The following is a 64443-nucleotide window of genomic DNA, read 5'->3' on the forward strand; positions in this document are numbered from 1 at the left end:
TTGATGTCATCCATGTACAGGAGGTGGCTGACAACTGCTCCGTTCTGTAGTCGGTATCCGTAGCCAGTCTTGCCAATGATCTCACTGAGGGGGTTCAGGCCCATGCAGAACAGCAGTGGGAACAGAGCATCTCCTTGGTAGATCCTGCACTTGATGGTGACTTGTGCTATGGGCTTGAAGTTGGCCTCTAGTGTTGTACGCTACAAGTTCTTGATGAAGGCTCTCAGGGTCCTGTTGATCTTATACAGCTCTAGGCATTCCAGGATCCAGGTGTGGGGCATTGAGTCATAGGCCTTCTTGTAATCAATCCAGGCAGTGCACAGGTTGGTCAGCCTGGTCTTGCATTGACTGTTCTATCTACCAGTAGCTGGTGTTTTGGTATTCTTGTCAATCCCTTTCTGTGCCCCGCTCATGTATTGAGCCATGTGTTCATCTTAGCTGCTATGATGAAGACATGAGCTTCCATGTGGTGCTGAGGCAGGTTATTGGCCAGTAGTTGGGATAGGCACCAAAAGACTTTTTTACGCAGGCCATGTAGGTTTGGATTATTTTTTCCCCTTAATCATAAACACCTTCATTTCGAACCTGCATTTTGTGTTTACTTGTGTTATCTTTGTTTAATATTTAAATTTGCTTGTTGACATGAAACATTAAAGTGTGACAAACATACAAAAACATAGGAAATCAGGAAGAGGCAAACACTTTGTCATATGTATATATAAGCAGATGTCATTTTTCAAAGTTTGAATTACTTATCAGATGAAATAAAACCTCCATAATGCTGCATGCAGTAACATCAGAGCTTAGAATTAGATGCTGGTTATACTCTGTGCATTTTGATACTTTTTGTTATCGTGAGTATGAAATAAAGTGAGGAAAGACCCCCTGATTGATTCAAGTTTCTGAAAGGTGAAGGATGGCTACCTCATGGACACAGTGTCTGGCACACAGAAAATAAGAGGCAGGGAGGCAGAGGGTAAAATGGATGAAACAACAACACAAAGAAAACTGAGAGAGAGAGAAAGAGAGAGAGAGAGAGAGAAATAAATACATCAGATGGTGCATTTTGAAATTGCCTAGTGCCAAGTCTGCTTATTATGTTTCACATCTCATTATGTGGTGGGGTTTTTTGGAAATGGCTGTTTGTCAGCTGCTGTGACTGGAATAACAATGATGGTGTGTTTGTGTTTCTGCTTCATTTGCAAAAAGAAAAGAAACACAGGAACTTGTTTCTGCATTGCTGGAGACACACAGAGCAGACCCCAGCCTGACAAACAGCACTGTGGAGTATGTTCTCTAGTTTGGTCCTGACACTTTTTAGCAGCTCAGATATCTGGATGTACAGCAGTAACTGCCTCACGTGTATGTAGTTCTTTCACAGGTAAGTGCGAGAAATTCAGGTTAGAGCCTTTTTCAGATGGCAACATGATGGCTGTATTGGTCTGTTGAAGAAATTCCCTTTTTATTTTAAACAAAATACAAATATAAATGTCCTATAATGGCTCTTCCAAGCAGTTACAGAAGGAGGTGAAGCAATTGCTGCTGTTACTGCATGCTGTGTGAAACTGCTACATTATGTGCTGTTGTAACATGAACTAATGTGAATGTTTAGCATTAATGTTTTAGCAATTTAGAAAACCAAACCAAATGATCAGCAACCATTAACCAAAGACCACTGATCAATATCCATGAGCATCATTCACAGAGAGTTGGGGAATGGCTGCAATCACAGCATTGTAAGATGGTGACAGATGTACCCTTAGGCCCCTCCTCGATTCAGAGATGGTCTTTCCCTTTTCACGTAAATGGCCTCCTTGACTCCGCCCTCAAACCAACGCTCCTACCTGTCCAGGATGTTACATCCTCATCAGAGTGTCCACTGGCCTGTAGGTGTGAATAGACTGCAGAGTCCTGGCCTGACGAGGTAGCACTTCAGTGTTGTAGCCAGATGTTGTTTGGTTTCCCCGATGTATAAATCCTGGCAATCCTCCTGCACTTAACAGCGTACACTATGTTACTCTGTTTGTGTCGGGGGACCCGATCCTTGGGGTGGACCAGTTTTTGGCGCAGCGTGTTTTGGGGTTTTAAAGCCACAGAAACCCGGTGTTTACATCTGTCATCATCTTACAATGCTGTGATTGCAGCCATTCCCCAACTCTCTGTGAATGGGACTCATGGTCTTTGATCAGTGGTTGTTGATCAGTGGTCATGAGAATTTGCATAATTATGATTAAGGAACTGACCTCCCAGCCCATTGTTCCTTCAGTGGGCTGGTTTCAGTCATTATGCAAATGTACACAGCAAATTCAAAAGTGTTAAATGTTTTGGTGTTAATAGTCTTCTTGCAAAAATAGAGTTAATTTTACTCTAAGCAGAGTCACATTCTTTTAATGTAACTCTGAGGTGTAAAATGATAGTAGTTAAAATCGAGTGTTAAAAATGAGTGTTTCTCTGTCAAATCTGGAGGTGTTACAATGGAAACATTAACTCTTGGCCTCTTAACTCTGAACTCCTAGAGGGGCTATGACACCAACAGAGTAAATTCACAGACTCCGCCACCAGCACCATAGGCTCCAATCGAAGCTGAAGTGAAGCCGTTTCAGAACATTTTGCTCTACATATTTGAGTTGTTTGCCCTGCTTGGTAAGTCATTTTTTCAAATATTGTTTCCATTATTATTATGAGCTTTTACTTCTGTGGCTCTTTGGAGTTGAGACAAAGCTGTGTGAAAGGCATTAGCCATGTTGCTCGCTGATAGCATAATATTCTGTTTTAGCTAGCTGAAAGGTATTGTTATTAATCCTTTATTTATCCAGGTAAAAATCTCATTGAGATTAAAAATCTCATTTACAAGAGAGACCTGGCATCATAGCAACAAAAGTCACATACCACATAGGTATATAACATTTAAAACAAATACAATATCCCATACAAACATGTGTAAAATATACAATAACAGATCAAATTAAGAGTACATTAAAAACAATCACACTGAGTAAAAGAGCTGTTCTCTCGTTCCTTTAAGACAGACTTAAACTCTCCCAAGGTAACCAATTCTGATAATTTCAGTTCCTTCTGCTGTTTGCGGGCAAATACCACAGCCTTGAAAAAAGCTTGCATGTGAATTTTCAGTCAAACTTTTGGTCAAATACACCTAAAACAATGTCTAGAATGTGAAATGTTGGTATAATGGTGCTGCTTGAAGCCTGAAAACGATCGCCCATAAAAAACACGAGCAAACAGCAGTAGCAGACGTCCTGACTGGATTCTACGTTAGCATAGATCCCTCCAGAGTTTTGTGCACACGGTTTAGGTAAAAATTAAAAAGGTTGAGGTTTTACATTTAGTTCAGTATTACCTGTTGCCTGTGTCCTTGTCTTTTGGGAAAATACTTTACACAAGTAATGGCTCAAAGAGGATTCCTTTTTTTTTTTTACTGTGCTGCAATTGTTTACTGGATTATTTGTGCCATTAATTAGTGTCAACTAATTTTTATTCAATCTCCACACAGGATATGCTTGTGAAGATGGAATATGGGGGAGAGCAGAAGTGCGTTGAAGTTCCACAAAGTGATGAATGAAGGACATGCATATTGTATTGAAGAAATAAGTGATGAGAATGCTGTTATTTGCATTTACCAGCTCAGACCTTTTGATAAACAAAACTCTAATGAAAGTGAGAACATGTACACTGTTACATCTTTCAGAAAATGTTTTGAAATTGTGGTGCACAGTTCAGAATAAATGTTTTTCAAAAACCATTGCATCTTTTTAGTAAATGTTTATTTCCAAAAGAAATTTCTAGAAGTTCAGAACAGTAAAATTCCTGCTTTTTAGAATGAATTAGAAGATAACTCTTACGTAGTTAAACTAAAATACTCTTTGAGAGTTAATATATAAACTCTTAACACCAAGTGTTAAATTATCAACTCCAGACAGATTTGGTGTTTAACACTAAATCAGAGTTAACGTACCAACTCTCCAAAAAGAGTTAAATTAACACTCTCTGGTGTGGACCCATATAGACACTTTAATAGTGTTGAAATCAAATCCGACAGTGTTAATTTGGACATGCTGAATTTGCTGTGTACTGTTTATAAGATTGAAACCTGCAGTCAGCTGAGACTGAAGACGTCACCTGGATGATGATGAAACGTTTCTCCCACAAAACGTTACGTCCAGATGAACAGAATCAACTTTTGGATATTTACTTACCTGGATGATTGAGATGCATCAAGAAGACTAGAGTGGGGTTTTTTGTGTTGTCTTCTTTTTGGTCCACCGCTGCTGGTAAGTCCCAGTTGCCTGTTTTATTTTTATTGTAATTTGGGACACAGTTTTAGATGACACTACCTCCAGTGCTCTGTCATTGTTGTTTTATCTTATTTTATATTAATAAATAAAATTGTGTTAATTTTTGAGCCGGCCTCAGTGTGCATTCCTGAACCTGTGCAAACGTTGTTGTTTTGTTTTTTTATTACATTTCATTCCCAAACGCTTTTATTTCCTGTGGGTGAAATTCCCCTGATGATTGGTCGACTATAAATCATGGTCGACATGGAATTGGATTGTCATATTGTAAAACTATGTAAATGTGTTTTTGTAACTGCAGTACATTACAGGAAGCTATGGGGGCAGTATCACCTACATCATCTGCCAAGACTGCACTCAATACTAACGAAGAAGAACGTAGTGCAAACCTCAAAACAGGAGGATGGAAGAAAAGGCAAACGGAGATTTAAAAATGTAAAAGCATTTCACAGAAAACGTTAAATGCAGACTGTGCAATGTGGAGTTTTCCCTCCATGACTGCATTATTGCAGTGCACGAGCATTCAAGCCACGGCACCCTGTGAATGGGTCGGCTTTAGAGCATTAAGTTAGTGCTGCACGTTGATACCGCGTTCGTGTTCATGTTTGTACAGTGATGTTCATGTTAGCTAATGAGAATGAAATGCAATGGTAAACCATTCAACAGGAGTAGCTACATAATAATAAATAGTAATAATAAACCTCTTCCACCTAACATTAGATAGTTAATCTGTAGGCTGAATCAAATCAATAATCGATTATATTTATAATCAGTGAAACAGTTTAATTGACATTGAACACTACACAACCTGAGAAACTATGATATACAACCAAATCTGTCATTGTAACTTTTCTGCTCCTGCTTTGTTCTGTTTTGCTAGTATTAGGCACAGTTGTAAGAAGAGTTTGTCCTGAAAAGAACAAACATCTTCAGATTCAGAACATCATCTAAAAGATCAGAGTAAGCCTTATTGCATGAACTGAATCATCTGTAAACTTTGGACTAGAAAATAAAATCTTTTGGATTTAATTTGAAGCTTTATTGAACCTGTGAACAGAAGCTGCTTCCAGTTTCCTATTTGCACATTTCTGTTCAAACACCAGTAGAACTTTATTTTCTAATATTGTGATTTATTGAGTAAAGTTAAAACTATATTTGATGATTTTTTTAATTCATGTTTCCCAGCTCAAGTCTAAAGTGTCATTATTTGAATTCGCTGTGGGTCGAGATGACAGGTGTTCACAGGTGGGCAGGTGAGCGGGTGAGGTCCTGGAGCCTAGAACAGGAGGTCTGCCCACAGGAAGTGGAGATAGGAGCTACTGAAATAATCACTGACTACTCAACCAATCGAAGAAAAAACGAGCAGATTAGTCGACCATCAAATAATCAGCAGCTGCAGTCCCAGTAAAAGCTCAAACTCTCACTGAAGTTTTCACACTGTGTGTAAATTGAACGATAACCTTCAGTTCTAACCTGATTTTACAGCTTTGAGCATCACAAAGTTAAAGCACGTCACAGCAGTGGTTTATGTTACGGCTCAGCTGATTTGGGTTGGTACTTGTGTTCAGAAACGCTCTGCTGAATAAGCACATGGAAAAGGTTTGATTACATTTCATGGGGCTGATCATTGTGTCATTGAAACATATAGCACTGTTAATATTATTGTCTGCATGTTGTAAAGCACTGACAGCTTTCCAAGCAGCCACAGTATTATGGATGAGTGAAGACACACACCAACATCACAGATGTTTCACTGCTCCACTCAGCACTTTTACTCTTTTATTCAGTTTTAAACAAGTAGCCACATGGAGGTGAATGCCTGCTCCCACCTGCACTGTCTCTTACTCCAGCCACATACCAGTGACAGCTATTTCAGATTGGCTCGGTACACCCTCATCCCATAATAACAAAGGGCTGGAAACGTGAGCGATGTGTCCTGGCACATTTCTGAGAGAAAGCGGTTATCTTAGTGAGCTGAACTAAAGAGTTCCAGTTTGCTAGAGGCAAGTTCCAGTAACTCCCATTAATCATGACTAAAGTGCTCGACCACAACAATGGAAAGAAAGAATGGAGAGTGTCTGTGTAAAAAACACGATGGTGTATGACGGAGCTGGGACACAATTTTCTCAATGAAAAGTGAAGCATTATTACCCTATAATGCTCTCTAGGATTTATTTTTCCCAGACACCTAAATGGTTCCCTGGGTGGAGAGCAAACCCAGCAGAAAACCAATAATTCCAGCTGGGCTGTGGAGCTCAACTGGATTTACTGTAGCTCCAACATCAGTTTAATAAACTCCCTCGCTCAGTCCTTCCAACCCAAATCCCCTGTGGTCTTTGTACCTACAAAACTACCAACATTAGTCATTAAAGTAACTAAAGGAACACTTTATATCATTGTTTCACTAATCACATCTATTGGGGCCAGGGATAGCTCAGTAGTTAGAGTGATCGCCCCATGATCGGAAGGTCAGTGGTTTGACTCCCCTGAGCAGCTACCCTGCGGTACCCCTGAGCAACCTACCATCCGTACACACTGCTCCCTGGGTGCCTGATTAGCAGCTGCCCACTGCTTCACTGAGTGAATGGGTTAAATGTAGAGAGAGTAATTTCCCCATTAGGATCAATAAAGTATACGTTAGTGTTATTAAGTGCATTTGTTTGTAGCTATATTAAAAACTCTGGGTAATTAAGTAAGTCAGCTGAAATTAAAATTCTGCAGTGGCAGGTATACAACATATAAACACAATTAGACGCAAGTGGTGTGTGTGCGATACCTTAAGTCCACAGGTAAACTGACTTTCCTTAGTCCCCAGAAGTGGCAGGACGAACAAATAGGGTAGTTTGTGAAAAGTTAGACAATGAGACAGACAGATTTTATACGATACGATTTTATACCAGAGGCATCCTGTTTCCACAATAGCTGTGATGAATTAATCGACCACAGCATGTAACGTTTGCAGCTTCTTATATGATGAAAAACAGCTGTGCCAGTTTTCTTTCAAGCTGTTTTTTAATTGGTACTCATAAAGAAGAGGGTACATAACATACATGTAACTCTGTCAGTGCGCCCCAGGGTGGCTGTGGCTACAATGTAGCTTACCATCACCAGTGTGTGAATGTGTGTGTGAATGGGTGGATGACTGGATATGTAAAGCGCTTTGGGGTCCTTAGGGACTAGTAAAGCGCTATATAAATACAGGCCATTTACCATTTACCATAACATAACATAACAAAACAGAACAGAACATAACAAAACAGAACAGAACAGAACAAAACAGAACAGAACATGCATATATTCAGATTCAGAAAGTGTGACATCACCACACAGCTGTGGGGACCCGTTGCTATGGTGATTAAAGCCACTGAAAGGAGTGTAAGGAGTGTTACATTAATCCTCCAACCATGCAACAAGGAGTGCAGCGTCCAGAAGTCCAGGAGTGCTTGCTGATGGACCCATGCAGGTTGTTCAGCTGTAGCAGAGACAGCAGCTCTCTTTCATTATAAGGCCAACAGCTCAGCATCATTTACAGCCCCGGAGACATAGGTTTACTCTTTAGGAGCTTTTATTTTGTAAATCTTGCACTATGCAATGTTATCTGTGGGTCATTGAAACATTTAATGACATTTTCGAGCAGTACACTGAGGGTCCCTCTGAGGATATGCAGAAGACCATCATTGTTTAAAGAGTATAAGAATTATCTCTATGTCCCTTACATTTAGCTGTCTACTCCACAACTCCTGTGCCTTTGGTACAGGACCCCAGCTTTAGGAAGACGTATACCCCACAAAGGGTGAGAGGGACATTTTTGTTCTCATACTAAACAACAGCATCAGTTGTGTAAGTTGAGTACAGTAATGAGGGGAAAACCTACACAAAGAAGTCAAGCACCTACAGACACAGCCATGCAAGTCCTGACATGTTGGGCAGGATCTCCTCAATCCTACTGAGACAGCTTTTGTAGTGGAAGCAGAGTCTGAGGACTAAGAGGATGAATGAGATTAATCCTAAGTTCCTCACAGCTCTGATATTGTGGAGCTGTCATGGCTAACGCAGCTCTGCGCCTGCTTTGAGGTGAGGTTTGAGGTAATGAACCAAACTGCATTCAGTGCGCCAACTTCAGCAAAATAGGAAAGAAGCTTTGAAAAGTTTATTTACCCACTCAGGACAAGGTTCGACTCCTTTACTACTATTCAGTAACACATGAGTGCACTGTGGCATGGAGGCAGCGGGTTGTTATTAAAGCCCAGGTTGCTTTTATCTGTATGATGATGATGACACAGGTGACAAGTCTCATCCTTATGAACTGTCCATCTATTCCTGCAAAATGCTTCCCTGCTCATCGGCTTTCCATCCCAACTCCTCCAATAATAAACCAGCTGTGTATTCTTACCATGGCAGCTATTAATATTCCGTCTCACCCATTCATTTTTTTCCAAGTCTAAAAAGTAAAGAAGGAATTAATACCTTCGAGTCAGCTCTGAACATTCATGCTAAATAAAAATGGAAATGTCTGCTAATACTCATGCGGGAGATGCCCCTGAATCTGACCTTCACTGATCTACATTTTTATCTCCCTCTTTCCCCGAGTACACGATTTCTGAGAGTGAATAAATGCAGCATATATCAAGGTAAAATGTTTTTCCTTAGTTCTTCAAAAGCTGACCTTTTACAGTACGCAATTTCTCAGTGAGCAGCAACAGCAGGAAGTTTTTAGAAGTCAACAGCAGTTGCTCTCATCACAAGTCACCATTAATATGTAAAAGTTACAAAATTCGCTTCAAAGCATTCATTTTTAGCCCAGGAAAACACTTGTGCATTCATGTCTGCACTTGCCAGAAGGAAACGCATCTATAATCATTCTCTTGCAGAAAGAAAAGCACTTCAGACATTCGATACAACTGCTGCAGCATCTTTCAACCTGCATGGCCAGTGCAGAAGTAAAGGAGGAAAGAGGGCCTCTACTTCCCGTTCCAAATGAAACAGCCATTGGTGCCCAGTTATTATTCTACCAGTGTTCAATTCCAGGCAGCGAAGACAAAGTTTTACTTGCTTCACACTTGAGAAACTGTATTAAACTAAACTACAGACAGACCAGTGTTACTTTCTTTAAGGATTGGGGAAAGTATCTGTGAACATATAACACATGGAAACAGCAGTGTGGTCTCGCAATCCATGCATTTCTCACTACTCAGCAGTGTATCAGTGGTCGTTAAAATGAATTCAGAATTAAATTAATTTTACTAAGCCTGAAAAAAAAGTGTGAAGAACTGGAGTGAGTGGTGTCGTGGAAAAATTCAAAGAGATCCACAGAGTGCAGAACAGCCTGACAGAGGTGAAAGATTTCACTCCGGAGAGAAAACTAGAGAGAGAGATGTGTCTAAAGAACAACGGCTGAGAAACTGTCGATCGACTTCGTCGAGAGTGGAACTGCAGTCTGAAAGAAAACAGTCACTAGAGCCCTGCACGTGAACCGACTGTGGGTTTGCAGACCAGGAACAATTTCACTGATTCAAAAAGGAGACACTTTCAAGGCAAGAACACCAGGAAACACAGCGGTGGCAGTACTGGACGAGTATGGTGAGTCTGGGATCTCACGAAGGTGGAAAATAAAGGATATGTAAGGATTTGGAAAGAAAACCTCAAGCAGTCACACCGAACTGTGTTCACTTTGTCCTTTTGGATGACGTTGCACTGGAAGACAACCTCCTGAAACCAAAGTGAGCATTGCTGACTTGGAAATACTTTTAAAAAATACTTGGGGGGGGGGGGGGGTGTTTATCCTATCTATACATCTGTTTCTGTGACAGCAGTGACATTACAAATGCTACATAACAACCTAATGCAGCCTAATGTGACTAATGTAGAATAGAATTTGATCATATGGATCTGTAATTTGTAACAACCTAGTTTGAAACTTACAAATCAAACTGTCAGCTGTGCTCGTAAACCCACGTAGTGCAGCAATATACAAATGCATCTGCAAAAACAGACACGCAGACAGTTTGCATGGCTGCTCTCTTTGTACTCTGATTGCATTATGCAAACTTTTCATAGACATGTCTTAGAGGTTTATTACTATGACCTTACTGTCTATTGTCTGACTCATATCCCCGCAGCATCACCTCTCTCATTAAACCCTGACACCTCACTGATCTCAGCCCATCGTGCAGTTTTATGCAGGGCCAAGAAGCCACCACTGTTCAATTTTTTGCATTGATGTGCTGATCAATACTTTTTCTTTCCTGACTCCATTCTGGTCATCCCTCCTATGCCCTCTGCTAATCCAAATCACAGACTTGGGCTCCAAAGTGTCTGCTGACGGCTTCTTTTGAGGCCAGGTCTGAGGGGACATGGCTAGCCAGGAACAGAGTTATAATTAGCATTTAGCTATTAGCAACAATCCTCATTTTCAACCTTGAAGGAAATGGGTAAAAGTGGCAGCAGATCTCATTGTTCCTCCTGTTTGTCTGACACTTTGATGCATCACTGTACTGCAGCTGCAGTAAATCGTGATGGCCCAGTGTAATGACTGGAAAATGAAATGGAGGTCAAGGGTTGAGGCTGAACCTGAGAACATAAAGCAGCTGATCAATAGAGTGCTCGGGTTTGCCAAGTTGCATTAAATAGCACATCTAATATGGGCTGTACTGTTCGATAGTGGGCCCATATCATTTGCTCTGGTGTTACACGCCACTCGACTCATTAACACGAAGGCCACTTTGCCTCTGTTCTGTTCAATTCTGACCACGTTCTTGTATTTCAAGCAGGATGTTCAATTAAAAAAAAAAGGTCTGCTACATTATCGACCAGGTCAACTGATTAACAAGATGCAAAATAAAATATAAATATAAATATAAATACGTGTCTGTTGACAATCAGCATCTGCAAACCGAATACTACATGGGTGTTGGGTCGGTCAGTGTGTGTGTGTACACACAGAATACAGACACTGATGTTGTGTGCGATCTCGTTCTTGAGTGAGTGTCTGCTTATCCAGCAGTTTCAGGAATATCCCTGACAAACCTGTTTGAAACTTGGAAGAAAAACTGGCAAAATGTTGACTGTGTAAGTGAACGGAGCTCTCAGTGTCCCAACATACAGGAAAGCTGAACATTACATTAATGTCTTAGTTTCTATTGATTCTGCAGCAGCCTTTATGCTTTTTAAGAGTCGGAGCACCTGTAAATGATAAAAAAATGCCAGACATATAACCAGGTTACGTGCAAATTTGATAAAAGTAGGTGTCCTGTTTTAGAATGAAATGTTAATGCTCATAGAACAATACAAGGTTCATAAAGCTGTTCTTGTCATTCATCACAAAGAAACGTGATCAAACATGAATAAAGTTACTCTGGCCCTGGTGCTAATAACCATTAAAATATAGCACTAAACATAATGAAAGTAAAAATATAAATACATGTAAAAAATCATAATAAATGACCTGTTAAAAAATGATGGCTTAGTCAACAGGCCCATTAAAAGGTGTGGCAGTTCAGCTATTCTACAGGTCCACCTGCTCCACTACTGCACACGCTCCAGCCTGAGGGCGGGACAGAAAGAGTCCATGTTCAGGGTGGGTGGAGTCTCTCGTGATGCATGTTGCTCTGTGGTGTAAATGTCTGAGAGGGGAGGTGAGCTACATCTGAGGGTCCTCTGTGCAGACTCAACCACGTACTGCAGGTCCTGCTTCTCTGCCCCGGTGCACCTGTAGAAGGAACTGAGGAATTTGGAGCTCAGCCACGCCCCCATAGCTTCTTCAGGTAATACTAATGAGCCTTTTAGTGATGCTGAGGGTGTTTTCACTGCAGGTGAGGGTGTTGTTGAAGTGTATGGTATTTAAAGCTCACAACCATCTCCACGGCCACACCATTGATGTGGGAGTGTGAAGTCCACAATCGTCTTCTTGGTTTTATTGATGTTAACGATGGCGTTGTTCTCCTTACAGCACAGTCCCAGCCTGTAGGCGATTCGTCCCCGTTGTCCCACCACTGCTGTGTAACCTTTAACTTAACTGTCATAGTGAACTCTGCAGTGAGGGGTTAGCATGTGTCGAGCAGGGCTGAGGGCAGCCAGTGCTGAGGATGATGCAGGAGGCTGTGATGTCATGGATATTAACAGATGTGTTAGTCAAGAAGACAAAGATCCAGTTCCACGGTAACGGACCATTCCAAGTCCTGCAGGATGATCGAAGGCAGAAATCCAAGAGAGACTGATGTGACTAATGGTAACAAAATCGAAAAGACGCAACATAAAATGCTCTGTTCTCCAGATGTGTGAGGGTCGGCCGTTTGTCAGCTGTATGATGAAAATCATCCATTAGGAAAACTCACAAGGAAGCACACAAATGTAAAACAAAGAGAAAAGAAAAATGTACCACAGCAGTGTACATGTACTTTATATTTTGAAAACACAGGACAAAAGAAGCAGTAAGTAAACTGGAGATTTGCAGCTGCTGTGTGCTGCGTTTGTTCTCCAGCTTTCTCTGTTTGATTTTTGAGTCTCGGGCTCCTGCAGCAACTTTTTTTTAAGTCCCTTTGCAGCCCTTTTGTGGAGTAAATTCACATCATAACTGAATGATTGACGTGACAGCTATCTGATATGATATAGAAATAATAAAAACACATCGACTGGCTGTGGGACTGGAGGACCCTTCATCAGATCAGACTAACTGTGAGCTTGTACCTCGTCTGTTCAGCTGGACTGCACAGAATCATGTCCTGCGATAACATGAAATATCCACACTGAGATACATGGAAATGGAAATTTCTGGGGTGTATTTCTGTGGAAATGTAAACATCTTCATTGTTTTTCTTTTGTTCTTTTGCCCTTTATGTCCCGGTAAATCAGAGATTTGATGCTTTCAGGAACCGTTAGAAATTCTCAGTTGTGCCAGTGGCTCATGAGTTACAGTAATTTGACCTAAAATGGGTTAAATTCATCTAGCAATTTAGAAACACTATGTTAAAAATCTCTGGCTCTGTTAAAAAAGCAGCGGGCTAAGAAATCTGTCCTCATTTATATGTAGCTATGGCTTTAGGTAGAATCAGAGTTAAGGCATCACCAAAATGATTACACTTCATCATGGCTGTCTGACAGCTGATGATAAGTAAATAAATAATAAATATCAAACTGGCGGTGGTTCCAAATAAAAAGTCATAAAGATTCATCCGACCTGCAGTCCTCATCTGTCCATATAATCTTCTATGGCAATTCCATACCAGACCAGGTGCTGCTAACTTATTGATAACAGACAGATGCAGGAAGTTAAACATAAGACTATTTTATATACTTGATATCCTTTGTGGAGCAGGGAAATTATTTTACTGCTATTGTTAAATAATTGTCATCATTACCATTGCATTAATAATATAATCTGGAGTTTATATTGTGTTCAGGGGTTGAACAGTGTGTGTCTTTCAGAGAGACTAAGTTGCAGGCTGACAGGAAGTTGCAGGTTTGCAGAGTGTGCCTTTTGCAGAACTGAAACCGAAAGCAGAGTCTAAGTGCAGGTTATTTTGAGGAGCCTTTGAGGACGAGACACAGACAGTAGGTGAAGAGGTAACACAAAGAGCATGTGAGGTCAACACATACACACACATTGGTTAGATTTATTTAGAGGAGAGATTAGTTATGTCTCGATAAGAAAGAGGAACAATTCACTTTAAGATAACGGAAAGTACCAGCCATGAAAATAGAAGATGATCTTCTAGGTGAAAAGTCATTCTGGTGTTGATCTGATCTATGTATAAAATGTATCTGTGACGCATGAAGGGGCGTCAGTAAATCAAACCCTGATGCTATAAAATATCTGTTCATGCTTTGATTAAGTCGAGGACTACTGGCTGTCTGCGTACAGAGTGTCTTCCCACACGTGTGTTCATTAAAATCATTGTTGGACCAAGATCCTCTGGACCATGGGTGGTTTGTACTCTCCCTCCTCAATTTTGAACCTTAACACCTTATAGAGTTAAAATTATTTACAATCATGTCCCTGTGGGACTAATGACTGATGGCAGAGTGACTGACTCTCTGAAAGCACAGCACTGTGGTCAATTCAGGTGCCACTTCATAGAAATATAGGCGCATGAATTTAAACATGAAATATTTGCATACACTTTAGTCTTTACTGAAACTACTTTATTTGGAGTGCATGTAACATCTAAGACAGCTCATCAAAATGTCAAGATGTAAATTTAAATTAGTTAAAAAGAGAAGTCTGAAGAGTGCTTTAGGGTTGTATTAACCACCTTCTGAGATCTTGCACAGATCAAAGAAACATGGAGAAACATGTCAGTGCATTTTACCTATTAGACCTCAGATCGTTTATAATCAAACTAATCTGCACTAAAGTTATGCTTAACTTTCTAGAATTATTAAGTGAAACACAAACTGGAAAAAGTCACACCAGACTAATTGTCACCAACAAGAGATTTTTCATCAGGTCCCTGATGGTGTAACGTGTGTATAACCTGTGTGTAACCTGTGTGTAACCTGTCTATAACGTGTGTGTAACCTGCGTGTAACATGTGTGTAACCTGTGTATAACCTGTGTATAACCTGTGTGTAATGTGTGTGTAACCTGTGTACAACCTGTGTGTAATGTGTGTGTAAACTGTGTGTAACGTGTGTGTGTAACCTGTGTGTAACGTGTATGTAAGGTGTGTGTAGCATGTGTGTAATTTGTGTGTAACCTGTGTGTAACGTGTGTGTAATGTGTGTGTAACCTATTTGTAACTTGTGCGTAACCTGTGTGTAACTTGTGTGTAACATGTATGTAACCTATGTGTAGCCTGCGTAACGTGTGTGTAACCTGTGTATACCCTGCGTGTAACCTGTGTGTAACCTGTGTATACCATGTGTGTAACATGTGTGTAACCTGTGTGTAACCTGTTTGTAACCTGTTTGTAACGTGTGTGTAACGTTTGTGTATAACCTGTGTGCAACGTGTCTGTAACTTGTGTGTAATCTGTTGTAACCTGTGTGTAACATGTGTAACCTGTGTGTAACGTGTGTAACCTGTGTGTGTGTAACGTGTGTGTAACCTGTGTGTAACGTGTGTAACCTGTGTGTATGTAACGTGTGTGTAACCTGTGTGTAACATTGTGTAACGTGTGTGTAACCTGTGTGTAACCTGTGCATAACCTGTGTGTAACGTTGTGTAACGTGTGTGTAACATGTGTGTAACCTGTGTGTAACGTGTCAGTAACCTGTGTGTAACGTGTGTGTAACCTGTGCGTAACCTGTGTGTAACGTTGTGTAACATGTGTGTAACATGTGTGTAACCTGTGTGTAACGTGTCAGTAACCTGTGTGTAACGTGTGTGTAACCTGTGCGTAACCTGTGTGTAACGTGTGTGTAACGTGTGTGTAACCTGTGCGTAACCTATGAGGTGCCGTAAGGGACATTATTACTGAAACGCTCTCACACACACTACTGAAACGCTCTCACACACACTACTGAAATGCTCTCACAGACACTACTGAAACGCTCTCACACACACTACTGAAACGCTCTCACACACACTACTGAAATGCTCTCACACACACTACTGAAACGCTCTCACACACACTACTGAAACGCTCTCACACACACTACTGAAATTTTACCTCTCACACACACTACTGAAACGCTCTCACACACACTACTGAAACGCTCTCACACACACTACTGAAATTTTACCTCTCACACACACTACTGAAACGCTCTCACACACACTACTGAAACGCTCTCACACACACTACTGAAATGCTCTCACACACACTACTGAAACGCTCTCACACACACTACTGAAATTTTACCTCTCACACACACTACTGAAACGCTCTCACACACACTACTGAAACGCTCTCACACACACTACTGAAATGCTCTCACACACACTACTGAAATGCTCTCACACACACTACTGAAACGCTCTCACACACACTACTGAAACGCTCTCACACACACTACTGAAATGCTCTCACACACACTACTGAAACGCTCTCACACACACTACTGAAATGCTCTCACACACACTACTGAAACGCTCTCACACACACTACTGAAACGCTCTCACACACACTACTGAAATTTTACCTCTCACACACACTACTGAAATGCTCTCACACACACTACTGAAATGCTCTCACACACACTACTGAAACGCTCTCACACACACTACTGAAATTTTACCTCTCACACACACTACTGAAATGCTCTCACACACACTACTGAAACGCTCTCACACACACTACTGAAACGCTCTCACACACACTACTGAAATGCTCTCACACACACTACTGAAATTTTACCTCTCACACACACAACTGAAACGCTCTCACACACACTACTGAAACGCTCTCACACACACTACTGAAACGCTCTCACACACACTACTGAAACGCTCTCACACACACTACTGAAATGCTCTCACAGACACTACTGAAACGCTCTCACACACACTACTGAAACGCTCTCACACACACTACTGAAATGCTCTCACACACACTACTGAAACGCTCTCACACACACTACTGAAACGCTCTCACACACACTACTGAAACGCTCTCACACACACTAATGAAAACCAAGAGGGTTTCAATTGAACAGGAAGGCATTTTAGCTGTACAGGAAGGTGAGGAAAAACAAATAACACATTAATGCACAGCTAACACCGCGGTGACGTCGACAACAGTCTGTTAAAGGTATAATTGAAAAATATTTTGCCTTCATCAGTGACTATCCAAACATTGTTGTAGGGTAGCAGCCTATTGCAACAAGTCAGGGCATCCTGGCTATGCTAGCTGCCCGTATAATCTGGAAAGACTGTGTCTGACAGTACCTCATCTACAATAAAATTACATCAGATCCTTGTCATTTTTTACATACTTTCTTTGTTTTTTGAGGTGAGAACCAATGAAGAAGATGTTGAAAGATTTTTTACTTGTGCTCTGCAATGTATTGGGGCGCTCCAAAATGAAAATTCGGACAATATCAGACAAGAGCGGCTTTATAGAGAGCTAGATGATCATACACGAACTCTATCAGAATTTCTTGCTGCTGTATCTCGATATGATCCCAATAATAGGGTTGCCACCAACCTACTACAATCCTTGTATAGATGCTTTTGCAGCTTGCTACATGAATATGATGCTAGACAGAGATCTGCTTATGTGACCCACAGATTGTTACCCCCAACCACCTTGAGTGGTCATCCAGGTCGGCCACGATACACTATATCTGCTGAACAGATTTCTCACTTTGTTTCCATTGGTATGACATGGCAGAGAATTGCATCATGCTTTGGAATAAGTCGAAGAACCCTGTACAGACACAGACAAACTTTGGGAGTTGAGCCATTAAGCTATGTGGATATTTCAAATCAAGAACTGAATGGCCTTGTGACGGATATCCTACAGAACACTCCAAATGCAGGGGAAGTATACATTCTTGGAAGTCTGAGATCTCGTGGCTTAAGAGTTCAACGTTGGAGGGTCAGACAAAGTCTACAGGAAGTGGATCCTATTGGACGTGCATTTAGACGTCGTCATGCGATAAGGCGAAGGATCTATAGTGTTCAGGCCCCCAACCACTTATGGTAAGTTCACTGGTTTGAAACAAATGATCAGGCCTTGTGTTTAAAAGTATTAACACAATACATCAAAATTAATGGTCCTTCATTCAAAACATTACTGAAGTTAATCTATATGATCAGCATAAGATAATAATAATAAAAAAATAACAATAACCAAAAAAACTGAAATTGATATAAGTATGTTAAATATTTGGGGGATTCATAGTACATCAATTTAGATGTTGTCTAATGTATATACTGTTGAGTTGTTTAATCCTTTATTTTACATCACAATTTTAATCTCTAACATCAATTGTGCCAGGTAAACGTAGTGTGGAAAAAGACATTTTATGCCACTGTGTGTATGTGTGTGCACGTGTGTGTGTGTGTGTGTGTGTGTGTGTGTGTGTGTGTGAGAGACAGAGGTGTGCTGTTGTTGAAGTAAATGTACAAAATGAAACCTCTAGTTTTTGTTTAAGTACAGGGTCAGGAATTCACTACTAAATAATATGAACAAACATGTGGAACTGTAGTAATGCTTTCTGATCTCTCAACAGGCATTTTGACGGCAACCACAAATTGATTAGATGGCGCTTGGTCCTGCATGGCTGTGTTGATGGCTTCAGCCGAACTATCATATACTTACGTTGCTTATCCAATAACAGAGCCTCAAGTGTCTTGTCATTATTTTTGGAAGGAATACAAAACTTTGGTTTGCCCTTAAGGGTCAGGTGTGATCATGGTATGGAAAATATACAGGTTGCTCGTTTTATGTTACAGAGAAGAGGAGTAGGCAGTGTTATTACAGGTGTTTCAGTACATAACCAAAGAATTGAAAGACTGTGGGCAGAACTCAACAGAGTTGTATCAAGACACTTTATAAATATCTTTAACTTTATGGAAGAACAGGGTATGTTGGATTCACTGAATGAGCTACATCTTTTTTGTCTGCATTATGTTTATTTGCCAAGGATTGAAAGAGCATTAACAGAATTTGTCAATCAGTGGAACAACCATGGTCTCTCTACACAAGGAGGACAGACCCCTCTTCAGCTGTGGCATACAGGTGTCACAAACAATGTGGGAATCCTGTCGTTTATAAATGACATTTTTCATGTTGATAACTATTATGGCGTTGATGAAGAAGGGCCATTACCAGAACTTCAAACAAACAATAATGTCAATATTCCAGCTATTGACATCAACATAAATGAGACTGCAATGAACATAATTCAACAAGTGAATCCATTAGAAAATGATGGAAATCATGGAATAGATGTGTTTTCTTCACTTTTACACCTTCTACATTAAATAAAATATTTTGCAAAAAATAAAAAAAAGATATATAAAAAAAACATTTCAGAAAACATATGTGATCGAAACTAACATATTGAAACCATTTTCTTTAAAATGATAAAATGACAGCTCTGTTGTCAAACAGAAACTGACACAGGCAGAAGAATAAACAGACACAAAGACAACCAAATCAAAAACCGATGGACATACACATGAAATGAGTAAAGTGACACAAATTTTGTATATTCAAACTCAACAATCTAAATTAACTTCTGACGTGCTGTTAAACAATTGGTATCTACCTGTATGAATCCTGAAGAACAATCACTTCTTGTCAAATTGATGTCTTAAAACATCAATTTGACTGAAGCAGGTAAATTTGGAAATATTAAAACCTTAACAAGTTAATACTCAATACTCACTTTGAATCAAAAGAGAGACCAATACAAAAGAGAAACACGCAAACTCCTCCAGCATAATGTGTTCATACCCTGCCAAAGCCGTAAGTGTTACCTAATGCAAAATCAAACTTCTCCTTGAACAGCTGGTATGAAACATGCAGTGGCAGCCTAATGCAGTTAACACACGTGTTGGCAAGAGGGAAAATTGGTGTAGAAGAGAAGTCATCGTCTCCTCTATGAATGAACTCAATCGAGGGTGCTGGGGAAAAGCCAATAGGTGGCACCGCAGTTGCTCCAGTTGCAAAGGCCAATATCTTCTGTAATTTGGAAGGTCCTTCTTCTTCTGCATAAAACAGAGAAGGAAAAAAGTGTTAAAAGGTTATTTCATTTGGCCAACATAAATTGTCAGTGAGTACAAATCTAAAGCAAGAATCTTAATGACTGTTATTGCAATGACTATAGAGCATGCTTTTCATCTTTCAATAGTCTCAAAGAACTATGTAAAAATGTTACTACAACCAAGAGGGTAATGTGGTGTTATTGTTATATGAGTATGTTCTTTAAAATAAAGATTTCAGAAATGCTAACCTATAAATCGTTACATCTATTTATTGTGCACTAAAGTGACAATTACCTTCTGCATCTTGGAGATAGTCTCTCCAGAAGGTAACAACTGTCTCCTCAGCAGCTCTTCTGTTGCTTCCTTCTGGAGATAGATGAATGTTGAAAAGATCATCCACCTGGTCAGCAGTCAGCATATGTGGCTCATAGCAGAACAGCGGGCGAAAACTGTCTGGATGCCTCCTCATTTTCTCGAGAACCCCAAGAGTTTTCAGACCTTCACAAAATCTGGATAAACAGCACAAAGAAATTTTATTCAATAATTCTGCAATTTCATGCTTCTAAGTTAATTGTATATTATCAATTTGGCACAATCAGTTATACTAGGTTATTAACTGGCCATTTTGATTAATAGGTAAGATTTTTATCACATTTTAATTAATCTGAAAAACACAGAATACCAAAATACCTTTGAAATGGACCTTGAACCCTGTGGATGACCTGAAACATGACAATATCATGTACCAGCAGATCCCTGTCTCTTAGTGAACGCATAGGCCTCAGGCATCCTGCATTGGCCAAGTAATCAAGCAGAGGTTCTTTTGACTTTTCAAGGTCCTCAAGGGTTGTACTTTGAGATATCTAGCATCACAAAGAGCAGAGGAAGGGCTTGTTATGGAAGTTACTCAGTAGTCTTATAACCTATTAGAAGGAACCCAGCCACCAGTGGTCTACACAATCACAATATGCCCGCGCGTACATTGGAAGTCAAATGACTACACATATTTTTTTAATATGTTTACAATGTGCTTAAAAAAATGATAAAATATACTCTTTCGTCTACCCTTATCTACTGAATCTTAGTTTAATATAGCAGCAAAATATAAAAACTTGGCATTCAGCAATGGCCAGACTGATCCGGATAAACATTCCCTGCAAAAGAAAACTGGAACACAAACTATTTTCAATTCACTATAAGATTTATAAAATAAACATATAGAGACCTTTCGGACTTTTTCAAAGAGTTCCAGGTCAGCTATGTCTTCCAGGGCTGGATTTGCTGAATTTCCAACCAGAAGGGAAAATACTGTTGGTGACAGAAAGTTAGGTGGTGGACCACCATGTACCAAGCTCACTGCAATGGCTCTCCCAGAGATGTAGTACCAGTCCCCTCTGAGAGCTGCAAAGCAACAGAATAAAAGGAAAAGCAAAATTGTCAGTAATGTTGCCTGTAAAAATAAATATCAGTTAAACAGTTCCCACTATTAATCTTAGAAAAATAGGTAATTACCAGTACTGTCAAGAGCCAAGTTCTTGCAGTTTTCTTTCCCCTCAAACATGGCTGACCTGGCAATGGTGTCCATCAATAGTCTCAAGAATTCCCTCCTTGGCCCACCTAAATCAACCCCTTCCTCATTTTTCCCCATATCATCTGAGAATTTCACACAGATCATCAAGTTGGGATCATAAGATAGCCTTTGAAAACCACGCAAGGCTCCCTCCCACACAGCAGAGCGATTTATATTAAATTTGCACTGCTGTTTTGTGCTAATTTTGCTTGATAGTTCCAGCAGTATCTCTTGAACAGGGACTTTTTCTGCACTAAAAAAAGAAAATAAAACAGAAAATAAAATATATCAGCCATGTAGTCATGTTACAGAATTTGAGAATATGTGTCACACTGATCATAGAGAGTTAAAGCTTTAAAGGTTTATATTGATTTGACAATTCTGGAAAGCCCAAATTATGTCTCAAACTCAAATTCTGTATGTTTGTTACTCACATCTGATTCTCCAAGCTCGCAATTATAGCTTGATTTAAATCCTCATCATCTGAAGAATCGCCAGAAAGCGATGCCACGAGAGTTAAATATGAAGAATAATCTTCATCATTAACGCTCATGGCAGGGATGTCTTCACTTCTTGCATTGAAATCTCTGCTGTGACTGCTTGTGCTAGGTTTGTCATCACTTCTTGCCATGTAGCCTTCATCACAAATGCTGTTCCCATCACTTCCTTGCTTTGCTCGTTGCCTTTTACCAACACTCCTTCGAATACAGTTGGTCCCAGTATCATCTTCTTCATCACTGCTAGTGCCAGGGTTATCACCTTTAACATGACTTCTTAACCTTGTAGTGACTTGGCTGCTCATGTCTTGTTGGATTTTTGAACTATCAACTTCAAAACAATCATTGTCACTGTCCTTATCAGTTGCACAACTGCTTAATGCTGATTTGGAGCTGATGTGGGAAGGATCTTTGTCTTCATCTGATTCACTCTTCAACAGAAAAAGACCAAAAACATATATCAAAAGCAAGTAATTATAGCTTATCTTAAAAAGATTAAAATAAGAAATATCCATATTGATTGCTCCAAAACACTTGTTTTAAATAAATATATTCTATTTTGTTAGAAGCCCAATTGTTGACATGTTTTTTCCCAAATCATGATTACTTTTCATTCTTTTAGTAACTTACTAAAAGTGTCCTTGATGGCCTTACATAGAGGGCTTTGGTTTTAAAAACCTTTAGGATCAGCATCCCATTCAGCTCCTGACCAACTTGGAGCTTTGGAGACACCAGCTTATTGCCACAAGCCATTAGAAACTCGAGGCTACAAAAAATAAATAGGGACAACAGCAATTGCTAATTAGTTAAATATTTTAAGTATTAGTTAAATATTTTATTATATATTGTTCTGTTTGTGTGTATGCTTTTATGACTTAAATTCTACTGGTATAGTCATATGTTTTTATAATGATGAATGATATTTTAAACTTCTTTACTTTGGTATATTATCTTTAAGTACAAGTCATTACATGAATACACACAGTAACAATAAACAATAGTATTTTACCTGACATCCTCTGGAAGGCGTTCACCAAAGCTTTCCTTGAGGTGTTTCACGACAGTTTGGTTGTCCCAGGTCTTCTGGAATTCAAAAGCACTGAGGATGTGCCCATGTTTGTGTAACCATAATTTTGAACCTTGTTTGCACACTACTCCCCATGATGGAGTTGGAAGTAGTATAACATCTTTGTTGAAATGGTCATGCTGCTGGGCCATAGCTCTGAAATATAAATATTAGATACCATAAACAACAGCAAGTGATAACTAATAATACTGAGATGCAGACAGCAGAACACTATCCAAACCCCTACACAGAATGCTTTCATAGACAAAATTGTTGTAGTTAGGCAAACATAAGGGTTAATTTTATATACTTTTTTTTATACTTTTCCGAGAATACGTGCTTCTTTTGTGGTTCGGACTCCTTCTGACATTTCTTTGGAGGTGGAGGAAAACCAAAGTAATTGCTTAAAGGAGCTTCTTCGACATCTTTAAGAGTTCTAAACAAATGTCTGTCCTCCTCCAGAAAATCCTATGTACGCAAACACGCGTTGCAACTTCTTATCTTGTGCGTGTCTTTTGTTTTGACAGCGAATGCGCACCTGCGGACCACTTATGTGCAGCCCTGGTTATTTAGCTCGTCATTGCAGCCACAGAAATTATTTTGTCCATGAAACCATAAAGCTGCACTTTCTTTTTGCCTTATAGTCTGATTTGTCATAACTTCTCCGTTTTGTGGTAAGCTTTTCTTTGGCTGTCACTTCTTCACCCTGACCTGTCTTATTTGGCTCAGCAGAACTAAAATATAAATCCTGCTGCTTTTACACACACACACACACACACACATAACGCTCAGCGATTCTCTGCGCAATCAACCTCTCACATGTTTAAGCTGCGGGAGATTTCACTTGTCATGTTTGCATAGTAAGCTAACGATTGATAAGACGATGTCAGAGGAATTGGTGCGCAAATTATCATCACTCACCAATCAGTGCTGTCGCTCTCTATACACAGTTCGCGTGATTGCAAAGTGAAAGCAAAAAACAAGCGCAAATTCAAACGCGATTTCAATATGTCACATATTGACAGTGGCTCACCGATGCCAATGACATAATTACCCAGCTACATTTCCGAAAGAATGCAAAAGCATAGACATATATTTTTCCTTCCTACGATAGCCCGACGGGCAGGGCAGAGATAGATTTTGGTAGCCTGGAAAAATCGCTAGCCCCGGGACGTCGGGCTAGCGATTTTGCGAGCCCTGCAGTATATTATTAAATATCAGACTATTACATATGGCCCCATTTCAGGCAAGTGAATACAAACTCATTAAACTTTGTAACTACCTTTTTCTTCTGGTGCCTGATGTCCAGCTGCCGAAGCATTGCCGAGTTTGATAACGTGGTGCAGGTGCACATTCTCTCCTGACTGTAGATGTCGCTGGCATGGGCAAGCTGCTACGTTGACGTGAGGGAAAGAGGGATGTTAAGTGACTATCCAGTCCGTCCACACTGGTACTTGCAACAGGTTGCTGCCCCACGACTGTGGCATTTGACAAAGTTCTGATGGTCTCTGCTGAGGATAATATACTGTTGAGTAATGCGGCTGCTTCACTTAGGTTACTAGCAGGTTGCTGAGTAGACATCTGTGTAGTGGTTTGAAGTGTACCACTTTTTCCTTCACTTTCCTGGTCTGGACACAACTTCCTGTTCATCTAAAACTCCTTCCTGTTCAACTGAAATGCCTTCCTGTTTAACTGAAACGCCTTCCTGTTTAACTGAAATGCCTTCCTGTTCAACTGAAACGCCTTCCTGTTTAACTGAAATGCCTTCCTGTTCAACTGAAACGCCTTCCTGTTTAACTGAAACGCCTTCCTGTTTAACTGAAATGCCTTCCTGTTCAACTGAAACGCCTTCCTGTTTAACTGAAATGCCTTCCTGTTCAACTGAAACACCTTCCTGTTCAACTGAAATGCCTTGGATTTTCAGTAGTGTGTGTGAGAGCGTTTCAGTAGTGTGTGTGAGAGCATTTCAGTAGTGTGTGTGAGAGGTAAAATTTCAGTAGTGTGTGTGAGAGCGTTTCAGTAGTGTGTGTGAGAGCATTTCAGTAGTGTGTGTGAGAGCGTTTCAGTAGTGTGTGTGAGAGGTAAAATTTCAGTAGTGTGTGTGAGAGCGTTTCAGTAGTGTGTGTGAGAGCATTTCAGTAGTGTGTGTGAGAGCGTTTCAGTAGTGTGTGTGAGAGCGTTTCAGTAGTGTGTGTGAGAGGTAAAATTTCAGTAGTGTGTGTGAGAGCGTTTCAGTAGTGTGTGTGAGAGCATTTCAGTAGTGTGTGTGAGAGCGTTTCAGTAGTGTGTGTGAGAGCGTTTCAGTAGTGTGTGTGAGAGCATTTCAGTAGTGTGTGTGAGAGGTAAAATTTCAGTAGTGTGTGTGAGAGCGTTTCAGTAGTGTGTGTGAGAGCATTTCAGTAGTGTGTGTGAGAGCGTTTCAGTAGTGTGTGTGAGAGGTAAAATTTCAGTAGTGTGTGTGAGAGCGTTTCAGTAGTGTGTGTGAGAGCATTTCAGTAGTGTGTGTGAGAGCGTTTCAGTAGTGTGTGTGAGAGCGTTTCAGTAGTGTGTGTGAGAGGTAAAATTTCAGTAGTGTGTGTGAGAGCGTTTCAGTAGTGTGTGTGAGAGCATTTCAGTAGTGTGTGTGAGAGCGTTTCAGTAGTGTGTGTGAGAGCATTTCAGTAGTGTGTGTGAGAGCTAAAATTTCAGTAGTGTGTGTGAGAGCGTTTCAGTAGTGTGTGTGAGAGCATTTCAGTAGTGTGTGTGAGAGCGTTTCAGTAGTGTGTGTGAGAGGTAAAATTTCAGTAGTGTGTGTGAGAGCGTTTCAGTAGTGTGTGTGAGAGCGTTTCAGTAGTGTGTGTGAGAGCGTTTCAGTAGTGTCTGTGAGAGCATTTCAGTAGTGTGTGTGAGAGCGTTTCAGTAGTGTCTGTGAGAGCATTTCAGTAGTGTGTGTGAGAGCGTTTCAGTAGTGTGTGTGAGAGCGTTTCAGTAGTGTCTGTGAGAGCATTTCAGTAGTGTGTGTGAGAGCGTTTCAGTAGTGTGTGTGAGAGCGTTTCAGTAATAATGTCCCTTACGGCACCTCATAGTAACCTGTGTGTAACGTTGTGTAACGTGTCAGTAACATGTGTGTAACCTGTGTGTAACGTGTGTAACCTGTGTGTATGTAACGTGTGTGTAACGTGTGTGTAACCTGTGTGTAACGTGTGCGTAACCTGTGTGTAACGTGTGCGTAACCTGTGTGTAACTTGTGTGTCTGATGGATCTAAAATCAGATAAAAAACATTAAATCCGAGTAGAAAAATGTATATTTTTTGCTCCAACAACCACAAACATGTTTACTGAATCATATTTCATAACTTTAAATGCAAATATAAATTGTCAGTTTTAAAATCATACGCATAAATTTTGTAAACAACAGTTATTTGCAGCCATTTACCTTTACCTTTTTTAATAACCATTTCAAACTATTTACAGAACAATCAGCTGTTCTGCATTCAATAAGATGATGCACAAATTATTTGTGCAGCTCCAAAAAAATTATTTCTGTCCACTATAAAGGAGAACATCACAGCCTGATACCTGCAGGTCTGACAGCAGCAGGTGTGTCACTGCTGTTTCTACCTGGAGACAGCAGCCGCCTCATTGTTCTGACACACAACACAAAACTATCCACAACACTACACACTAACTACACAAGACAACACATGAACTACACACTCCAAACACGCTAAACGTCACAAATCTCTCTCTCCCTCTCTCTCCCTCTCGCCGTCGCTTTAACACCTGTGTTGTTTACTTTAACACAAGATGAAAGGCAGCTAGGTGTCATGCTAGCATTAGCTGGAAGTTTGACACTTTCACTTATAATTCTTACTTATAATAAAATCTAATTTTGTGGGCTAACAAGAAGGACATATCATATCTGGATCGCTGTTATACTGATTCTTGGGCTGAATAGATTCCCCTATCTACAGAATATAGTAGCTAAACCACACAAAGTACAGAGCTGCAGTATTTAGTAGAAAAATCTTTAACAAATCAATAAATAAGCAAGCATCCCAAAAAAAGAGCTTAGAGAAAAGCAAATTTCCCTTTTTTCATGACACATCATAAGCTAATGCCCACTAAGCCACCACCTTTATTTGCTTATTGAACCACTGTTCAGACACTGTGGCAGTGCCACTTAGAGCTGGACATGGACTGAAGTTAATATAGAAAGTAAAATAAAATATTTCAAAGTTATTGTCTCTGATAATCACTAATATTAGTAAAACTGGAGCCTTACCTTTTCCCTTCATTCAGCCGATACATGAGGCTTAAAAATACATTTGAATGGCCTCTGTGTGAAGCAAGAACAGAGCAAGGTGTTTCCAGAAGGTTTCCTGTTGTTGTCAGTCAGATATTCTCTGTCTGTATCCAGAAAGTTCCAGTGGTGAGTCTGAGAGTATATTCCTCAGGTAAGGGTTTAGGGAAGTGAAGCATGGTCTGGTGTACATGTGGGAATATTTATTTGAGCTTTCACACACAGACTTTGCATTTTTTACCCAGATTGCAGAGGTGAAGTGTGTATTAGTGACGGTCATTCTCCACAGCCTTGTAATTTGTCAAAGAAATCAGCCTTCATGCAGGATGAATTCCCCTCTGAAGATCCACACTAGAAAGGTTAGAAATTTACTCTGATATTAACTAGGCTTGCCTGAAGGATGTGAAGCGTGTTCTGGCTGTGCTGTTTCGACCTTTTTTCTTGTGTGTCTCACCCGTCCTGTCTCTGAGCGTGCATCACAGGCACGCAGGCGTTCGTGTAATAGAACGTGATAACAAATTCAAATTATGAAGGGGATAAAGCGCCTTCATTCGTCTAACAGTCGGTGAGTGGGTAAAGAATTTCTCTCCTCCCGCTGAGTGTGTATATGCGTGTATAAAAAATAGGTCTTTATGAAAATCCACGTGAAACATTTTCCCTTTGAGTAGATTTATAATTTTGTGTCCCTTCTGTCAGCCATTATTGCCGCGAACAAAGACAAAGGGGGGATGCATAAGGATGAGGGAAAATTTTTTTCTGTCAGTCTTAAAACACATTTCTCTGCTGTGTTCTGTCTGTACGTGCACTGAAAGTCTATCGCTGCTCTCTCATGTACTCACTGGCTTTAGCTTGGAGTAAATACACCAGGCCTTTTTTCAAGTCCTTTTATGTGTCTCCCTTGATGGAGCGCATCAGCCGACTGGAACTCCAAATCCATCCCCATGTGAGAAAATGATTAGAGAAAATGAACTTACAGAGCATTTCATCACTTTCATGCTTTCGGACTACTTGGCAGAGTGAAAGCGAGCAGAGTACCTGGAGCTTCTCATGGTGCAGAAACACTGAACAAGCAGACACATAGTGATAAAGTGACAAATAGTGATAAAGTGAGTAGAAGAAAAAGATGCACAAACGCACAATGTATGCATTAGTAATTGGAGTATTAGAGTACAAGTCTGTTGATTTGATCAGTTCAGTAGCAGAATGGGCAGTTAATCACTTTCAGGTGAAATTAGCAACAGGTGCCCTACAGGGGCAACCATGTGACACCCCCCAAAACAGGAATGGTTTTACAGGTGGAGGCCACTGACCCCCTTCCACCATTTGGATCCTTCAGTGCATGCTGATGCCAGACAGTTACTCTAGGAGAGCGTGACAGGGCCGTCAAAGGTCTTTTCCCCACGCTGTCCGAATTTATTCTATCATCAAGTCACTCATTTTCTTGCCTGCTTTCTTCAAGCCAGCCAGCCTTTGCCCTGTGCTGTACTCTTAGTGCTCCTTCATCGTTCTGACTTTTAGACTGATGATTGTGATTGTGTCCATGTCTCTTCAGTCCCCGTTACGATCCCCATCCAGTGTAACTGCAGGAGAAGCTCCTGTATGCTAACGTGACTAAAACCACTCATTCATACTGCAAATTCTCACTGACAGCAACGTCCAGTGCAGCACTGAGACTGGGAGACTTGTGTGATTGCACAAGCCTTATACCTGTCTGCTTTTAGGTTTTTTTTATTGCATTTTTAAAAAGAAATAAATAGATTCAAAAATCAAATTTGGGAATGTAGATTTTTTTTCCTGGTATTTAACGTGGCCATTCTTTTGTATTAGCTTCTCCTTTTACCTTTTACTGTGACTGTTTTCATCCCTGCACAAACAGGAATGCCAAATTAGCCGAGCACTGTGAAGTAAGGAGGTCTGACTGCCTGGATCTTTCAAATCAGCAATACACAGCCTCATCTAGTCTCTGTTTCAGCTTGTGTCTAAAGTGCAGACTTCAAACTATAAAACCAGAGTTAAGATCATTTACACCATTCTTCCTGCAGTCCACTGCAGAGGGCAGGAGGACAGTTGGGACTCATTGTGTAATCACGGGCTCCTTATTTTAGCAGCCAGCTGGGAGGAGAGCTGAACTGTAACTCTAACTCATAACTAAGTTATGAAAATGATTTATTAATCATGTTTGTGGCTTTCACACTTTTTCCTACTCGGATTTAAATTGTGGTCGATTGTGCTAATATGAAAAAAATAACTAATACTATTCAGGCGTGAGGTTGTGCTCAACAGAGTGATGCCAAACAAGGCGAGGTAAACAGGTTTCAGCTTTTATTTGACAGACAGTGAAAAAAAGGACAGGAGCACATGTGGCAAAGGGCTACGGGTCGGACTCGAACCCAGGCCGTACGGCATGTGGTCCTCCGCTGATCACACTGTACTAAGCCAGGTAAACAGGTTTAAAATAAAAAAAAATATTTATTAGTGCCAGAGATCAGAATTTCACACAGCAGCAAACTAAACAGGCAGGAATACATCATTAGAGGCAACACACCTACAAACAACAATGCTATGCAAAAATAAAAGAAAATATACACTGTGCAATTTAAACAAAAATATATGTACATATATATATGTTAAGCTGCCACTAAGTAATGAGCTAACATTACTCTCATTCCCTGTATTACCCACTATGTTCACAGCTAGTGACTCTTTCCCACCTTTGTGATGGTTCCATCTTTTACAGCGTTCATTAAGCAAAGTGCAAACCTTCAAGTCCAAGAAGGTAGCTGACAACAAAACCAGTCATATCATATGTTAAAAACTGTTTACACTGCCTTATATGGCATCATTCTTTTAACAGAACCCGAGTAAGCTAAGGCAAGCTGGGGCCTTAAACACACTAGAGACCAAAGAGAAGGACAAGAAACAGCTGAGGAAAACAAGTGGCATTAATCAGCAAGAATCAGATATGGGGGGGGGGGGGATAAATGTACGCACAAGGGCCAAAGGACTATCATAATAAAACAGGAAGTGCCATAAGAAAGGGACAGGTAACACAGAGACAGGGACAGAAATTGAAACAAAACATAAACTATTAACAAAGCCCTGACAGCAAAGCTCAGACTGAGAGGGTCTTGGACAATAACATAATGAACCTGACCAGGAGACATCAGAAATAACAGAAACAAACAGAAAATAGTAAATATGAGAACCTGAAAATCCACTCTCCAAACACTGACTCAAAGCTGTCTTCGACTGATCGTGTGCAACCTTTTACAGAGTTCAAATATGAATGAATGAATGTTTATACAATATATATGGAAAAATACAAAATTCTTAGGTTAAACATGCACATGAAAGGTGAAGTTAAACATTTTCTTAAATTTGCTGACTATTCAATTCAATTTTATTTACACAGAGCCAAATCACAACTGCAGTCGCCTCAAGGCACTTTATATTGTACAGTAGATCGTACAATAATAGATACAGAGAAAAACCCAACAATCATATGACCCCCTATGAGCAAGCACTTTGGCAACAGTGGGAAGGAAAAACTCCCTTTTAACAGGAAGAAACCTCCAGCAGAACCAGGCTCAGGGAGGGGCGGGGACATCTGCTGTGATTGGTTGGTGTGAGAGAAGGAAGACAGGATACAGACATGCTGTGGAAGAGAGACAGAGATTAATAACAGATATGATTCAATGCAAAGAGGTCTGTTAACACATAGTGAGTGAGAAAGGTGACTGGAAAGGAAAATCTCAGTGCATCATGGGAATCCCCGGCAGCCTACGTCTATTGCAGCATAACTAATGGAGGATTCAGGGTCACCTGGTCCAGCCCTAACTATATGCTTTAGCAAAAAGGAAAGTTTGAAGCCTAATCTTGAAAGTAGAGATAGGACATGTCCAAATTCATGGGCTGCATCCTCCTGAGGCCGCATTTGTAGACCGATTACGTCACAGCGACGCGCCGAAGGCTGTCCAAATTTGTAGACTCCTCCGAATGTAGCCGACAAATGCGTCCTCCTTTTCCCCGAATTTGAAGGATGGGTCGGGTGTGTCCTTCGTGGCCTACCATATCCCAGAATTCATAGCGCTGCCCAGCAAAACTCCAGTTTCCAACAATGGCGACCGCTACTAAGTTTTAAAATTACTCATACTAATCTTTCTGGGTCACAAAATAAACTTTTAACATATTTTCAGGCGAGAAAGTAGCTGTGTAAACATCAAATATCTGCTCGGTTTATCAAGATATCGCATATTTGCAAAAGTGCTTCGACGTTTTCAGAGGCGTCTGCTACCGACCAGCTTGACAGCTAGCAGGGAGCTCGAGGGTTACTGATGCGGCCGAGAACGGCACAACTCCCGGCACATCATTTTCAGATCACCGCGGACTTTCGCTGCTCGGGTTAAACTTAATATATAAGTCACTTAGACAACCTAAAAATGTTATTGTTGGGCTTTTTTCAGTGTTTTGTTTGTTCGTGAGTAAATCGGTTTGGCTGAGATTAAAGTTATTAGATTAGATAAAATAAAACTTTATTAATCCCCCGGGTTGGTTCCTCCTTGGTTTTCACACAGCTGACTAAACGTCAAACAGAAAACTTATTAAACAGAAGTATGAGACAGTCGAGAATTTACACCAGTGTCTGGTTATATTTTAGATAGCAAGAAGCAGACGGCCGAGTTTATTAAACTCCACCGAGACAGCGGTGACGCTAATCAGAAGGCTAGACCGTCCAATTTCACGGCCGTTTACTTCCGGCCTACCCGACCTTCTGAGGACCCGGCCCACGTAGACCGCGAAGGCCGGGTCCTCAGGAGGATGCAGCCCATGAATTTGGACACAACCATAGTGTCTGTCTCCTGAATCCACACTGGAAGCTGGTTCCACAGAAGAGGGGCCTGAAAACTGAAGGCTCTGCCTCCCATTATACTTTTAAATACTCTGGAACAACAAGTAGACCTGCAGTGTGAGAGCGAAGTGCTCTAATAGGGTGATATGGTACTACAAGGTCATTAAGATAAGATGGGGCCTGATTATTTAAGACCTTGTATGTGAGGAGCAGGATTTTAATTCTGGATTTAACAGGAAGCCAATGAAGGGAAGCCAAAACAGGAGAAATCTGCTCTCTCTTTCTAGTCCCTGTCAGGACTCTTGCTGCAGCATTTTGGATTAGCTGAAGGCTTTTCAGGGAGTTTTTAGGACTTCCTGATAATAATGAATTGCAGTCGTCCAGCCTGGAAGTAATAAATGCACAAACTAGTTTTTCAGCGTCACCCTGAGACAGGATATTTCTAACTTTTGAGATGTTGCACAAATGGAAGAAAGCAGTCTTACATATTTGTTTAATATGTGCGTTGAAGGACTTGTCCTGGTCAAAAATGACTCCAAGGTTCCTCACAGTGTTACTGGAGGCCAAGGTAATGCCATCCAGGGTAAGAATCTGCTTAGATACCATATTTCTAAGATTTTCAGGGCCGAGTACAATAACTGACTAAAGATCAACAGTGTTTCCAACTGTTTCTTCAGAGAAAAGGAAGCTGACTAAATAAAAAAAATAAAATACAAACAGTTTTTACAGCTGTGCCACATCATATGAAATTATTTATTGCAGAGATACTTCTACATTAGTCTTAGAGCTGAACCGGCTCTGTGCTGGTTGAATAGCAGGAGAACAACCTGTGCAAATTCCACATCGAGCTGCTTTCACACCAGTAAAAGGTCTGAACTGAAAAGGTATTTAAAAGACCCAGGTGGGACTCTCTTTCCTCCTTTTGCTTTCTGTGCACAGACTCTCTTTGGGTTATAATACAGTGCAAAACCTTTTTAATACAACCAGAGCATTGTTTCAGCCTTTCTGTAGCTGCATCCTACCCATCCTCTTGACTCCTATGTTCCTAAAGTCTTCTGAAATGAACTGAAACCACAACAAAGCTAAAGACGTGTGAACCAGCACTGTTCCCCTTGAACACTGACTTAGACGTCCTACACACATCATTGTTTGTTTAAATGTGATGCAGGTAGTGAAAGACAGCAGGCTTTGGTTGGCAACGAACTATCAGTCTAACCCAGGCCATGAGTCCCATGCTATCCTGGCAAAGCTGTGCGTCACAGGAGCAGCTCTGTGTGACAGGATGAGGCCGGTGTCATCACAGCTTTTTCAGATGGCTAAGTAAAATTCTTCCATGGCACCAAGCGGGAATCATCTCTCTGGTCCATCATCAGATAGAAAAGTAAGGTCAGGGAAGAACATCGGCTAGACAGTAACGAAAAGAGGGGATGATTTCCATTGAACGATTGTATCTGCACATGGTTTAGGCTAGTGTGACTCAAATTCACTCTCTTCCTTGCCCATGAACTGCAGTTTGTCTCGAGTCAGTAGGTAATGGGGAATCAACTGAACTTTGAATGTTACTGACCATTAAAGGTGAATCCTGGTTCATTTCCACCAGTGTTAATTTGGTTGTAATTTTTGACTAAAATGTCACTTAGTTAAAGTCATATTTCAGTTCTAAAGTCTTTTAGTTTGAGTCCAGTTTTAGTCGACTAAATATCATCAGACTAGCTGACCTCGAATGCAGAACGTGTCCGTGTGTTTACGCTCGTCTTTCTTCCAAGAGTCGACGATGTGTCGGAGCATGGCAGCTCCCCCCTCCCATCCAGTTTGTCAGTGGCAAATTAAACTGTGCACATCTGACTTTGCTGAGACTGAGACTTCTGAGTGGATCACTTCCAAACTCGTCCCGCCTCTCTATAAACTTAATTCATTCTGATTGGATCTCGTCTCTCCAGAACATTTTCATGTCATTTTCACTTGTCAATAAAGGGGTCAATACATGTCATCAGAGTTTTTGTCCTTGTGCATTTGGTTTTATTGAGTTATCGTCTTTTTTTGGGATGAAAACTGTGATGAAAAACGTTTTGTCATTAACACTGATTACACACATATCTCTACTTTCTTATTAGGCTTGTTAGATTGAATGCATTTGACACATCACTGCATCACTCTATCAGTGCTGTGGGAAGAAACTGCTGTAGAAGGAAAATACTGTATTGATCCTTTGCAAAGTTTCTGTCCGGACATCTAAGAAAATCAGTTTGATGTTTACACCCACTTTATTTTTCGACACCACAGTGCTAAACAGGCAAAAAACACAGAATTATGATTGCGATGAGCTGAAAACAAAACATTTCAAACGAATTAAAAGGCTCACTAAAAATGTTGTTTTATTCTAATATCACTAACAGCTGAATGTGGTGAGGACATTTCTGCACTGGCACTCAGTGAACTCCTATGAGTTGCCCATTCTTTTACAAATGTTTGTAGAAGCGGACTGCATGCCTGGGTATGGATGGAAATTAGTAATAATTTAGCAATTTTGATTCCATTATCAATATCACTTATTGGTTTGATTCCTTATCAACTGTCATTGTGTTTTCACAGGCTCCATTTGAAGAGTCCACCATCTCTAAGGCTACGTCCACACGTACATGGGTATTTTTGAAAACGCAGATTTTTCTGCACCTTTCGTCCACACGTAAACAGTGTTTTCGGTCACTGAAAACGGAGATTTTTAAAAACTCTGGCCAGGGTGGATATTTTTGAAAACTCCATTTTTGCATTTAGGTGTGGACGAGAAAAACGGAGAAAACGCAGAAAACGTAGCGTCAAAGGCGTGCGCCTTTTTTGACGTCACACTGTGCGCCACGTTATTGTTTCGGGGAAATGAATCTCTACAATACTGTTACTTGTACTCTCTGCAGTGTTTAAATGCTTACATATACACACAGTTATTGTCCCTCCACACATACCACTCGGTTCTGCTTCTATGCCCCATCCTTGTTTACGATTTCCCACCGAGGCTTCTAGACTTCTGATTGGCCAACATTTCTGCACGGTTAGGAATATATCGCCACCTGCTGCTTTGGCATGTTCCTAGCAGCGTTTTCCTTCATTTCTGCATTTACGTGTGGACAGGATTATTATTATTTTTTTATTATTATTTATTTTTTTTTTTTTAAACGGAAATGGAAAATCTCCGTTTTCAAAATACCCGTGTACGTGTGGACGTAGCCTTAGAGATGGTGGACTCTTAAAATGGAGCCTGTGAAAACACAATAGAAAAAAAAAAAAGAATGTAGCTTAAGTCCAATTTACATTCAGGCAAATAATTGCATGCTGTGGGTCGAATGTTCATGCATGTTTGTTGATTACTTAATTACTCCCAGGACGAAGTAGTGCGATTGTCACGGTTCTGGGTCCGTTGGACCCAGTATTTTGAGTTTATTATGTTTTGGTTTAAGTTTGCATCAGGGATTGTTTTCTTGTTCTCTTGTTGTGTTAATGATGATGTTTATTATTGGAGTTCCATGTTTCTGTTTATTTGGGTTTAAGATGTGGGTTTAGTTTCATGTGTCATTTTCTGTCTCTCTATGTCAAGCCGGCGTCTTAGTGTGATGTTTTATTGTGAAGGTCTGCGTCTCATGTGAGTGTGTTCAGTTTTACCTCTGTCTCGTCTTGTTGATTATTCCCAGCTGTGTCCACCACCTGTGTGTAATTCCCGTGTTTCTCTGTGTGTATTTAAGTCGTGTCCTCCGTCATTGTAGTTGCTGGTCCGTCTTTGTATCTACCATGTCTCACCCGTGTGTTCTCCCTGCTGTCATCGTCATTCTCCTCTGCTCGTTCTCATTCAGGTTTGTGCTTTGTAGGTTAGTTGTTTTCCAGTCTAGTTTAGTTCGTGCTCCGTTTGCCGTTTGTCCATATTTATTTCGTGCTCAATAAACCACCTTCACACCCTCACGCCTGCCTGCGCTTGGATCCTCCCTCATTTATTATTTTCACACGGCTTATCCCACTCGCCGTGACAGTACGGACCAGCCAGATATGGATCCAGCGGCAGTCACCCCACCCAGGGAGCTTCAGGAGGCCGTTATCCGCTCCGCTTCTAAATTGGTTTACCAGCTGTTAGAGCATGAGGGAGGGGCGCCTCTTCACTCCGTGGAAGCCGATCTACAACACCTCATCACCTGTTATCCCTGGCTACTGGATTCTTTGCATCCGCTCGTGCAGGATTATGTTCTCCATGAACTTCACCTCCACCCTCCAGCTGCTACCGCTTTGCAACCCGGCCCGCCGGAGGTTTTGCCCCGCCCGCCGGAGGTTTTGCCCGGCCCGGGGGAAGCGACGATCGCACCGCCGGCGCGTCGCCCCACAGCCGGAGATTAGGACTTCGGAACTGCCGGCTGTGGTGAGTGGAAAAGACACTCCGTCTGTTTCTCCAGCTCGTATGACTGTTTATTCCGGGGCCGTGTTCGGTGAGTCAGCTGCCCAGCCGGTAGCTTGGTTAGCTGTCCAGCAGTCGCTAACCCAGTTAGCCGCTCAATCGTCACCTCCATTACAGTCACAGCCAGACCTATTAGACACTATGTTACAGTCCATAGCCCAGTCAATAGCTCAGTTGGCAAGAGACTCATCAGCCTTATTATCAGCTCAGCCGTCATCTTCACCTACTCCTCCGGTACTACAAGAGGTTCCGCAGCCGTCCCGGCCTCGTCATCTTGTGCTCCTTGTTTCGGAGCGAAACAAGGAGCACAAGAGTCCAAACACACAAGAAAAGAGTCCAAGAACACAGGAAAACAGATCAAAAAACAAAACGAGACCAAAGCTCGACAAGAGTCCATGAAGGGGTCAGGGGACTGACCGTGCACACGGCAACGGCAGCGACGGGCAAACAGTTCTGGAGGCCGACCACTTGGAAGGCAGTGGCGGCCACGGAGCAGGTCCAGAGGGCGGCCGCGATGCCAGTGGCGGCGACAAACCCTTTCCGGAGGCCGTCCCCGAAGGCCATGATGCCACCTAATAGGCCCGGAAACCGGCCGGCAGAGGCGAGGCGGAACGGGTCGAGCTGGCTCAGACGGCGGCGTGGCAATCGCAGGACCAGACAAGGCAGGACCAGGCGAGGCCAGGCGAGGCCGGACCAGGCGTGGATGAAGACGACGAGGCCGGGACGGCTGCGGAACCTGACGGCAGCGGGACGGCTGCAGGTGATGATGCTGTAGGCGATGTAAAAGTCGCGGGGGACGATTCAGCAGGTGACGGCTGAACCAATTTCCCCGGACCATCAGCAGGTGTGAGGATGTGCTGGCTGGGTCCTCCAGGACCCTCAGCTAACGAGGCGTGGTGCTGGACGGGCTCCTCGGGCCCTCCAGCAGACGTGGCTTGGGGCTGGACGGGCTCCTCTTGTAGTACCGGAGGAGTAGGTGAAGATGACGGCTGAGCTGATAATAAGGCTGATGAGTCTCTTGCCAACTGAGCTATTGACTGGGCTATGGACTGTAACATAGTGTCTCCGTTTGCCGTTTGTCCATATTTATTTTGTGCTCAATAAACCACCTTCACACCCTCACGACTGCCTGCGCTTGGATCCTCCCTCATTTATTATTTTCACACTGCTTATCCCACTCGCCATGACAGCGATATACTACCCGTTACATTATTTTCACGTTACTCTGTAAAACAGCTGAAACACATTTTTTCATAATCACCATTTAACAATCATCTGAGGCTACAGCCGCACACTAACACAAATCCCTCATGAGGACACACATGTAGATCGTTGTCTTAGTAGAACACAAAGCTGACAGCTCAAAGCAAAGATGCAAACCAGCACAAAAAGCCATCGCCACAGTGATTCTGCTTTAGGAACCTGAACAGGTAGAAAGGGAGGCTGCAGCCTGACTGCTCATCTGTTTGTTGCCCCCTGAAGTCCAGGGTCCATCCCACCTGCTCGGTCAGCATTCACTCTGGGTTCTTGGCTAGCTTAGCGTTAGCATGCTGTCTGTGCAGACCCAAAGTTGTGTTAGCAGCATAATGTAGTTGTTTCTGTTTCCACTTTACCATTTAGCTCGTCTTTCTGTGGCTCTAGACTGTTCACTGAAATCAGCTGACTGTAGTGCGAGTGGAAAAACTGATTAGTGGGCTGCTCCCATGATTCAGATTAGCAGGCAGACTAACGATTCCAAGGAATTGGACTACTGGGAACCAGTTTTTGATTTACATCCCTGGGTGCTTGATTTTATACACCTGTGACTGGAACACTTGAATTCTTGCCCAAGAATACTCTGACATGCAGACTGGATTGAGCCACCCACCTCCCAGTTAGTAGATGATCTGCTCTACGTCCTGAGCCAGTTTAGATAAGCAACAACCTTACTCTAGCCCCTTTATCAAAGCCTTATCAAAAGCCATGAGCAGGTATTCATAGTGTCTAATAGGTGAATTAAAGGCTGTTTCCACTCATCTTACTGCTTCACTTGAACCAGATGCTATACAATCCCCAAGTCCAATTAAGTACAGCTGGAGGATGATGAGAAAGTGCTCGTAGTGCTTCTAAAGCTGAACTGAAGTCTTGTTCTTTTTAGTCTCCACCCAAGGGAGAGTGTCAAGTGTTCTCTGACTGTGAGGTGTCCACACTTGAAAAAGACCAGACTTTGAATTTCACTCAACTTTATTTAGACCAGCTAGTTTGATAGCTGGTAGGTAGGTAGCAGCAGGTAAAAAAAAAAACCTTTCAACACAAAAATAAAGAACATTTCATTAACCAGTAACCATTCAGATAAATTACATGCATTACACAGAAGACGGATGAAATAACAAAATACACTTCAGTAAAGCCATTTACCATGTGGTTAACTGTGTTAATTTAACTGTGGTTCTTAAATATACAAAATGTGTCTTCTTTGCATTTAACACTTTTTATAAACAATTGTATTTTAAAGTATACATTTTAGAGTTCAAACATTTTAATAGACTTTAACTAAGGATTTGCTTTACAAAGAATTATTTTCTTTAAATCAAAACCTAACATTTATTCACTAGTTTTACGATCCACCCAAGGATTTGGGCGTAACTATTTTTAATATTAAGTAACATAAATATGTGGGAACACTAACTGCACAAACAATTTATTCAAACTTATACATTTTTTTGTCAATATAATTTTTTAAACTTAAATGCAGCAACTATTTCCCTAAGCGTAAAACATTTGCACAACTGAGCTTCCATAGTTCCAAATATATGTGCAGCAAATGTGAGCTCAAGAGCTTACCGATAGCCCGTCTTGTTCAAAGTCTTCCTCACAGTGGAAAAGTGGATCGTACTTTGTTTGCTGTCCTCTCAGTATGTCGCACCCGGGTCAAATGACTGCTGCATGCATTTTATGGTCTACTAGGCACGCCAGCCCTTGATTGCTCTAATTCAGCTCACCTGGCGGAGCGGCGCGCACCAGGCCGCGCTTAGTTGTAGATTGCACACAAGGTCTAATCAGCGGCCACGCGCAAGCAGCAGCACAGAGTAGGTAGTGGGCAGGAGGAGGAAGAGAGGAGTAACAGCCACACCTACTAGGTCAGTGCGACAGAGAGGATTACTCCAGCTGAAAGATATTAAGATATGTTTCCATGGCTTCTCTTTAGTGTAGCGAGTAAAAGCCACAGAGTAACCGCTAAGGGCCTCTATACTACTTGTGCAAACTTTCAGGCCCAAAGCTCTTACAGGAACGAGCCCAGAATAAATGGGACAAGAGGGTCAATATCAGTCAGATATGTTAAAAATTATTATTTTAAAAGAACACAAAGGGTTTGCAAAAGGCGTAAAACATCAAAATGGGAAGGGTCACTAATGACCACAAGATAGTCTTATTGGTGCCAGCAATGCAGCTATCACCTGAGGGCTTGCTCTACCCCGGTGGTCCCAGATGCTCGTTGCTTTAAAAGAAACAAATCCACCCCAAATAAATACGAGCCCAGCAGAACACTAATCGCATGCACTAAGTGTTTTAGTTCAGGCAATAATCGGTGGCACTAAAATCATTCTTAATAAAACATGTTCACTGCAAATCCACACGGAGCACCTCTAAAAGTCCTAATTCCCCTAAGGAAAGAGCCCATCTCAGGGATTGCACATTGCCCGACTAATATTGCACCAGCCCAGTCGAAAATAAAAAAACAAACCCGGCATAAAAGTTTTAAAAGGTGACCCTACTAAAACCAAAAACGCAACAAAAAGGAGGAAAAAAAACAGTGACAAATTCACATGTGCAGCCTGCCCTGCAGGAGGCAATACAATATAAATTAGATTATAGTGCATAAATACATTTTTTTTAATGTCAAATATATTAAGTTAACATACCTCCAGCAGACAACTGTATTTGCTGCACACCTGGCTTATCTTGGCTTATCTTCTAAAATCACTACTAAAAACATAAAATACAATAAACATCAAATACATTTCAACAAATTTAAACAAAACACTAAAAGAAAAACAGCCTGTACCTTGAACCTCTGCTGTAGAGGTTTAAAACAACAGTTTGTGTAGCAGACAATTAAAACTTCTCAGGCTCTTCACCTACTCACACAACCATTGTTCACAGCCGCTCGTCAGTGGAAATAAAGAGCACCTGCTGCTACTTCCTCTTTTATACCCTCCATTGGGTCCCCTGGGTCCTAAAGCCTTCCCCATTACATTAGGAATTAGGTTGTACGATCAACTACTGGGAAGCAAATCAGTAGATCAGTCATGTGGCTGATGTGGAGGTAAAGAGACTGTTTTGTTTTACTGAACACCTCTCCCAACCTGGAACCACTGTGAGGTCTGGTTGAGGGGTTTTAGGGAGAGTGGGATCCATGGGAGACTCTTGTCAAGGTTCAGACACAGGACTTGATTAACAGTTGTGCGATGTCGGATTTGCAAAGTATGCAGACAGACGAGTAAGTAACCAAAACTCTTTGCAGACACATGTTCACAGGTTCATAAGCAGGCACTGGACACTGAATCGTTATGAGGCAAAAAGGGTGTTAGATTTGTATTGTTTATTGTCATTTATGCTTAGAAATATTTACTCATATATGCTTAGAAGTATATAATCATTTGTAGATTGAAAGAATGTCTCATCCTAGGAGGTCTGTAGCAACTCTGTGTAGCATGAAGAGGGGGGTGCGTTCACTCCTCTGCAGAGTGTTCTGGCATAGATCAACACCTCCTAGGAGAGGTCGTATCTTCTCTGGCTGATATATGGTATAGCAAACACACGGAACAAAAGGCTCTGACTGTTTGAGTGTCAGAGCCTTTTGTTCAGATGGACCGCTAGACTCCTGGCACCAGCTTTGGGGAGTCTTCACAGGGTCACATCTTGACCCCCCCCACACACACACATACTTACACAACGCTTACTTACTTATGGTAAATGGTAAATGGCCTGTATTTATATAGCGCTTTACTAGTCCCTAAGGACCCCAAAGCGCTTTACATATCCAGTCATTCACCCATTCACACACACATTCACACACTGGTGATGGCAGCTACATTGTAGCCACAGCCACCCTGGGGCGCGCTGACAGAGGAGAGGCTGCCAGACACTGGCGCCACCGGGCCCTCTGACCACCACCAGTAGGCAACGGGTGAAGTGTCTTGCCCAAGGACACAACGACCAAGACTGTCCAAGCCGGGGCTCGAACCGGCAACCTTCCGATTACAAGGCAAACTCCCAACTCTTGAGCCACGATCGCCCCGTGGCTTAGACTTAGTTCCTCCTACGCCGGGCGGCGCATCGGGCAGCTAGTGATCTCCATCGATGTCGGTCAGCAGCGACTGCTTCAGCTTCGTCCCAGGCAATGTCGACAGTTCTCAGATTGTCCATGAATGTTCGACGCCATGTGGTCTTTGGTCGGCCTTGCTTTCGGTTGCCAGTGCGTGGACGCCATGTCATGGCAATCTTAGCTGGGCAATGAGGGGGTAGGCGTAAAATATGGCCCGCAGAGCGGAAGCGCCTTTCTGCAACAACATCGGCTAATGGGCGGGTGCCTGCTCTTCGTAGGACCTCCTCATTTGTTATTCGGTCCCGGTAGGAAATTCTCAGGATTCGCCGCAGGCCACGTTGTTGAAGCACGTTCAGGTGTTGAATAATTGCAATTGTTGAGCGCCAGGTTTCACTAGCGTAAAGTGCAGTAGGGAAGAAAGGGAGGCTGTTTTTTGCTTGTTTACGTTATTGTATTTTGCACAACTCTGTTGCTTGTGAAGCTCGCACACAAGAATTTCACTCACATGTACTGTACCAATGTACCTGCACATGTGATGTGACAATAAAAGTGATTTGATTTGATTTGATTTGGAAGACGATAGAGTTCAGTAGTCTGATCTTGACCCTTACATTCAGGGAGGTCGAGTTCCAAATAGGTTGGAAAGGTCGCAGGACACCAACTGCCTTCCCTACTCTGGCGTCGACATCCCGATCAGAGACCCCGTCATTCGAGATGATGCTGCCAAGATATGTAAAATTCTCCACCTCTTCAGCACGTTGTTGGTTGATCATGACAGGAATGCGGGCACGTGCATAGCCAACTCGGAGTACCTTGTTTTTTTTGGCGATGATTCTTAATCCAACTTTCGTCGCCTCCCTCTGCAGGGCCGCGGTCAACTTTTGGAGGTCTTCCTGAGTTGAGCCCAGCAGGGCGATGTCATCTGCGAAGTCCAAGTCAGTGAGAGTACGTGCTTCGTGCCAGGGCACACCGATGCCAGCTTGGTCAACTGATCGTCGCATGATGAAGTCAGTTACCAACAGGAAGAGGAAAGGGGATAGCACGCATCCTTGTCGGACGCCAGTATTGATCTTGAAGAAATCTGTGCAGCCGTCATCCGTCCGGACGCAGCAACGGGAGTTGGAGTAGAGACAACGAAAGGCATCTACAAACTGCTGAGGGACTCCACAACGCACAGGCAAGGTACTCTTTGTGTGTATGTAGACGTCATATGTTAATGAACCTCAATAAAAGAGCAGTGTTATCTGGGAGCGGACGAGAGCAACTGGGATCAATCGAAGGAACGGCGTTTGTCCAGTTCTCTCCCGTGCACGAGAAACTACTACTGCCTACTTGTGTCTTGCTTTTGCTGTGTAGTAAATTGTCTTGAACGTTCCAGCGAATAGGTTTAAGCTACAAACCTATCAAAGGGCACTTGGGGAAAAACGCTTCAGAGTCTCTGAGCTGGGTTCTCTGCAGCTTGAGGTCAGTAAAGAGCATTAACGTTCTCATCATCCTCCTTTTTCCTTTGCTGTGACTTGGCTTGGCTTCTGTGAGCAAACAGGTGAGCGTGTGCAGGGCATGGAAGTTTGTGGACACATTCGTAGAGAGCTTAAACTGTCCGTGGTGTTGACAGTCTGGCCCTTCGTGTTGATACGTGGATTCTGCCAGGTGAAGGCTGATGCAGTACTTATGTTTGATGTTAATGGTGAGGCTGAAGCTGTCATCTGATTTGGAGAATTTTTCAATGCTGGACTGAAGCTCACAGTTGTAAGTGTCAGTAAAAGTGTGGTGCTGCATGGACAGAAACATTAAGATCTGGACAATTATGGAAAAGGGATCCAAGAGCTGTCCTTTGTCCTGAACCCGAGCTACCATACTATCCTGAAACAAGTATACTCATCCAGGATCTGCCGCAGTCCATCATGACTCCCTGTAACAAACAGATTGACAAAGATATGTAGGACTCTGTTTATTTCACTTTTCTTCTATCTGACAGAAAAGGTCATATCCAACATTTCTTGTTTTACTTTCAGCAGGTCATGTTCAGGACATCCATCCATCCTCTGCACAGGGTCGCAGGAGGGCTGAGGGTTCACCATAGCAACACAGGGCTAACACAAAGAGACAGACAACCACTCATACTCACATACACACCTAGTTTACAATCAGTGATTAACCTAACCCCACTAGCAGCATGTCTTTGGACTGTGGGGACTTTGCTGAGCTTCCAAGATCAGACTAGATCAGGCCTGCTCAGGAAGGTTTGGCCATAAGCTGGGGACCACAGACACCATTCAGGGAGTCAAAGAAAGATTTTGATCATGTGTATCAGCATATTTCTGCATTGGTCCACTTTGTGACTAAGCACAGAGTCCAGCATTTGCTGACGCTGGCACAAACTGCTGTTTGGCAGTAGAAGAGGGGTAACTTTGATGATGTTTCTCAGTCATGATAACCAGAGAGTAATAATAAAATTGATGGTAGACTGTGGAGAAGCCCAAGATTCAACTGAGTTTGCCAAAATAGGACCTGTTGTAATTTATCAGTTAACACTCGTTAAATGATGTTAATCAGGCGGATTCATATTCTCTGATGTGTGTTCATGGGTTCAGGTCTCTCTTTACTCCCAGGGGACTTTCTGCTTAAATAAAAGTTAAATGAATGAATAAATAATCACTATTATTAAAGCTAAATAATTTCCTAATTGAGCATAACATTATTCTTTTGATTTCCAACATTAATATAAATATATTTTAATGTCTAATGTCACTGATGATAAGAAATAGTTTTGATGTGACCAAAGACTGATGTGTTATTTTCTTCTTTTTTTCAAATATGATGACAACAGTTACACGTGTTAGCATCCAGAAAGAGTCAGGAAGGTAAGGGCATACTCAAAAACATCCGATGGTTCATTAGACTCTTTATTACTGGCACAAATTCAGTCTCCTGAAACGCTCTTCAAATCTACAGCACGTACTTGTTGCTTCACAGCAAATCGGCAGCACTTCCTCCTTATCAGCATGTGAAAGGTAGGTTAGAGAACTGTCACATTCTCAGCTTTGTTTCTGTGGGTGTGATTACAGAGGATTTCAGCAGCTGTGGAGACAGATTGAGTGATGCGAGAGCTGACATTTATCAAATATTTGCAGATGCTTTAACTGGTGAAGCCACAAGCTGAACTTAATTGATTTTGCCGTCTGGCTCACTGCACCGTGGAGCTCAAAAGACTAATCCCCACCATCCTGTGGAATGTGTGTGTGTACTTTTGTTTTATCCCTTTAGTTTTTTAGCTGCAGTTTGGTTACACATTTGCACCAAAACATCTTGGTTTGGCTTTAAACACACCACAACCTTCTCTGCATGTTACAAGCTTCTCCTCGGGGTCCCCTTAAATCATCAACTCAACAAAAGCAAAATGAATCCATAGATGATAAGCTGGAAGGTGAAACATGTTTGCTATTATTCCCAAGTAACAGGGTTGAGAACTGTGTGTGTAAAACTGACAAGTCTGCACATCAGTTAATTGTCACAATAATCTGATGGTGCAGCAGCAGGTGTGTATGATTCTGGAGAAATCCACCGTTGCTAGTTTGTTGCAGAGCATGGCCGGAGGTTTTGGAGAAGCGAGAGCGAGATGAGCTACAGGAAGCACCTGCCGTGGAGACGGAGACAATATTCTTTTCAAACTGTGTTAAAAGTCATTGTGGTTTTGATTTGACGTATGCATGTATTGTATCAGATGACACATGAGGGGGCGTTAACCCTGATGAATCAAAAGCAATCTGAAGTGTCTTTTTGGGCGGAGATCTACAGCTGATGTTATGCAGTGTACATCTCTCCACGCGTGTTCATTAAAATCATCGTTTGACTCCACCCGGCCGTATCAGTATTGTTATTTGGATTACCTCCTGTATCCCTCCTCAGTATTTGAACCCTTAACAGTAGATAACACTGTAAATAAAAACACTGTCTTGTAAATATTAACATCATCTAAAACACAAATCAGTAACAGTACCTCACAACATTTTTATGCAGCATTTCTGTGGAGCAAGTGACTGCTGGGGAGTGTAAATGCAGACAGACCAGCTCTATTGGTCATCTTGTGCTTCTTGGTATCTTATAAAACACACGACTTTAAAAAGTCTTTAAAAAAAACTAAAATCAGAACTTTCTGATCACGTTTGGTTTTTGTACTCTTTGTCACACAGTCCCATAAAACATCTGAGGTCTGATCCACGCTCATTCATTTTCCTTTCTAAAGGTCTGTGTCATGTTTCTCTGACCGCTAAGAGACAAACAGCTCAGGTTATTTGCTGTGATTGCCTCGAGTTACAGAGGAAGTCAGTAATGACAGAGGAGGACGAAGAGCAGGCAGACCTACAACAAAGCAAACATAAGCTGAGACGTCACACCTGGTGCTAATAAGTAACTGTGAGAAATGTTCATATCTGCACTGATATCTGTCTCTCCTGCTCTTTAAAGTTTTACTGTTTCCGCTGCAGTGTTGGCATTGTCATGTAAAAAGTGTTGCATGTTACTGGTTATTGTCTGAAAAAGCTGCGTTCTTTGAATCATCCCCAGAGAAAGTCATTAGTTTACTTTTGGCTTATTCTGTTACACAGCTTGTCACACACAGTCACAGAACACACAAACTCCTGGGTACAGTCGCATAAACTGACACAAGTCTTCATCATCATGAGGACACACGCCACCCCAACCCGGTGCTGTTACGCTGAAGCAGAAAGCACACACAGTGACTTCTGCTGGGCGCTCACACTTACAGCCTTTCTTGCCTCCATGCTACTAGCTGCATGTTAGCATGGTGTCCACAGATGCCTGCAGAGAGCCAGTGTTGTGTTAGCCACCATGGGGCATTCTTTGTGGTCGTGGTACAGTTTGTCTCACATTCATTCATTTTTCCTCCACGTGAGAAACAGACTACTCCAAGCACACTGTTTCTTTGATATAAACAATGTGACAAGTTTCAGTATGCTTTAAACACCAGGGCACTTTTTATACCTATTCTGCACAAGAAGAAGGAGCTCTTTACACCTTTTATATAGGGTTGATTACGTGAAGGTTCAAAGCTGGTTCAGACTGGTGTGTGTGCAGGGTCCAGACTACAAGGCTACTAATAATTAGTCCCTCTTAGGGTTGAACTGCAGAGCCTTAGCAGGGGTGGGCAACTCCAGGCCTCGAGGGCTGCTGTCCTGCAGGTTTTAGATAACACCCTGGGTCAACACACCTGAATCAGATGATTAGTTCATTCCCAGGCCTCTGGAGAACTGCAAGACACATTGCAAAGGTAATTTATCCATTTGAATCAGCTGTGATGGATCAGGGACACATCTAAAACCTGCAGGACACCAGCCCTCGGGGCTTGGAGTTCGACACCTGTTCCTTAGAGGGTAAAGGTGCAGTAAGGTACTTTATGTTTTTGTATGTGAGTGTATGTTCTGACTCCTCTTCACAACCCCACCCCCCGGGTCCTTGTGATTTTGAAAAGATAACAGTCGTTTATTATATGACTTGATGATTTTGGGACTTGGTAAGTATAAGGAAACAGAAACTGTGTGCAGGTTCTCAGTGCATGTCTTTGATCCTATGTCAAGTTTAATCAGCATCGTCCTTGAGTAATTAGAAGCAATCAGCTCCAGTGGAGTTAATCACACACGGCTGAGAAGATAGTGGATTTACAAGAAGAAGGAGGGACTGAGGAGGGGAACAGAGAAGAAACACAGCTTAGATCATTACCCATTAGTGATTTTGATGTTTATATCCCTGAATTGGGTAAATTCTACTTCATAGAAAGGCTTCCACATCACACCATCAGGTGTGGTTGTTGGTTATAAAGTAAAACATGACAATGCAGAGAAAAACCTGGTGCTGCTGGACAAACACGTGGTGCTAATTCTGTGTGGGCATGTAAACATCACTGTCTGTGTTTGCTTCTCCAATTCCAAAAAAGCTGCCATGTCATGTAAAATGTAAATTAAATCAATATGCTGGGATTTCCAAATGTCCACATTTGATTCACAACAGAACGTAAAAACCATTTTGAAAAGCCCCACCACCTGGCTCTTCTGGACTCTTCTTCTGTGAAGACAAGCAGTTGTTATAGGTGTAATATCATCCTGCTGAAATACCTGTGAAAGATGTGGATGGCAGCAGAAGTTCAGACATACAGGAACAGGTATTTCCCAAATGTTATCATACCCCAAAGAGACAAAAATCAAATCAAACATACTCCATACTCCACCTGGGTTGGCTGGCAGACTGTTTACTTAGCCTGATAGGGCGAAGGACACTGTCTCAGCTGAACTCTGGACACACACACACATACACTTACACTGAAAAGCACGCACTCATCCCCCTCCCTTTCCAAACGCCTTCGATGCTTGTTTCCTGCGGGGGAAGACGGCGGGTCTGCGTGCCGCGCTGAAATGGTAGCGCTGTATAGGACGACTGCTGTGTTCCTTCGGATTACCCCCCACCCCCCTATCCACCCCTGTGGCTTGTCACGTGCTCTAATGTTGTGATGTGGACATTAAGGTGCTCTCTGTGCAGAGGAGTTTTTTTTGTTTCCTGTTCTCATGCTGTCCTCCCATAGGTGCCCAGCGTGAGAAGAGGTCTCTTTTTTTCCTCTTGTACTTTTTCCCATTGTTGTGTAATTTTTCAGTGTTTTCTCTGCAACGCTGCCGATCTCCGACTGTATTCCCATGTGATGTCTTTGTTGTGTGTGTAAGTCGGGGGGGGGGGGGGGGTCCTATTCCTCTGCGGGGCAACCTGCATATGGCCAATAAAGCATTCATTCAATTCAATTCAATTCAATTCAATGATGTTGTCAGTCCAAGCTCGTTATGTATTAATGATTTTTCATATAAGGTTTATGGTTTATGTTGTGGAGTTGGGTGTTGATACTGGAGTGCAAACTGACCGATGGAAGATGGACAAGAAAAGGTCAAAGCCATCAGGTCCTCGGTTTGGACAACAGAGAAAAGAAGAGGAGAAACGAGCAAAAGACTCAGGTGAGCAGATGTGTCTTTGGATAACGGCAGGTATTATGCATCCTGAAACAAGATAACATTCATTAGCAGGGATAGTGATACACTTCTGTTTAACTTTATTTGCCACTTAGCTATGATAGTAAACAGTAGACAGACAGTAGACACTGATGTGGCTTATTGAATCTTTTGGACTGAGTGCATTTACAATTTGTGCATGTAAATGGAGAGTCCTCTTCACACACTGAGGTCAATTATGGAGTTCCACAGGGTTCAGTGCTAGGACCAATTCTGTTTACATTGTACATGCTTCCCTTAGGCAGCATCATTAGAAGACATAGCATACATTTACACTGCTATGCAGATGACACCCAGCTCTATCTATCTATGAAGCCAGATAACACACACCAATGAGGTAAACTGCAGGAATGTCTTAAAGACATAAAGACCTGGATGGCCGCTAACTTTCTGCTTCTTAATTCAGATCAAACTGAGGTTATTGTACTCAGCCCTGAAAAGCTTAGAAATATGGTATCTAAGCAGATTCTTACCCTAAGCAGATTCTTACCCTGGATGGCATTACCTTGGCCTCCAGTAACGCTGTGAGGAACCTTGGAGTCATTTTTGACCAGGACATGTCCTTCAACGCACATATTAAACAAATATGTAAGACTGCTTTCTTCCATTTGTGCAACATCTCTAAAATTAGAAATATCCTGTCTCAGAGTGACGCTGAAAAACTAGTTCATGCATTAATTACTTCCAGGCTGGACTACTGTAATTCATTATTATCAGGAAGTCCAAAAAACTCCCTGAAAAGCCTTCAGTGAATCCAAAATGCTGCAGCAAGAGTCCTGACAGGGACTAGAAAGAGAGAGCAGATTTCTACTGTTTTGGCTTCCTGTTAAATCCAGAATTCAAAATTCTGCTCCTCACATACAAGATCTTAAATAATCAGGCCCCATCATATCTTAATGACCTTGTAGTACCATATCACCCTATTAGAGCACTTCGCTCTCGCTCTGCAGGCCTACTTGTTGTTCCTAGAGTATTTAAAAGTAGAATGTGAGGCAGAGCCTTCAGTTTTCAGGCCCCTCTTCTGTGGAACCAGCTTCCAGTGTGGATTCAGGAGACAGACACTATCTCTACTTTTAAGATTAGGCTTCAAACTTTCCTTTTTGCTAAAGCATATAGTTAGGGCTGGACCAGGTGACCCTGAATCCTCCCTTAGTTATGCTGCAATAGACGTAGGCTGCCGGGGATTCCCATGATTTATTGAGATTTTCCTTTCCAGTCACCTTTCTCACTCACTATGTATTAACAGACCTCTCTACATTGAATCATATCTGTTATTAATCTCTGTCTCTCTTCCACAGCATGTCTTTTATCCTGTCTTCCTTCTCTCACCCCAGCCAGTCGCTAGGGATGGGTACCGATATCCGGTGGCATTGTTCTGACATAACCAGACCGGTAGTAACCAGACCGAAAAGCAGCGCACATTTCGGTGCTTTATTTTGGTGCTTTTTTCCTGAGAAGTCACACACTTTGGATTCTAGCCAATCATTTTACCTTTCCAAGGATAGTAGGCGGGCCCAGGTACGTACGTTCTTTTAGAGCAGAGCTACAGATTAAAAATGCCCAAGGCGAAGCGGTCAAAAGTCTGGCTGTACTTCACAGCAAAAGATGCAAACTCAGCAGCCTACAACAAGTGCTTTAAGGTGATACTTTTTAAAATGAGGTAACACCTCGAATCTGATGAAACACCTGGTGACGTATAGCTTTTTTTTAAAAGTTGAGAAATGCACCGTATTTGATACCTTGCTGCGAGACCTCACACCGAGCACATCTACTGCGGTTGTGGTGCCTGTTATCGGACCCGGAGTTAGCAACATCCCCCAAGAACCCGAAGAGGAGAGTCCTGGCCCCTAGCCCTGCCAGTGAGAGTACATTCCAGAGTCTTTTTCACTTTTAGTTCAAGTAAATAAGTTGGAGTATATTTTAACACGAGTATCTATACTTCTGTATTTCTGCCACCTCTGCTTAGGGGCAAAGACAAGCCACTGCGACTCTACACCACCCTGGTAGTGTTTTTGTGTTTTTTAATGGATGCTGGGTGAAAGTAATAACAGCTCATATTGAATTTAGTTTACATTTTTGCTTGGCAGTGAAAGTTTGCTGGTTCAATTCCAGTTGGAGACATAAATCTCCTTTGGGGTTGCAACAAGAAGGGCATCCAGCATAAAGATCTGCCAAAACAAAAATGCAGAGCTACCTGATGTGGCGCACCCTCGTGACAAGCGATTAGCCAAAAGTAGCTAGATAAGTTCCTAGATCGAGCTAATATTGGTGATGTCTCACTGTTACCACTGCTGGAAAACTAAAAGAGAGACAATGATCCAGACCTGTCATTGCCAAAGTGATATGATGGTCATATGGCTACAAAACATACAAATGAACAAAACTGTATAACCATGTGGAGAAAAATGGAGCACAAGGTTAGCTCAAGCAGGCCAAGTTTTTATGATAAGGCTAATCTAAAAGCCAGTTCACCTCAGCTGCTGGTAAATCCATGTTTTTGCATCTCTGTTTTCTGTTTCACTGTTTTGCCTGTTTAGCTTTGGGCTTTGTTTCTTTTTGATGCTTGATGACAAAAAGTAAAAGACAGATAAAACAGAGTGGTGATGAAAAGCAGTGTGGCACCATTTTTGCAGTTTGTAAGTGTCTTCAGTGATGGAGCTGAAACTAAGCCAGTTTAGAAAAGTGTCGGAGCAATGTTTGCATGCACATTTTTATTAGTTACAAGTGATCCCAACATGAAGACAAGGTCGACCTAACAACAAGTGATAAAGTGCACTTGTGTGCAAACAGGTGCACTGTTACAAAGTGATTATTTAGAACTATAACTTTATTAATTGTCACTTTTATTTGCAAACGTTTGTATTGTTACAATTGTAACACCTGGAACAAGCTAGCTCTTAGCTTATAAGCTAGTTCTGTTTCAGGCCTCATTCTTAAACAACATGTTGAATACAATCTTCTTTCCACTGCACACGTCTTTACAAAATGATCCACACATTTGATCAGGCAGATTTCATGACATAACCCTCACAGAGATTTCTGTCTCATTCTCTTAATCATGTGAGACAAATGATTTAACCACTATGCTATAAGTTAACAAATTCACTTTCTCAATTGTTTATTTAAGCTGAAAATTTTTAGCCTGTATGTGCTGTGAGCCTATCGTCTTCATTCCCCAATTTAACTTATATTTTTGTGGGCTGTCATGCCAAACTGTATCTTATTCTTATCTTAAGTTTACCAAAATGCCAACACACACACAGACCGGTACCTACACACTGACTCTGGACCCTGCAAAACCGCAGAAAACATGAAAAACATGTACAGAAAGTCCTTAAACATGAGGTTATCCCAGCTGGGTCCCTTTCCCCTACCAGGCACCTCAAATCCACTCGCACACAGACTCAGGTGACCTCAGAGGCCACATCTTGGTGGAGTGGGGCAATGTCTCACAGAGTTCCCAGTGATGGTAACAGCATTTTTCACATCCTGACTCACACGATGAAGCAAGGGTTAAAAAACCCTTATGGCCACCTTCTATTGCAAATGGGGTTTAATATGTGGGAATGCCCAGCAGTCAAAGTGTTCACACTGTACACAGCTGTATAAGCACCAGACACACTGCACAGTAAAGCCAAATACACCCAAAATGCTGGTTGGGACTCCCCACGGGAGGGGTCACATCGCTATTTGCCAAGAGCATTGTTGCAATCAAGCAAAAAAAAAAAAAACACCTAAAGAAACAGCTGAAAATGAAACTGGTAAATGAAAAAAACCTGGAAGAATGGTGAAATAACAACATGCAAACTAAACAATAAGACACACTACCGGTTCTTCCCCAAGGAGGAGACACCTGAAGTGTAGCGGCCTCACAGATTGTACTGCAGCCACACTGAGCACATCCCACTGTAGTGTAACCGTGAGGGCAGAGACCTACAGATGGACACCTGAGGAACATGCAGCCCGAATCAGCCTGCCACAAACTGAAGGCCCTCTGTCAGGAACAGCAGACACTTTCAGCTGTGATACAGACTCCATACTAGCAGGGTGTGCGCTGAACACAACATGCAGCCTACCTTACTGTTGCTTCGGAAAACCCAGCTTCAGGATGGAAACTGGCAGATCATCGCCAAGAGAGTGCCACCCAGTGGTTGACCTGCAGGTGAGAGAGAGAGAGAGAGAAGGCACACAACCTGATTGGCTCTATTGTCGACGAGACTTGTGCTTCTCCTGCACAGGTCAAAGTGTCTGCTCTGGAACATCTCCATAATTCCTGTGGTGTTTGGCTCAGAACAGGACTGTGTAAGCATTTACAGTAACACATCGTTTTTGTTGCTGATGCAACTGTTACACAGCGTTTGAGTGCCAGAACGTTGCTCCTGTCAGTGAAAGGGAGCAGAGAGAGCGTGTAACTGCAGCTCTCGGTCTGAGCTCCTCTTTCTGCAGCGCCATCGATGTGAAAAAGGAAAATGACAACAGATGTGTACAGCAGTGTGTAGAGACATTTGGTGGAGAGAGAAATCCAATTTAAGTGTGTATACTGGAGATGCATTTTAACACCAGGTGTAAGTGCAATCCGGCTAAATCGGAGCAGAAATACTTGCCAGATATGACACACATGCTGGTGCCAGTTGGAAAGGAGGCTGAAGTTGGAGAAAGAGGGGATATCGAGGGATCATATCCATCCTTTTGTTATTCTGCAGCTGATCCATTTTCTGCTTTAGTCAGAGAGCTGGCAGCCACAAGCACAGGAGGGAAGGCTCCAAAGGAGAAGGAAGAGCTCCACCTACTGGTGGGAAATGTGTGAGCTTTTGCAAACACATGTACACACACACACACACCTAGACACTTATAAATACAGCACTATCTTCCTCTCTTGACTATTTTGCATTTTAATTGCACTTGCTCACCATTTTCCACACAAACATCTTTGTGGGTGCACACACTCGACTCGCCCTCACTCACAGCTGTGCAGCAGGGGTCAGGCTTCCACCCGCTCCGTGACAAACATCCGAGCAGCTCTGTTACAGGAACGGCTCCACAGCAGACACAGCGCTCAGGTGCTGCTGATGCAGCGCTGCATACACACACGCACACACATGCTGCAAAGACACACACAGACACGGACACACACGCTACATACACAGACACACAGATCCTGCACAAGCACGCACATGCTAGACGGACACACATGCTACACAGACACACACACACACTGCATTGTAGGTCCAAAGGTGCCGAGCTAGAGTTTGTGTTACTGTAGCTTAAAGGAATGTTTCTTGGCAAACAGCATGACACTGTAACTCAGGTGGGAGGTGTTGACGTGTACACACACACACACACACAGTGTGTGAAACAGATCAGTCATGCTGCTCGTGCAAGAGCTGCACAGCACACAGTATTGCTGTTAAAGACGCAGGGATCAGTCCTATTCAGCCGTCCTCTCTTCATGGAGAGGCGATAGCTTCCAGATTTCTGCTGCGTCCACCACAACATGGATCCAGATTGGTCTGCTCTCATTCCCAGAATGTCCAAGCCAGTGCATCGTCACGTTTATGCAGAAGCTGACAGTTGGTGGCAGTGCATGGGTCACTGGGTCACAGCATTAGTGAGACAGGTCTGGGATCCAGCCTGCCATTTCTGAACATGCAGGGTTGTTCTTGTGATCTCTGACCAATTGTGACCAAGCTTCTGTAACCCCACACAGCAGGTGAAAAGCATCAGAATGGAAGAAGTGGCTCTGCATCCCCCAAGAGGAACTGTTGCTCACAAACTATATGTATCTATACAGAGATTTATTTTCTACGAGACCAGAAATACCACAAGGTATGAAAAAAGATTTAAAAGGAATACAGAGCACACACTCAAAAATGGAAAAAAGGTGTTTAGACCAGAAGATATACGGTCACAAGGACTCTGTGGAGTCCTATAACTAACCAAGTCCACCTCATGGGTCTATAGCTTCTAAAAACTAGCTACAGTAATGTGCATCACTCATTTTAGAGATGGAATTGTGCTCATGAGTGAAGATAGAGTCCTAAGAAGATGAAAGGAGCACTTTAAGGTGCTGCTGAATGAAGAATATGAGAGGGAGAAGAATGGATGGATGGTATGATGGACGGTGTAGCACAAGGACAGCTGTCCTAAGTACGAGGGATAGTTGATGATCCACACCATGGAGGTATGAGAAAGAGCTGCTGAAGCTGGGCTACGATGATGCTCACCATGGCTTCATGCTGAGAGAGAGCAGATGTGATGTTTTCTATGAGAGTGTTTATGGAGGTTAGAATTTGAAGCCTTTTATTGTCATTAATTTAATGAATAATGAAATTGCAGAGCAGCTCCACCTTCAGATCCGCGATAAGTTCAGATGTCTTAAAAGGAGCGATAGAGGACAGAACCTGGCATCTCAGTGCCACGAGGGTTCGTTGGTGCTTTGCAAAGGCTGGATAGATGGCAGAGAAACTGGCATCCCGGTGCCGGAAGGGTTTGCTCCTGCATTTTGCAGAGAGAACAAAACTGTGAAACTGGCATCCTGGTGCAAGGAATGTTTACTGCTGTGTTTGCAAATGATCGATATGGAGAAGAAGACTGGCAGCACGGTGCCAGGAACGTGCACTGGTATATTTTGTGAAATACGTTTATATATGCAGGGAAATTGGTATCGACACCTAGTGGCTGGCATGGATCAGTAGTCAGCAACATCAAGGAACACAGGAAAACAGAGAAGTGCCAGAGACTGAAAGAACAACTGGAGCAGATGTGGAAGATGCCAAAGCCCAAAGTTGTGTCAGTGGTGACAGGAGGTGTCCCGATTCGTGATTGGGGTGTGACACAAACGATGGTTGTCTGGCTCCTCCAGATGCTTCCTGTAAACTTATTCATGGCCTGCATCATTAGTTGCTAAGCAGAGACAAAGCAAGATGTGTTTCACCTTTACCCTAGAAATTATACTTAATGTCTATGTGTATGTAAGCATGTTATGCATTCATTCACAGCACTCCAAGTCATTTATTCAATATATCAGTTCAGACCATAACGCTGAACGAAGCTTTTAACCTTCACAGGACTGAGTGCTTAACTCTATCATGAGCACAGATGCAATGTGTGTAATAACATGATTGAAACTATATGCGTAATATATTGAATAAATGTTTTCATCAACTGCCACTGCTCAAAGCTTAATAAAAGGATATAAAAGAAAAAAACATGATATAAAAATGATATAATTCCCACAGAGGTCACGAGAGGTGGCGAGGTGGACGAGAGGAAAAGCGGGACCATGGAGGAGGTTACGGCGGCGTGGTTAGACACGAGGGGAGGAAGAACACCCTCAGTGGAGAGCAAAGCGGTGACAGAAGGACGTCCTGTGAAGGGAGGAAATGAGACACCAGCCATGTGCGTCGAGCTCAGGACTGTGGCGGGTGGAGTTCAGAGCTCTGCGTATGCAGGTAAGTCTGGACCCTGTTAATTACTGAAGACACTCTGGATAATTAAAGAAGGATGAACTTCTATCGCTGCACCATCGAGAGCATCCTGACCAACTGTATAACAGTCTGGTACGGGACCTGCTCTGCCTCGGACCGAAAGTGTCATGGTCCTGGGCCATGTGGGCCCAGTATTCTTAGTTTTCATGTATTTTTGTATTTTGTTCTTTATTTAGGCCATGCTTCCTGGGTTGATCTGTTACGTTGTTCCTTATGTGTTTTCCCTTCGTGACTCTTACCCCCTGTGTGCCCCTCTGTGTATTTATGAGCCCTCGTCTCTCTTTGTGTTTTATTCTATGTTTTCCCCAGCCCGTTATGTCTGCGTTCTCCCCATGCTCTCTCTCCTCCTGTTTGAACCTCTGTGTACTTCCTGTTTTACTTTGCCCATCTCCCATCAGTGTTACGTTCACTCCTGCCGTGTCTTGTTATGATTATCAGTGTCACCTGTGTTCCCCGTGTGCATCCACTTCCCCTGATCATCCCTCATGTGTATTTAGTCTCTGTGTTTCATACAGTCTGTGTCGCGTCGTCTGTGTTCCCACCCCCTGTGTTCCGTATTTCCAGCCATAGCCTTTCCTTAGTTTGTCCAGTTTAGGTTTCTGTTGAGCTACTACTCATATGCTGCCTTCACTCTGTTTTGTTCCTTTCATCAGCCATAATAAAAGGCTCGCTTTTGTTTAAATCCACTCCTGCATCCTCGCTTGTGTTCGCACCTGGGTCCACCATACACATTCCCGCACGGTCTGCCTCCGCAGACCGTGACAGAAAGGCGTTGCAGAGGGTCGTTAAAACTGCCCAGCGCATCGCCGGAGCACCACTTCCTGCCATAAAGGACATCTACAGGAAGCGGTGTCTGAAAGGGGCTGGGAAAATCATCAAAGACCCCAGTCACCCATCACATGGACTCTTCACCCTCCTGCCCTCTGGGAGGCGCTACAGGAGCCTCCGGACTAAGACCACCAGGTACCGGAACAGCTTGGACTGGACTCATAACTGGACTGGACTGGACTCATAACTCAGACGCCCTCTACAGGAAAGGGCAGAGCAGGCTGTACCTGCTGCGGAGACTCAGGTCGTTTGGGGTGGAGGGCCCACTCCTGAAGAAATTCTATGACTCTGTTGTGGCTTCTGCTATCTTTTATGGCGTGGTCTGCTGGGGCGGCAGCATCTCTGCTGGGGACAGGAAGAGACTGAACAGGGTGATCCGAAGGGCCAGCTCTGTTCTAGGATGCCCTCTGGACCCAGTGGAGGTGGTGAGTGACAGGAGAACGGCGGCTAAGCTGTCATCCCTGTTGGACAACGTCTCCCACCCCATGCAGCAGACTGTGACAGCACTGAGCGGCTCCTTCAGTGGGAGACTGCGGCACCCACGGTGTGGGACGGAGAGATTTCGCAGGTCTTTCCTCCCCACTGCTGTCAGACTCCATAATAAAGACTTTAACTGATCAAGCACACACATCCATACATATGCAATAATAGTAAGTGCAATTATCCTTTCTGTCATCGTTGTATTTTTACTCAGTTGTATATAGTATTTGTATTCTATTTTTATCTTATTGTATATTTATTTTATTTTATTCTACTGTATATAGTATTTTATTTTATTTTATTCTATTCTGTACAGTTGTGTACTGTATTTATTCTTATTGTATTCTAATTTTTGCCTCATAACTTTTGCACTGTCCACTTCCTGCTGTGACAAAACAAATTTCCCACGTGTGGGACTAATAAAGGTTATCTTATCTTATCTTATCTTAGCTTCTTCCCCACAGCTGTCAGACTCCTGAACTCTGCCTCCTGACATCTGACCCACGTTAACACATGGACTGAACATACACACACCCACAATGGACAACTGTACCCTCAAACACACAATAATAACATGGACTGAACCACCACTCACAACCACTAACACTTTATATAGCCTCTGTAGAAACTATCCACATATCTCACTTATCTTAACTGCACTACTGTATAGCTCTGTGTAAATAATCATTCTGTACATTCGATCATTTTTAATCCTACAACTGTTTACAACTTGCATAGTTTCCATTTCTGTATAGCTGTATATCTCAGATTCTGTAAAGTTATTTATTTCATATTTATATCCTGTTCATAGCTTGTACTCACTACAGCCTGTACATACTTATAGTTATAGCATATTCATAACATACTTCATACCGTGTACATTGTAACATACCATAATAGACCCATTTCTGTAATATACTCACATATCTATATTATTGCTAATATATATTGTAATATATCTATATCATGGCTAAAGCACCTCTGGATGGATGCAAACTGCATTTTGTTGCCTTGTACCTGTGCATGTGCAAGGACAATAAAGTTGAATTCTATTTTATTCTAAGGGTGACTGTCCTCCTTTTTCTTCAGTAGACGCTGGAGTGAAGTGGCAGTGAGGATGTCTGAGGGCGCTGCCCACTTGGACTTTTTATTGGACTTTTAGTAGTTTTAGATCATCGGCTGAGGCCACTGCAACTTTTACTTGGGCTGTTTTATATATTTAAATCCATGTTGTCCCTGTCCAGGGTATTTTAAATTAATTATATTTTAGAAACTTAATTGGTATATTTTCTCCTGCCTTGACTCCTGCTCTTCCTATTTTAGAAGGTTTCCCTTCTCAGAGAGCACCTCTGACACATGTCCCTGACCTTTTGTTTTGCTGATTTGTGCTGCTGTAGGTAGAATGCAGGTCATTATCGAAATGAACTGGCTGTATCTTGTCCATATATCTGATAAATTAGCACCTTATGAGCAGATCAGCTGCAGAAGCTTCCACTCCCACCAGTGGATTTTTGCCATTCCATCTTCACACTAATTTGCCACATTCAGTACGTTACAGTGTTAACTGATGTGACACAAATTCACATCTATCAGGAAATGCGTGAGAGATGGAGAGAGGCTGAGGCAGAGATGGATGTGAGGAAGACGTGGAGGATGATGAAGAGGATGAGACACACAGGGAAGAAGATGCAACTGTCAACAATAGATTCAACATCTGTACAGAAAGTGTGTCTGCATGTGATCTGCATTTTACCACACCGCACTAAACCTTGGAGTAGTGCCAAACTAACCAGTGGCAATAATGTGCACATTTCTTATTCATTCGCTCTTATATGAAAATACAGTATAGAGGACCAATTTAATCATGAGTGAGTGAGACTGAAGATGTTGGTCGGTAAGCTGAAAATCCCACAGTGGCGAGGAAACAAAAAGGATGCTTCTGTCTCCACTGTGGATCACAGAGGATTGTTCCCAGTCACCCTGTGATGGTGTGCAGCCTGGACTGTGGCTGGGATTGATCCATATGAGAAATTAAACTGAAGTGACCTGAAGACTCGGTGTGCACTGATAATGCCTTCGCCTCTCCAGTTTTAATAGTAAGTAGCAGACGGGCAGGCTGAGCCTGCTGTGAGTGCTAAATGGAACTAATGAAGATTTGTGAAGTCGAGTGTGAGTAAATTTAAAAAGTGATTTTATGTTTGACAAACTGTAGAATGCACATTGATTGAACTTCTCAACCATGCAACACATCCCTGTGGCCAGTGATGTGGAAAAGCTTTTGCAGCTGGTCGTGTTGTTTTAGTCTCATCACTGTTTCTGACACTGATGCAGACAGAGCTCAGGAAAGCTGCTGGTCGCCATACGTCTGTGTGCCAGAGGCATGGCTGTTCTGTAACTGTGTCACACTCCCACAGGACCAGTGGAACTACATATACTGTGTCTTTCAGTTGTCTCATGTATAGTATCAGTGAAATGTCCCTTTATGCCCAAACATGCATGTCTGTAAAGCTTACATTTTAATAGCTTACTGCAAATGTATGCAATAAACACGCTCAGTTTGAGCAGAATCAGAATCAGAATCATAATCAGAATCAGAATACTTTATTGATCCCTGGGGGAAATTATTTTTTGTTACAGTGCTCCATTTTAAACCAACATTAAGACAAGACAGACAATACACTAACTAAGAATAGTACAATATATACATATATATACATACATACATACATAAGTCACTTATAAATAAATAGTTGGAAAAGAAACATGTGTAGCTGTAGCAGCAAACAGTGTGTTAAGTGGATGCGTTGTACAGGGAGATGGCCACAGGCAGGAATGATTTCCTGTGTCGTTCAGTGGTGCTTTTCGGTAATCTCAGTCTCTCACTGAACGAGCTCCTGTGACTGACCAACATGTCATGGAGTGGGTGGGAGGTGTTATCCAACATTGATGATGAGCCTGCCCCCCACCCACCGTTCACAGGCAGCAACCCAACAAGGTGCTCATGCTGCATACACAGAGATTACACTAGCTTATTGAGTCCTAAAACACACACACACTTTCAACACTGTTTGGATGTATCAGGCAGATATTTACTGGGCAGATACTACCCACAGTCACACACACACACATCATTACACAAAATGTGTTTCACAAAAAATCGAGAAATCAAAAGTGTTCAAAGTGGAGACACAAAGAGATAAAGACACACACAGATACCACTCTGCTGTTATTATTTAGCTGATGGTCCATTATCTAACCCTGTGTGTGTGTGTGTGTGTGTGTGTGTGTGTGTGTGTGTGTGTGTGTGTGTGTGTGTGTGTGTGTGTGTGTATAAGTGCTCCTTCACATTACAGTGCTGCTACATTTCCTGCACACACAGAAAAGACAAACCCACAGATAAAGCAGCTATTGTCGCAGCCGTAATCCAAGTGAAAAACATGTTGTGGTGTTGCTGTGATACAAACAGGAGCATATTGTCTTGACAACAAAAGGCAGCCTTGTGAGCGGTGGAAAGAAAAGGGAAGCAGAGCAGCGATCCACAATAACATTATTGTAATGTAGGAGTTATATCAACAGTGTTTTTCTTCCAAAGCCTCTTCAACAACATACTCATTGCAGTAACCTAGATAAGTGGCCGTTCTGTTCCTTTAATACTATCAATACATAAACAGACGTGTTTGTAAGACACAAAGAACTGTTTAGCACCATGGCTAAATGCAGCCTAAGCCCACAGCACCATGGATGCCCTCCATGGACCAGTGTCACGAGCATCCCTGCACACCTTTCTTTCCCTGGCCACTCCCACCAGCCCCGACCATGTGACCTTATCAAAGTGGCTGATAACACTAAAACTTAACAAGAAAAAAGAGCTGTTTACTTTCCATCCGATGTATCCCAGACTATGAAGTGAGCATTGTTAGAACATTATCACTTATGAGTGGCCATAATGTGTTGACTCATGTAAGTGAGAAGACAGTACAGATACATTTTCACACACATGCAGTCAAGCAGTTGGCAGTTACTGAAAATATGTAAAACAAGTATGTGATTACTTGCAGTTATCACAAATGTGGGAGTGAGAACAGACCTGCAACCGAAGACCAAAGTAAGAGACAAACCTGTTGTGTGTGGGAAAGTTAAAGTTGAAAAATGGATCGGTATGGAGAGTAAACCGAACATCACTCAACAACAAGGCTGAAGTTCATTCTCACTGGCAGTCATTCTGTGGTGTTTCGGGTCTGGTCAACACGTTTGCTTAAAAGGCCTACATCACACACTAAGTACCTGCTTTTTCATTGACAAACAACCGCACTGTGTCTTTATCCACTGCTAACACTGCAGACAGCAGAGCTGGCGTCCTCCTCTGTGGTGCTCGTCCTTGCACCGTGCACGACTCGTGCTGGCTGCTGCAGGCTTTTCTATAACCTCCCTTTTTCTTCCACTCAATCAATGGGTACATTTTTGGATACTGACAAATCTTTCCACTGGGTTTAAACCAAACAATCAGTGTGAGATTGGAGTGCAGACTTTTACCTTTACCTTCAGGTAAAGCATCAACATTTTAGGATTTACAATCATTTTTACACACAGTTCCTATTTTCAGGGAACAAGCAGTTTAATGACCTCGTGATTTAATTAGAAACACAGCATTTAGAGTTTGTTTGAGGCAGTCAGTGACACCAAAGCACTTCCAAGTATTAGAAACACTTCCTAAAATGGGTTTACATAAAAATGGCTGTAGTTTCTAAACACTTTGTGCACTAACTTTGTTTAATCCCTTAAATTAAAGCTCAAAGTCTGCTCTTTAATCACAATTAGATTCTGTTATGTAGAATCCACTGGTGTGGGGCACGGATACAAAACTCAACAAAAAACTGTCATTGTCTTCAGACCTAACCACCTAACTGTACGCCTTTGTAGTAGTTCAGCACAGAGCTATTATCATAAGTTTTCACTCTTAGCCTCACAGGCTGCTTATGGTTCTGTAACTCGTGCACATGTGAGGGGAACCGCAAATAAACCGCATCTCAGATTAGTGCTGAGCAACTGCTGATTGTCTCTTATTTGTCAGATATGTCCGTTGCAGTGGTAAATGGACTACTTTTCTACTCTCCCAGAGTACTCAAAGCGCTCTATACAGCGTATATGGACTGGATGGATTGATGAATGGCAGTGTTTGAAGTTAGTTTGTCACTGTAACAGTAACTGTTGCCGTTTTCAGTCCTGAACTGTTAGTTAATAAGTCTGAGTTTCTGTTTTGCTCTCTTGTTGTTTCTGTGTATGGACTTTTTCTGTGATTGTATTTTCAGAGTCCTTTCCCTTCTGTCTTTGTACCACACTTGAGTGTCTGCTTGTTACCTACAAAGCACAGGAAAACCTTAGAAATGCTTGTAGAAATGGACTGTTAGATGATAACAGATAACAAATGGGTAGTATTATTATGAGGAGTAGTATGTAAGATCACTTTCCCTGTGACTGAGAACTAAAATGGTAAATGGACTGGTTCTTATAAAGCACTTTTCTACTGAGTGCTCAAAGGGCTTTACACAACTTGCATCATTCACCCATTCACATCCATTCATACAAGCATTTCTAAGGTTTTCCTGTGCTTTGTAGGTAACATTCATATACGTACATTCATACTCTGATAGATGCATCGAAGAGCAACTTGGAGTTAGCATATTGCCCATGAATACCCACCTTGTGATTAGTAGATCACATACTCTACAGCCACAACTGTGCAGAATGTAGAATTACCAACATGCCTGTGTCTGTTTGAGTGTGGAGAGGAAAGAGGAGCCCCTAGAGAAAACCACATTCACTGTCCTCAAAGAAGAGAAGCTCATGGTGATTGTTAGAATCAGCTCTCACTTAAGAGCTGCTTTTAATGTGCCAGACGTCTTTGCACTCCTGTGAGCGTGGGTAGAGGGAGACGACCCTGGGCTGGGTAGTTCTTCATCTGATGAAAAAAAGGTCAGGAGCCACTGCTCGTGTGATAATATATATATATAATACTATGTAAAGGTTTTGAGCCTGCCCATATCTTTTATATGCTGCTATAACAAATCGGTCCAAGATTTACTGAAATATGTAAACATGCACAGAAACACAGCTAGTATCATTCTTATTCAGTTTCCTTATATATTATAAAGAGTTTGAAAGTGAATATTTGGTGTGAGCAGCTTTGTTGTCCGGCACAGTCTGAACTCCTGACTCCAATCTTGTCTCAATTCTTTTACCGGCTTCTAAAAGGACATTTAAAGCTCTTTGTTAGATGTTTCTGCTTTTTGTTTTCTTCTCTGTCCGGGTGATTCCACGCTGCTTCAATAATGCTGAGGTCTGGGCTCCAGGGAGGTCAATCCATGACTCATGGTGTTGTTATTGTCTTTCTTGGAGCCTATCCAGCAGTCATAGGGTGAGAGGCAGGGCACAGCAGGGTACAACAACGGGCTGTCGTGCTGTTGCAAGGCTAACACAGAGAGGCAGATATGCATTCACACAGGTAGCTGCAGTACTCAGAGAGGACTCAGAGGGAGAACATGCACACGGTGTACAGGAAGGCTTCGGCTGACTGCTGGCTTTAAATACACGATCTTCTTATTGGACCCTTTTTGCAGTCATTTGTCAGCAAACACAATGAAACATAACTTGAGGCTCTTTGTAGTTTGAATC

The 64443-nt window shown here is 42.2% G+C and overlaps 1 protein-coding gene and 1 long non-coding RNA gene across 3 annotated transcripts; one reads left to right on the top strand and one right to left on the bottom strand.

Annotated features, from left to right (window-relative positions):
• The first annotated feature begins 1261 nt into the window (after positions 1-1261).
• Positions 1262-3760, top strand: LOC143413443 (uncharacterized). The gene is made up of 3 exons (XR_013094045.1): positions 1262-1381; positions 2517-2643; positions 3512-3760. It is a non-coding gene; the product is annotated as an uncharacterized LOC143413443 (long non-coding RNA).
• Positions 3761-19586: 15826 nt separating this feature from the next.
• LOC106674962 (G2/M phase-specific E3 ubiquitin-protein ligase) lies at positions 19587-24552 on the bottom strand. Of its 2 annotated transcripts, none has more exons than XM_076888079.1 (9): positions 24321-24552; positions 22982-23194; positions 22627-22738; positions 21910-22403; positions 21418-21728; positions 21131-21306; positions 20596-20768; positions 20200-20414; positions 19587-19908 (listed from the first exon to the last, which is right to left on the bottom strand). In XM_076888079.1, the coding sequence occupies exons 1-9, from the start codon at positions 24419-24421 to the stop codon at positions 19649-19651; spliced, it is 2055 nt and encodes a 684-aa protein (XP_076744194.1). In that variant the 5' UTR covers positions 24422-24552; the 3' UTR covers positions 19587-19648. The 2 variants fall into 2 exon arrangements, with proteins under 2 accessions (XP_076744194.1, XP_024657771.1); XM_024802003.2 differs by having other exon boundaries at positions 22603-22738.
• Positions 24553-64443: the final 39891 nt, after the last annotated feature.

This window comes from Maylandia zebra, linkage group LG2, assembly GCF_041146795.1.
Source record: "Maylandia zebra isolate NMK-2024a linkage group LG2, Mzebra_GT3a, whole genome shotgun sequence".
NCBI classification, from domain to species: Eukaryota; Metazoa; Chordata; class Actinopteri; order Cichliformes; family Cichlidae; genus Maylandia; species Maylandia zebra.

Coding starts and splice junctions, on each gene's coding strand:
- LOC106674962 (XM_024802003.2), bottom strand. CDS start 24,421: ATGCCAGCGACATCTACAGTCAGGAGAGAATGTGCACCTGCACCACGT. Junction 23,195..24,320: donor TCAGGCACCAGAAGAAAAAG/GTAGTTACAAAG, acceptor TTTATATTTCAG/AGCTATGGCCCAGCAGCATG. Junction 22,404..22,602: donor GGCCATCAAGGACACTTTTA/GTAAGTTACTAA, acceptor TTTCTGTTGAAG/AGTGAATCAGATGAAGACAA.